The 62188-nt window shown below is 41.5% G+C and overlaps 1 protein-coding gene and 1 non-coding gene across 4 annotated transcripts; both read right to left on the bottom strand.

Annotated features, from left to right (window-relative positions):
- Nucleotides 1–3356: 3356 nt before the first annotated feature.
- On the bottom strand, nt 3357–3431 carry Trnat-ugu (transfer RNA threonine (anticodon UGU)). The gene has a single exon. It is a non-coding gene; the product is annotated as a tRNA-Thr (tRNA).
- Nucleotides 3432–7633: 4202 nt separating this feature from the next.
- LOC126457577 (probable pseudouridine-5'-phosphatase) lies at nt 7634–57019 on the bottom strand. 3 transcript variants are annotated; one of them, XM_050094003.1, is made up of 5 exons: nt 56976–57019; nt 56265–56383; nt 48612–48830; nt 14148–14380; nt 7634–7951 (listed from the first exon to the last, which is right to left on the bottom strand). In XM_050094003.1, exons 2-5 carry the CDS (start codon nt 56317–56319, stop codon nt 7778–7780), a joined length of 681 nt encoding a protein of 226 aa, XP_049949960.1. In that variant the 5' UTR covers nt 56320–56383; nt 56976–57019; the 3' UTR covers nt 7634–7777. The 3 variants fall into 3 exon arrangements, with proteins under 3 accessions (XP_049949960.1, XP_049949959.1, XP_049949961.1); XM_050094002.1 differs by lacking the exon at nt 56976–57019 and adding an exon at nt 56527–56545; XM_050094004.1 differs by lacking the exons at nt 56265–56383; nt 56976–57019 and adding an exon at nt 56384–56504.
- Nucleotides 57020–62188: the final 5169 nt, after the last annotated feature.

Genomic DNA, 62188 nt, shown 5'->3' with positions numbered 1-62188 from the left:
TACTGAGATGTATATTGCCAAAATTTGCAATGACCCTAAGAGCATAAGTTGCTGAACTCAAACATTTCAGCAGATCCTCAGTGTGTTTTTTCCAGTTCAACCCCTCATCAATGCATACACCTAGAAAATTTGAATATTCTACCTTAGCTACTGATTTCTGATTGAAGTCTATATTTATTAATTGTGTCATTCCATTTACTGTGTGGAACTGTACATACTGTGTTTTGTCAAAGTTTAATGAGAGCCCATTTGCAGAGAACCACTTAATGATTTTCTGAAAAACATCGTTTACAATTTCACCAGTTAATTCTTGTCTGTTGGGTGTGATAGCTATACTTGTATCATCGGCAAAAAATGCCAGCTTTGCATCTTCGTGAATATAGAATGGCAAGTCATTAATATATATTAAGAACAGCAGAGGACCCAAGCCCGAACCTTACGGCACCCCATTCTTGATTGTTCCCCAGTTTGAGAAATCACCAGTTTTTTTGCATATTATGTGAACTACTTATTTCAACTGAGCACCTGATACATACATAAAACATATAATTAAAACGATGAACTCACATTTGACAGCAAGAGTTACAGCAACGAAAAACTGTCTTTATATGTTCAACCTTTTTTTATATTGTGGGTTGCCTATCTTCACATTAATGTTCACAGGACATGATATACGAAGGAGATATTTCCAGCGATCATAAAACATCTAGTCAGACTACCATCTGCATATTGTATGTTGTTAGTATCTAGTTTCTTAAGGCACAGTTTACAAAAAAAAAACAGGATAAAGACAACTGTATCCTCACAGAACACAATAAATGGGTTCACAGTGATGCTCACAAATGATCTAAATACTAAAATGAACCTACTATTTCTCACTACTGGCTTTTCCATCAATTACAACTTAGCAGATATTAGCTGTAACCTTACTGTCAGAAGTTCAGAAATAACAGTTACTTAAAACAAAGTGTTATTCTGAGGAAAGTTAAACACAAGCACAAACTCTCATTTCCCCATCACGCAAAACTAACAAATTGTTCTAAAATAAGGAGACACTAGCCATATGGGTCTAATAAATATCAAATAATGTGATTACACAATAAATAACAGATGCAATACAGGTAACTAAAAGTAACAACGTGAACTCATAGGAATTGCAGCAGAAGTTATTACGGTAAGTAAAGCAAGTAACAAGCTTTGCTTTATTGTTAATGCATCACAAATGGCAACTCATCTACACACTAGGAGAAGCAGGGAAAGTCTAGCCATTTGCATTAAGTAAATGCGTAAGAGTATGATTACAAAATTGCAAGGTACAGACTTGGTGGTACGTACTTACCTTCAGGATGCAAAATTCCAATATCACCAGCAGACACACTAAAAATTTAAAAAAAAAAACTATTCTTAGCTTTGAGGACTGTTGGTTTCTTCCTCATAATGGTAAGAGGGAGAGAGTGAGAAGAAGAGTCATATCACTCAGACCTTTTGATGAGAGGAAACAACCAGATATGAGAACGAGGGGAGAGAATGAGCGGTCACAGTTCTTGGAATACCAAAATTCTGTCCATCCTAATATTCAATATATAATGGAATTTGAGAGGGTGAGGAGGCTGAGGAAGGCCACCTGGCTGAAACAAGTCACATAAATACACTCCTGGAAATGGAAAAAAGAACACATTGACACCGGTGTGTCAGACCCACCATACTTGCTCCGGACACTGCGAGAGGGCTGTACAAGTAATGATCACACGCACGGCACAGTGGACACACCAGGAACCGCGGTGTTGGCCGTCGAATGGCGCTAGCTGCGCAGCATTTGTGCACCGCCGCCGTCAGTGTCAGCCAGTTTGCCGTGGCATACGGAGCTCCATCGCAGTCTTTAACACTGGTAGCATGCCGCGACAGCGTGGACGTGAACCGTATGTGCAGTTGACGGACTTTGAGCGAGGGCGTATAGTGGGCATGCGGGAGGCCGGGTGGACGTACCGCCGAATTGCTCAACACGTGGGGCGTGAGGTCTCCACAGTACATCGATGTTGTCGCCAGTGGTCGGCGGAAGGTGCACGTGCCCGTCGACCTGGGACCGAACCGCAGCGACGCACGGATCCACGCCAAGACCGTAGGATCCTACGCAGCGCCGTAGGGGACCGCACCGCCACTTCCCAGCAAATTAGGGACACTGTTGCTCCTGGGGTATCGGCGAGGACCATTCGCAACCGTCTCCATGAAGCTGGGCTACGGTCCTGCACACCGTTAGGCCGTCTTCCGCTCACGCCCCAACATCGTGCAGCCCGCCTCCAGTGGTGTCGCGACAGGCGTGAATGGAGGGACGAATGGAGACGTGTCGTCTTCAGCGATGAGAGTCGCTTCTGCCTTGGTGCCAATGATGGTCGTATGCGTGTTTGGCGCCGTGCAGGTGAGCGCCACAATCAGGACTGCATACGACCGAGGCACACAGGGCCAACACCCGGCATCATGGTGTGGGGAGCGATCTCCTACACTGGCCGTACACCACTGGTAATCGTCGAGGGGACACTGAATAGTGCACGGTACATCCAAACCGTCATCGAACCCATCGTTCTACCATTCCTAGACCGGCAAGGGAACTTGCTGTTCCAGCAGGACAATGCACGTCCGCATGTATCCCGTGCCACCCAACGTGCTCTAGAAGGTGTAAGTCAACTACCCTGGCCAGCAAGATCTCCGGATCTGTCCCACATTGAGCATGTTTGGGACTGAATGAAGCGTCGTCTCACGCGGTCTGCACGTCCAGCACGAACGCTGGTCCAACTGAGGCGCCAGGTGGAAATGGCATGGCAAGCCGTTCCACAGGACTACATCCAGCATCTCTACGATCGTCTCCATGGGAGAATAGCAGCCTGCATTGCTGCGAAAGGTGGATATACACTGTACTAGTGCCGACATTGTGCATGCTCTGTTGCCTGTGTCTATGTGCCTGTGGTTCTGTCAGTGTGATCATGTGATGTATCTGACCCCAGGGATGTGTCAATAAAGTTTCCCTTCCTGGGACAATGAATTCACGGTGTTCTTATTTCAATTTCCAGGAGTGTATTTTCTTCTCATCGAGTACTGCCTCGAGTACAATCACAAAACAAGATATGACAAGGCAAGTACTGTGGTATAGGCTTCAAGTTTCTGAGAAATCATAATTATGGAGTCTTTCTGAAAGGACATCAGGAAACCTTATAAATATATATGACAGTAGTATCTGTTCCCGAAAGAACAGTTACCGTGGATGACCATGCAGCTTTGCTAGAAATGAAATGATAATCAAATGGACACCCTAGCTGCAAACAGGCGTTGATGTACTTCATTGGGGACATGTTGAAAATGTGTGCCCTGACCGGGACTCGAACCCGGGATCTCCTGCTTACATGGCAGACGCTCTATCCATCTGAGCCACCGCGGGCACAGAGGATAGTGCGTCTGCAGGGACTTATCCCTTGCACGCTCCCCGTGAGATACACATTCCCAACATGTCCACACCACTACATTCGTAGTGCGCCTAATAGATGTTTGCCCATCATACTCATTACTCGTGGCAGATTAATCTACCATGCCCGAACTCGTACGGGACTTGGTAGATTAATCTGCCACGAGTAATGAGTATGATGGGCAAACATCTATTAGGCGCACTACGAATGTAGTGGTGTGGACATGTTGGGAATGTGTATCTCACGGGGAGCGTGCAAGGGATAAGTCCCTGCAGACGCACTATCCTCTGTGCCCGCGGTGGCTCAGATGGATAGAGCATCTGCCATGTAAGCAGGAGATCCCGGGTTCGAGTCCCGGTCGGCGCACACATTTTCAACATGTCCCCAATGAAGTACATCAATGCCTGTTTGCAGCTAGGGTGTCCATTTAATTATCATTTCAAACCTTATAAACAAAGATGGAGGTTCCAATTTAATCAAGCTCTGGAATCTGTCACCCAGCTCATTAAGGTTTTAGCAGTCACATCAGCCATTTGAGCTGATATACAATGAGAAGCTGTAAGTCGCACAAAACAAGGGGCAGAAGGTAATGAACTTACATTGAGTGATCCCTGGATTCAAACTTGGCAACAGAACCTCAATCTAGTTAGGTGAGCACATACACTGTCACTCCTTGGAGCACAGAAAAAGGTCAGTGGCTAAAGTATTTGACCAAAAAATGAAACTGCCAACTCAGAAAACAAACAAAAAATATCATAATACAAGAAGCGCTCTGTGATCGTGGATCATGTGATCAGTACATTGCCAATCCCTCCAGCAGTTATCGCCAGCAGATGAAGCCTAATGATGGCACTGCTTCTTTATTCAAGTAGCTCCTCATTTGGTCTCATGTGGCTGAGGGAACCTGGTTCAACACCCCCCCCCCCCAAAAAAAATCTCCTCAAAGAAAAAACATTCACAAATTACACAGTGAGGATGATTACTGTGAAGAACAGTGGTTTTCAGCCCGTGAGTAATTACCCCCTGAGGAGCAAAGTGAAATTTTCTGAAGGGTAAATACAAGAGGGTTTCATTGTGTTTCAGTCACAACACTATTTTGAAAAGATCATTACTATTTATTAAGTGATGAATATCAACAGAGCAGCCGGAGGTAGTGGTCATGTCTGAATATGTTTGGGTTTTCCTTTCTTTTCTTAACAAGGCTTTGCCAAAGTTAAGTATGTAACAGTCTTTTTGTTGTGCCTGTCTGCAACTCGTCATCCCATATGTATGGTGAGTAGCAATCTATCCTTTTCATAATTGTTCATTACTGTTACCACTATTTCAAAAGACAGTAATACTGATTAAATAAGTTACCAATAATTACATTCTTTTTCCAATGCTAGCCTAATGCATGACACCATGTGGTGGGTTTGCAGCTAGTGAAACGAATGTATGAATACTATCTTCCTCCCATAGCCCACATACTACACACACTTTCTAGTTTTTACCATGCATCTATTACAACAAAACAGACCTATAAGTTGCATATGCTTAAATATCTCATGCAAAAGCCCACTTAGAGTTGAAGGACATTCCGAAAATCAGGCAAAAATTGTTTCATTATTTACTTCTCAACTGATAAACTGTGTAATTAACTATGTAATGGATAGTACTCTACTGCGACAACTGTAAGCTTTCTTTTCTGGTTGAGATGCACTGAGAATCACTTCATCAGTACATAGGGTGTATCAAAAAGAATCGTCTGATTTTAAAAAATCATAATTATATGTTATTTGATATATGTGTGCATGAACAACATACTGTTGGAAAGAGCAAACCTCGAGTTTTACATGGTTCCCGCTCGGTAATAGCAGTGTGTGACCACTTCAGTTCTAGTAAAATTGGTGTAGGGACAACAGAAACCATTTTGTGTTCTCTGTTTTGCCTAGTGCAGGTCAGTAATAACTGCTCAGTGCGATTTTAGTAGTAGGTATGGTGTGGATCCTCCTACAGCAGAGAACACTACAAGACAGCATGAACAATTCTGAGAAACTGGTTGTTTGTGTAAAGGCAAATCACCAGCCATCCCAGACTGTCCGATACAGATGTTGAACGCATCCACCATAGTTTCACAAGGAGTCTGCAAAAATCCATTCACCATTCAGCATGACAGCTCAACATGCCCCCAACGTCTGTCTGACGTGCGTTGCATCAACATGTACACATGAAACTATACAAAATTCAGCTACTGCAAGCTCCTCATGAAGGTGACATAGTACAGTGTGTGGAGTTCCGTAATTTCATTCTTGGCAAGATGGAGGGTGATAAGTTTTCTTTCTCTTTCATGCTTAATTTATAGCGATGAGGCCATATTCCATTTAAATGGAAAGTTGAATCATTATAACGTGACAATATGGGGTACACAACAAGCATATGAGGTTGTACAACATGAGAGGGACTCTCCAAAATTTAATGTGTTCTGTACAGTTTCATGGGAAAAGGTGTATGGTCCATTTGTCTTTGCCAAGAACACTGTTACAGGAAGCACATATCTTGATATGCTTGAGAACTTTCCTTTCCCACAGTGGGAGACTGATTCGAACGACTTCATTTACCAACAGGATGGGGCACCGCAACATTGGGATCTGGAAGTGTGGGAATTTTTAAATCAAAGGATTACTGAACGATGGATTGCTCGCACTGGACTAAATGATTCAACCTTACATTACTGGCCTCCAAGGTCACCAGATCTGACTGTATGTGATTATGTCTTGTGGCGGTTTATAGATTACTTTGTTTACATGCCTCCATTACCAACAACAATGAATGAACTGAGGCATTGCATAACAGCAGCTGTGAAAGCAGTAACAAAAGACTGCTCACTGCAGTGTAGGAACAATTTGAATACCGCACTGACATATGTTATGCATCTCAAGGGAGGCATATTGGACAACTAAAGAAGAGGCTTTTTGAATTTCCCGTCCACCAAAAAGCAAAATTCATTGTATATGTTTATTAGTTTCGGAAATACATACATGCCAAATTGGATGATTATTTCTGATACACTCTGTATAATAAAAGTTATTAGAACCAAGCAGTAGCAACTTTCTTATTGACTAATTAATTTATGGTTTATTAAAACACCTAGAAAAGCTAAACAGCCATTTATCTTTCACCATTTTAAAAATGAAAGTGTTCAAAAAATTCTTTTTCTTTCTAATGTTTAAAAAGCCACTAATGTTGCTGTTGATGCAGGGAGGGGTAGGGTGAGGGTACAAGAACGTGTAATGGTCTCAGAGCGGATGTGAACCATTGGTGTAGGATGATAAAAGCCTTCACCAGTTCAATACTAAAGTAGTTCACCTGAAGAACAAATAGCAACAGTCTAAATAATAATTTCTTTTATTTCTATTGATGAAGACTGATTATAATTATCATTTGTGATGGCCACCTTTAGATAGTACACAGTGACTCAGAGCACTGTCTTCTCAAGTGGTCTGGCTAAATTAATTTTGGTCAGATGTTACACTCTCACAAAATATACTTCTCCTATTTAGGTGAGTGGGTTGGTGATGCATTACTCGAAACTACCCCAGTCAACAGCCTTAATCAAATTCCTTGACTTGTGTCATCAAATATAAAAAGTAAAGTAATTGTATTATTTTATCCGTGTATGGTGGTTGAGAACTCTGGCTATGGATCAATTAACCAAAGAAATGACACAATTGGACAGATTTTTTGCACTTTGTTTTGTCATGGAACATTTTTAGTTTCTTATAATCTTTATTGAATTTAATTTAGCTACAAAAATGTAACTTTTTTTGCTACCAAAAATGCTGTTGCTGAATTATGATGAAACTTCAGCAGCTGTCCTGCTATTGGAGCCACGCATTAAAGTCATTACTGCTTTTATGCTGTAATTATTTTAGTGCTGTATCCAACTATTCTCAAGTTATTTAACACAAAATGAAATCTTCCATCCCATAGGCATCATACTGGCAAGTTAAATCATTAACTATGTATCTGAGACTTTACCAGTCTGCAATGACATTACAAATCACAGAAGTGGTGGTGGTGGTGGTGGTGGTGGTAGTAGTAATAGTAGTAGTAGTAGTAGTAATAGTTTCGATTTGTATTTGTCGTAACACTATCATGGAATGTTAAATAAAGGAAGCAATTATTCAAATTCACAGAAATTGAACTAACTTTAGCAGCAGCATTTTATTTAGAGCTAGAGCTACAACTCCCCATTTAGTATAATTATTTTTATAAATTCCAAAATTACAACTGCATAAAAGCACCATATTGCGTAGTCTCAGGAGACTAATTTACCATGAATTTTAAAATGGAGTAATACCAAACATTTCTGGTTTAAAATCTTCTAAGCTTCGAAGAACAATTGTAGCTTCCTTCATCTCAATATCAGTAGCTCGTTCATCTGGAACCATTACAACCTGCATTCCAGCAGCACGTGCAGCTTTCACTCCATTTGGTGAATCTTCAAAAACGAGGCACTGTAACAACAAAATGAATAGCTGATCCAGAAAATTCTTCAAAATACTCACAAACTGAATCTTAGTAATGACAAGAAAAATGGTTGATCCAACAAATTCAGTCACAAGAAAAACAGAGAATTTATTATTAAGACCACATGTAGGGTGGAGAAATAAAGCTGCTTACAGCTCTCTTTGTGCTCTGTTATCAGACTATTCTTCTCATAATGTCAATAGTTCTGGTGTGACAGTGTCCTCATTTATATACAAGATAGATTTTGCAGCAATTTTCTGTCAAATCAATATTTTCACTCCCCATCTTCATGCAGAATTTGTCTCTCCCTCAATAAATCACTGTCCTGGACCCCGTGCACTTATCTGTATGTCATTATTACATTGCACTTATATCTACAATTGATCATGAACTCGTTAATTCTGTAGTTATCAAATAAGGTAGCACACTGTATGAAATATGGGACTTGCCTTCATGAGAAATAGCATTAAAATCCCTATCTGCCAATAAAGATTTAGGTTTTCCATGGTTTCCCTGAATCACCTAAAGCAAACAACAGGATCTCTCCTTTGGAAAGAACATGGCCAATTTCTCTTAATATCATTGCCTAATTCGAACTTGTGTTCTGTCTCTAGTAAGCTTACTATCACTGAATGTTGCACCCTAATTTCCCTTCCTTGCTTCCTTTACTCTTGTAATTAAACTGATGTCATAAGTAGGAAACAAGAAGGATTTCTAACAATATTAACAGATTATGGGAGGTGTATGCTATCTTCAATTATTTTAGCAGATAACACTTCTTTGAAGTTAAACATCATAAAATGTCTGATGTCAAAGAAAACAACATGTGTATCAATAGCATTAATCCAATATAATAGAGGGAAACATTCCACGTGGGAAAAATATATGTAAAAACAAAGATGATGTGACTTACCGAACGAAAGCGCTGGCAGGTCGAAAAACACACAAACAAACACAAACATACACACAAATGCAAATGTCTGCTTGTGTCTGTATATGTGTGGATGGATGTGTGTGTGTGTGCGCGCGAGTGTATACCCGTCCTTTTTTCCCCCTAAGGTAAGTCATTCCACTCCCAGGATTGGAATGACTCCTTACCCTCTCCTTTAAAACCCACTTCCTTTCGTCTTTCCCTCTCCTTCCATCTTTCCTGACGAAGCAACCGTTTGTTGCGAAAGCTAGAATTTTGTGTGTATGTTTGTGTGTCTATCGACCTGCCAGCGCTTTCGTTCGGTAAATAGCATTAATCCTTTAGACTTCCCTGGGGAACATATGAAAAAACTTACATATCTTTGGAGGACACACTATTTAAGCTATGAATGTGGCTGCATATCAAATATTAATTTATTTTCTGTAGTAGCTCCCAGAGCAGTATTAAATCAAAAGCTTCTTGAAATACAATACAGTGAATCTGGCTGGTCACCTTTACCTAAAGTTGCTACAATAACATGTGTAAGGAATAAAAATTTATTTTCACAAGGCTGGTGTTTTGCATTCATGGGTGAGCCTGTTTTGTTCAAGACTGCTTATTACATTCAATCATAGGGCAGATTTTAGGAATTTGCAACAGAAAAAGTAAGTGGTATATAGGTCATTTCTGGTCACTTTCTTATTAGGTGTGGCATGGGTGGTTTTCACCATCCTTCAATCTTATTCCACAGATGCTATGACAGTGGCACACAAATTTTTCTTCCTAGGTGCTGGGCCATAAGAAGTCCTCACTCACCTTGTTTCACTTATACACTTCTCTTAGTGTGTGACGTGCCCACAATGCCACTAGGTGGCATTCAGTCTTATGGTGGGCAGTGGTCATTATGTTTTGGCTCAGCAGTTTATCTTTGCAATCTTTAACTATTGTACTTGGTTCATATTTTTCTATACTGAGATGACAAAAGTCATGAGATACTGCCTAATATCGTGTCAGACTTCATTTTGTCGACAATACTTTAGAAACTTGATATGGCGTGGACTCGACAAGTTGTTGGAAGTCTCATGCAGAAATTTTGAGCCATACCTGCCTCTATAGCTGTTCAGAATTGTGAAAGTGTTATGGTGCATGATTTTGTGCTTGAAGTGACCTCTCAACTATGTCCCATAAATGTTTGATGGGATTCATGTTGGACAATATGGGTGGACAAACCACTCTCACAAATTGTCCAGAATGTTCTTTACAAATTGAGAACAATTGTGGCCTGGTGACATGGTGCAGTGTCATCCATAAAAATTCAATCATTGTTTAGGAACATGAAATCCATGAATGGCTGCAAATGGTCTCCACTTTGCTAAACATAACCATTTCTAGTTAATGATCAGTTCAGTTTGACCAGAGGACCCAGTCAATTCCATGTAAAGACAGCTCACACCATTATGGAGCCACCACTAGCTTGTACAGTGCCTTGTTGACAACTTGGTTTCATGGGGTCTGTGCCACACTCAAACCCTACCATCTGCTTTTACAAACAGAAATCAGGGCTCATTTGACCAGGTCACAGTTTTCCAGTCATCTAGGGTTAAACTGATATGGACATGAGTGCAGGAGAGGCCCTGCAGGCAATGTTGTGCTGTTAGCGAAGACACTCGGGTGCTATAGCCCATTAACACCAAATTTCACCACACTCTCCTAATGGATACAATTGTCGTAGCTCCACATTTATTTATGTGGTTGTTTCGGCACTGTTGCCTGTCTGTAAGCACTGACAACTGTACTCAAATGCCACTGATCTCTGTTGTTAAGTGAAGGCCGTCAGCCATTGCGCTGTCCATAGTAAAGGTAACGTCTGAAATGTGGTGTTCGCAGTACACTCTTGACACTGTGGATCTCGGAATATTGATGTCAGTAGCGATTTCTGAAATGGAATCGTCCCATATGTCCAGCTCCGACTACCATTCCGCATTCATTCAAAGTCTGTTAATTCACATCGTGCAGCCATAATCAGACTGGAAAGTTTTCACATAAATCATCTGAGTAAAAATGACAGTCCCACCAAAGCACTGCAATTTTGTACCTTGTGTACACAATACAACCGCCACCTGCATATGTACATACTGCTATCCAATGAATTTTGTCACCTCAGTGTAAGGCTTACTTACACAGTCACCACATTTCCTCTACAAATTATTTCCAGTATCAAATATTTCACCCACCATCAGATGTATGACAGACAAGTGTCAATCCAGTCTGATTAACATGTAGGCTTTTTTTCTCAATTTGGACGTCCTTTGTATGAGTATGTTCACTGGAGCAACAATTTCATCAACCAATGACCTCAGCAGGTTGGTCCCATAAGAACTTACCACTTACCACAAAAACAATTTCATCAATATATTCAAAATCCAAACCTAATAATGTAGAGGCTCAAAAAGTATGGTTTGTCACAACAAATCTAGTTTCCAATAACTGATACATATCTGAAGTACCTCATCTAAAGCTTTAGAGTGCAAGCACTTTCTGTACTCCAAGAAATCAAACTGCACTGGTGTCCAAAATTAAAGCAACAAACTGAGATTTTGCAAGGTTGCATTTATTTTGCCACAAACATTATAATAAGGTGACAGTAAAGTAGAAACAGTATAAAGAACACAGAACATAAACAACTGCAAAGTGCATAACAGTAGACAAAAAATTTCTTCGTTTTTTCCCAACATGCACAACTGGTTAATGCGCTCAGTAAGGGGTGTGACCACCTCTGACAACAATACAGGCCTGACAAATGATGGGGCATGCTGTAAATGGTGTCATCAATCTCATATTGAGGCAGCAATACAAAGTTTGGGGATCCCACAGCACCTTGCAACAACCACACATGAGGTCCCAAGATCTTGTCTCCATATCTGACAGCAGTTCAACCTTTCCAGTTTAACCATACAGTTTCACAAAGGAGTGTTCAAGTGGTGAACATAATCACTGCCCACACCATTAGAGATCATCCTCGACATTAGTCTCTTTCCACAACGGCTGGGACCCGAAATCATGTTCCAAGTCCCTTCCAGATGCAAATCTGTTGATAATCACTATACAGACCAAATTGGGACTCGTGTGAAAAGAACATTGGCCGACTGTTTGACAGTCCAGGTGGCACGTGGACGGCTCCACTCTGGACATTCCCTTCTGTGAAGACACATCAGAGGTACATGTACAGCAGGTCTCTGACAATAAAGGCCACTCTGGCGAAGCCTTCTGTACACTGTTTGCCTCACTATAACATGTCCGGTGGATGCTGCGAGGTCAGATGTCAATTGCCGTGAAATACTAAGGCAGTACCTTTGTGCCCTTACAGCCAAATAATAGTCCCCTCTTTTTGATGTTACATGTGGTCGGCCCCGCCCTGGTCTTTGGGATACAGTTTTGATCTCTATAAACTGTTGCCACATCCAAAAAACAACAGAAAGATTCATAGTAAACCATTGAGAAACATCAGTTTGTGACTGACCAGCTTCCATTCTTCCCATGGCCCTCCACTACAGAGATTCTGGTAGGTGTCTTCTCTGTGTCATACTGTGCAGTCTGTGACTGTGCAAACAGCAATTGTGGTTGTGGGACTACCTTGCAAACGCTATCCCATTTGATAGGTGCCCTGATATCATCGTTGGTGTGGCTGTCTGTTGATCTACTGGCAGGACATGACCGTATGTACACCTGTTGACTGTTGGTACAATTCTATCGTGAATGGGACACAGGACAGGGAAATAGTGGTTTGTTGCTTTAATTCTGGACACCAGTGTATTATTGATATTTCATGTAGCATTGTCGTCTCTACTCTAACACTGAAAAGAAACCTCAGTAATCTACCCTCAATTGTCCCATTTGCTTTCATTTTTTATTCACTTAGGTTCTGTACAAAGTGCAAGACACATTCTTTAAATCAACTTCCAAGCATTATGGTACAGTTTAATAACTGTAATTACTTTATCATCCCTACTTACTAATGTACCCCAATCTACATGGTGCCTTATATTTACTATATGCTGTACTCTTGCACTATTTATTAGGATAGTTTCGTTACAAGAATACTGCCATAGGCACACCCATATGTGACAGGAGAGCTGTTAACAGTTCAACAGCTTTAGAAGGGAAGCACTACAAAACTTATAATTTATAACAATAGAACTGTATGTATCAAACAGTCTGACTAAAAAAAGAGCTTCACAACAGAAGGTATATTACTACAGCCTGTGATAGTTATGCAAGCCTTGCAATGGATGAAGACTGTTTGGGAGATACAGAACATTGCTGTTGATTCTACTTAGAGAATACTTGAGTATGCTGTTGGGGTAAAAAGTGTCCACTTCTATCATTCTTTGAAGACACCACATGTTATCATTAATAGCATTTCTTGCTTGATACTGAGTCAGACTATCATCTTCAGTAAAATTATTTTATTTTCTGATTAGCTGAGCCAATGAAATACCACTGATTTTGGAGGAGGACAATTTCCAAATGTCAATCACAATCACTCTTAAGGCTCAACCTCCTCTGAAATTACAAACAAACATGAGAGTTTCTCATGGCTTCATGGTTTAAAATCAAGAGAACACTGTGTGAGTTAGAGAATGCAATTCTTTCTGTGTTTTTAACAGTCACATATTACTGAAAACTGCAACTGCGGTCTAGATCAGATCTCATCTACATGTTTCTTTTTGGAATGTCACCCCCCAGAATCTCAGAAATTTCAGTGTGATTCTACAGTAAAAGTTAAAACATTTAAACCACCTCAATAAGAGATATCCACATAATTTTCGTATCAACTTTTCATTGCCATCTAAGTTTCAGAGTGAGGTTTTATTTCATTGCACAGACATTTTCCATAAATTAACCATACATACAGATTATGGAAATTGATAGAAGACACACATTTAAAAAATAAGAACTCATTTGCCACTCCTAAAAATCAGAAAATTTTGACGATGGGACTATGAAGCCCTATCCTTATTAGCACAGTAGGGGGCAATGCAGGCAAGCAAGATTTTTATCTGTACACAGATAACTGTTTCCCATCAACAAATTTGGTTGTAAAATTAAAAATCTGAAATAGTCAATGACTGATAAATAGTGGCTCTACCATATGGGCACAAAAAGAAGATTCTTTTCTGCCTATGTAGTAGCACTGAAACAACATTTCACATTCATGGAAAATTACAATCATCACAAGATTTACATGACATATTCGTCTACAAATTAATTACCTTTTCTGGCTTTGGTTTCTCAGCAAATCTAGAAGCACATATAAGATATATGTCTGGCGCTGGCTTTCCTTTTTTAACTTCTGTGTCTGAAGTCCCACACACTATGTGATGGAACATGCTCATAACTGCTTTGTGACGAGTTATTTTAAGATTGTAACTATCTTCTCCACTGCTTGTTGCAACAGCAATTGGTATTTTGGATTTATGCAGATGACGTATAAGCCTCTCAGCTCCTGCAATGTAGTTTTTATAATCATACACAACACAACTAATATACATTGTCTTGGGACTTTCTGGCAAATTAAAACTTTGTGCTGGACTGGGACTCAAACCTGTGACCTAGCCAAAGGTCCCAGGTTCGAGTCCACATCCAGTATACAGTTTTAATCTGCCAGGAAGTTTCAAATCAGCACACACTCCCCTGTAGAGTGTAAATTAATTCTGCGGCTAACCCATGTTTCTGCAATTTCTACCTTCCCCCTGGGGTACTGGCAGAAGTAAGGCTGTAAGGGTGGTGGCTCGTGAGTCACACTTGGATAGCTCAGTCCATAGAGGACTTGCCCACAAAAGGCAAAGGTCTTAGGTTCAAGTCCTGGTAAAGCACACAGTTTTAATCTGCCAGGAAGCTTAAAAACAGGGCATACCCTGCTGCAGACTGAAAATTCATTCTGGATATAAAATATGCTGATTTACTTATCACATGTAACATACACAACAGGGATATAGTACTGAGAAAAGTCTTGTATGAAAACAATACTGCACACACAATGTGAAAATGCTTACAAGGAGGCTGTTATTTCCTACTTATGAAATATACTCTTCCTTTTCCAAAGTAACATTTCAACAAGATACCATAAACAGTGGGAACAACTGAAGAAAGGGGGAGGTGTCAAACTTGGATGATTTCAAACAACTTTTACTGAAGATCAGGAGGAGGAGTTGATGAGTCACTGTGTTGCTCTGGACCAGAGATTTTATGGTCTCACTCTTAAATCTCTAAGGTTTCCGCTTTTTAAATGCGCAGAGGAAAACAAAGTACGTCATTGATTTTGTGTTCAATCTCATCTTGCTGACAGGGATTTACCTTTGAATTCATAAAGAGGAATTGGCTGTGTCTATGAGTTCAGTATAAAACTGGCATCACTATGGCCATGGCTTTCGACAGGGTTCAGTTTATCCAATACTTTGACAAGTCAGGGACAGCCTTGAAAAAATTTGTTTGTCCCCAATCAAATACATAATGTGGATGAAGTCTGTGTCCAGAAGGTCCCAAACAAACTTCCTTTATACATTGCACCCAAAGGGAAAAAGGGAAGTGGCCAAAATCATTGCAGCTGAGAAGTGGCAAATTGTCAATGCTGCACATGTCACGGATGCACTTTGGCACTACATTCCACCCTACTTTATTTATGCAAGAAAAGAGAGAACTGCCAATTGCTTCAGGGTGGTCCACTAGAGTGTGTCATGGTGGACAGAGATAAGGCATGCCTGCAAACTCCAATGTTCATCAACTGATTGGAACATCTAATGAAGCACACCAATCAAAGTATTGAAAATCCAGTCTGACTGATTCTTGACAAACATGTTCCCCATGAAAGCGTGGAGTCCATTACTTTAGCAAAATCGAAGCACATCCAACTGTTCACGTTGCCACTGCACAGCAACCATAAAACAACCACCAGATCACTGTTTTTTTTCGGTCCTGTTGATTCATGGGATGTTACTGATCGGGGTCAAACTTTTCATGTTTACAATGTTCCTGCAACTTTCAAAATTGCAACTGGTGTTCAATGTTTTATATCGACGATATTATGAATGAAAAGTTGCTACTAACCATGTAGAGGAGATACTGCGTCACAGAGGGGGAGAAGAAGAGGGAGGGGGAGAGGGAGGGGAAAAGAAGAGGGAGGGGAGGGAGAGAGATGGAGGGGAGAAGGGGAGGGAGAGAGATGGAGGGGAGGAGGGAGATGGAGGGGAGAAGGGGAGGGAGAGAGATGGAGGGGAGGAGGGAGATGGAGGGGAGAAGGGAAGGGAGAGAGATGGAAGGGGAGAAGGGGAGGGACAGAGAGGGAGGGGAGGGGGAGAGAGGGAGGGGAGAAGGACAAGGGGAGGTGGAGAGGGCAAGGGGAGGGGGAGAAGGGGAGGTGGAGAGGGCAAGGGGAGGGGGAGAAGGGGAGGTGGAGAGGGCAAGGGGAGGGGGAGAAGGGGAGGTGGAGAGGGCAAGGGGAGGGGGAGATGGGGAGGGGGAGATGGGGAGGGGGAGATGGGGAGGGGGAGATGGGGAGGGGGAGATGGGGAGGGGGAGATGGGGAGGGGGAGATGGGGAGGGGGAGATGGGGAGGGGGAGATGGGGAGGGGGAGATGGGGAGGGTGTGAGGAGATGGGGAGGGTGTGAGGAGATGGGGAGGGTGTGAGGAGATGGGGAGGGTGTGAGGAGATGGGGAGGGTGTGAGGAGATGGGGAGGGTGTGAGGAGACGGGGAGGGTGTGAGGAGACGGGGAGGGTGTGAGGAGATGGGGAGGGTGTGAGGAGATGGGGAGGGTGTGAGGAGATGGGGAGGGTGTGAGGAGATGGGGAGGGTGTGAGGAGATGGGGAGGGTGTGAGGAGATGGGGAGGGTGTGAGGAGGTGGAGAGGGTGTGAGAAGGTGGAGAGGGGGTGAGGAGGTGGAGAGGGGGTGAGGGGGTGAGGAGGTGGAGAGGGGGTGAGGGGGTGAGGAGGTGGAGAGGGGGTGAGGGGGTGAGGAGGTGGAGAGGGGGCGAGGAGGAGAGGGGAGACAGGAGTGGGGGGGAAGTCTATATCTGGTAAATTGAAATCTCCAACTAAGACTATAACATACTGAGAAAATTTATGTGAAATGTATTCCAAATTTTCTCTCAGTTGTTCTGCCACTAATGCTGCTGAATCGGGAGGTCGGTAAAAGGAGCCAATTATTAACCTAGCTCGGTTGTTGAGTGTAACCTCCACCCATAATAATTCACAGGAACTATCCACTTCTACTTCACTACAGGATAAACTACTACTAACAGCGACGAACACTCCACCACCGGTTGCATGCAATCTATCCTTTCTAAACACCGTCTGTACCTTTGTAAAAATTTCGGCAGAATTTATCTCTGGCTTAAGCCAGCTTTCTGTACCTATAACGATTTCAGCTTTGGTGCTTTCTATCAACGCTTGAAGTTCTGGTACTTTACCAACGCAGCTTCGGCAGTTGACAATTACAATACTGATTGCTGCTTGGTCCCCGCATGTCCTGACTTTGCCCCGCGCCCGTTGAGGCTGTTGCCCTTTCTGTACTTGCCCAAGGCCATCTAACCTAAAAAACCACCCAGCCCACGCCACACAACCCCTGCTACCCGTGTAGCCGCTTGTTGCGTGTAGTGGACTCCTGACCTATCCAGCGGCACCCGAAACCCCACCACCCTATGGCACAAGTCGAGGAATCTGCAGCCCACACGGCCGCAGAACCGTCTCAGCCTCTGATTCAGACCCTCCACTTGGCTCTGTACCAAAGGTTCGCAGTCAGTCCTGTCGACGATGCTGCAGATGGTGAGCTCTGCTTTCATCCCGCTAGCGAGACTGGCAGTCTTCACCAAATCAGATAGCCGCCGGAAGCCAGAGAGGATTTCCTCTGATCCATAGCGACACACATCATTGGTGCCGACATGAGCGACCACCTGCAGATGGGTGCACCCTGTACCCTTCATGGCATCCGGAAGGACCCTTTCCACATCTGGAATGACTCCCCCCGGTACATTAGTTGCCCATTCATACAGCCAAGGGAAGAGTTCTGGGCTTGTGCACCAATTGTCACAAAATAATATACACCCCTTCTGCAAATATGGCTCAATTAGAGTTGCGATGGCATCTCCTGATGCGGAAATGACAAATAATGTGTCTATAGCCAAGAAAGGAGGCAATACAAATTGTGCATGTCACAACAAATGAGTGCCTGCTCACACCGTACTGTTAACTGAATGCCAAAAATCCATTGTATGTACCACAATGCTAAGTGAATGCCCACAATATGTAATGGCAAGATATTGCACTACAAATTTCTAGGAAGCACACTAAATAGCACCAAGGAATTACTTCAACAACAGTTTAGCTTAGCAAAACATTTAACATGCAGAGTAAATGTCTCTTTCCTAGCAAGCTTCTACAGCAGTCCACCACTGCAGGGCCCAATTACAGTGGACTTCTACAGAAGTCAACTGTAGTTAAATGGACAATTGTTGTTATATCTCATTCACTGACTGATTGTTCTGTCTCTTGTTTGACAATATCCCATACAGTTTTAATCTTACTACAAGCATTATTAATTTCTGTCGGAACATGCACACTTCTCACTTTTTAATGACTTTCCTTGCAACAGTATTTTTTATACTATGTAAGTAATGTCAGACTTTTCTGATGCTATATAAATTTCCCTCTCCATCTTACATGAGAGTTTAATTCCTTAGCTAGCCCTGGCTTACTGCTTTTTTTAATGAATTTTCTGGATGACTTTTAAGGAAAGCCACTTTATTAACACAAATTTACCAGAGAATAAATTGAATTTGGCAGTAGAATTATCAGACATTCCATTAACAAATGGGTACACACAAATTGTTTCAACCTGAGCACTGTCTATAAAAATTTTACCAATCAGGGTCCAACTATCTTGCCACATGAGACGGACAATTAACCACTGAAATTAGACTGCAACAATCAAATAATCATTGTTTCATTTTTCCTGCCCATGCCTTTTAAAAAATTTACATCAAAATCTCCACGAACTACTGTTTCTTCTTGTCTGACAGGTAGATCAATGCATCTAGATCTCTCAAAAATAGATTAAAGTTTCCCAGAGACAATCTTAACCTGTTACAATTACAACAGAAGTATTTTGCAGTAACAACCCACATGCACATACTTCTAGTTTCTGTTCTATACAGAAACTGCTTGTATAAATATTTTTGACTTTCTGTCCATCTTTTACATACATTGCAACTCCTCCTTTTCCACATTCACCGTAAATGAAGATGACGCTAGACTATTATCACTTATGTTTAACTTTTCTATCGTTGTGGTTATACGGTGTTCACAGAGGCACAGAAAGTTTATCATTTCAGATTTTTTTCACATCTTCTATAAATATAAGAACATCAACTAGCTTCCTTTTTATCCCCTAATGTTCTGATGAAACAAACTAATTTTACTTTTCTGGAAATTGTTACATTAATTATGGTCCTGTTCTATTCCAATATCTTTCCAGACTGCCTGTCTATGACCAGACTCTAATCTTAAAAAAAAAAAAAGTGTCCCTGAATTCAGTAACCACAGGGTCCCAGCTTTGTGTGGCCGTGGCCCCCTTACACTTTCTGCAATATCCTCAAATTAATCTGTCCTCTCCTCTCCTCCTATTCAGGTGCAGGCCATGATTTGAGAATCCCATCTCCCAACTGCATGAACAGGTGCAGCAAAGATGTGAGACTTTGTTTCAGTCGAAAGCAATCCACTGAAAAATCTCCACAAAGCCCAGAAAAGTGTCTGATGTTGTTGCTTGTAGTTCATCCACATAACTTGTAATACAACACTCTTAAGTTGTTGGTGAGTATATTTCCTGCTCCTTCTACAATAAGTAGCTGATCCTTGTCATCAAAATGTCTGCACCAAGCCCCTTAATTGTCTGACACCTATCTAAACTTGACATTATATTCCACAGTGCCTGTGACGTGGTAAACTACAGCTAGCATTTTACGTTCCATTCGGCCTACACTTCTACCATGACTGCTACCTAACAGCAGATGTTTTCTTTCTAATTGACTTTTCTACTGACCTGGCCTTGCTATGAGACTGCTGCATCCTACTTTGATCACAAACTGGTAGAGGCTCTTCTCCTATTTCAAGTAACATGTCAAACTGATTGCAAACTGGAGTTTGAAATGAGATTTCTGTCGTTTTCTCCCTTTGCTTATTACTAGTCACTTTCTACCACCTCCCATTTTCTCTTTCCCTCTTTAACCTACATAGCTCAAAATACGCCATTTCTTATTGTGCCTGAAGGGCACAACTCTATGAAAGTGAACACACTTCGTATGCTGCAATCACAGTATAGACACTTTTATTGTTCCAAGATGACTGCTTTTCACGGTCTTAAGCTGCCATCACCTGATCTTATGGAACTTGTTATAAAATTGCAATGATACCATACATGAAGTCAAAGCATAAAAGGCATTTCCCACATACACATCTCCATAAAAATTCAGTTGATAAAATGCACAGAGTTGATAAAATCATGCAAGGATGATATGAGAATTTTATCATCTGTTTGCCTTTCATGAACTGTGTCCATTTTATCAATTAGATTTATATATATAGATAAACAAAGATGATGTGACTTACCAAATGAAAGCGCTGGCACGTTGATAGACACACAAACAAACACAAACATACACACAAAATTCAAGCTTTCGCAACCCACGGTTGCTTCGTCAGGAAAGAGGGAAGGAGAGGGAAAGACGAAAGGATGTGGGTTTCAAGGGAGAGGGTAAGGAGTCGTTCCAGTCCCGGGAGTGGAAAGACTTACCTTAGGGGGAAAAAAGGACGGGTATACACTCGCACACACACACATATCCATCCACACATATACAGACACAAGCAGACATATTCAAAGGCAAAGAGTTTGGGCAGAGATGTCAGTCGAGGCGGAAGTGCAGAGGCAAAGATGTTGTTGAATGACAGGTGAGGTATGAGTGGCGGCAACTTGAAATTAGCGGAGATTGAGGCCTGGTGGATAACGGGAAGAGAGGATATATTGAAGAGCAAGTTCCCATCTCCGGAGTTCGGATAGGTTGGTGTTAGTGGGAAGCATCCAGATAACCCGGACGGTGTAACACTGTGCCAAGATGTGCTGGCCATGCACCAAGGCATGTTTAGCCACATGGTGATCCTCATTACCAACAAACACTGTCTGCCTGTGTCCATTCATGCAAATGGACAGTTTGTTGCTGGTCATTCCCACATAGAATGCTTCACATTGTAGGCAGGTCAGTTGGTAAATCACGTGGGTGCTTTCACACGTGGCTCTGCCTTTGATCGTGTACACCTTCCGGGTTACAGGACTGGAGTAGGTGGTGGTGGGAGGGTGCATGGGACAGGTTTTACACCGGGGGCGGTTACAAGGGTAGGAGCCAGAGGGTAGGGAAGGTGGTTTGGGGATTTCATAGGGATGAACTAAGAGGTTACGAAGGTTAGGTGGACGGCGGAAAGACGCTCTTGGTGGAGTGGGGAGGATTTCATGAAGGATGGATCTCATTTCAGGGCAGGATTTGAGGAAGTCGTATCCCTGCTGGAGAGCCACATTCAGAGTCTGATCCAGTCCCGGAAAGTATCCTGTCACAAGTGGGGGACTTTTGTGGTTCTTCTGTGGGAGGTTCTGGGTTTGAGAGGATGAGAAAGTGGCTCTGGTTATTTGCATCTGTACCAGGTCGGGAGGGTAGTTGCGGGATGCGAAAGCTGTTGTCAGGTTGCTGGTGTAATGGTTCAGGGATTCCGGACTGGAGCAGATTCGTTTGTCACGAAGACCTAGGCTGTAGGGAAGGGACCGTTTGATGTGGAATGGGTGGCAGCTGTCGTAATGGAGGTACTGTTGCTTGTTGGTGGGTTTGATGTGGACGGACGCGTGAAGCTGGTCATTGGACAGGTGGAGGTCAATGTCAAAGAAAGTGGCATGGGATTTGGAGTAGGACCAGGTGAATCTGATGGAACCAAAGCTTGGTACAGATTTATTGATGACATCTTCATGATCTGGACTCACAGTGAAGAAGGACTCCAGAATTTCCTCTCCAACCTCAACTCCTTTGGTTCCATCAGATTCACCTGGTCCTACTCCAAATTCCATGCCACTTTCCTTGACGAAAGCTTGAATTTTGTGTGTATGTATGTGTCTGTTTGTGTTTCTATCGACCTGCCAGCGCTTTCATATGGTAAGTCACATCATCTTTGTTTTTAAATATATTTTTCCTACGTGGAATGTTTCCCTCTATTATAACCATATCATTAATTTGAACCCAACAATTACGTTTGTTATTGTCGCTGTTGCATTTCGAAAACTTTCCTGTCGTCTTATTTTCTCTTTCTGTTTTTACCAGTAGTCTCACGTTGTATTCACCTTCCCCTTTTTACCGTAATACAATTTTATCCCGTCTATATATACTCAATAATACGTAACCCGCTTCCAAACCATACCCAAAAAAATTTTTATTTTCCGCTTTCAACACTACCACTGCTATAAAATCCACCGTTTCTAGTTCAATAACAGCTGCTTTCACGTATTAAACAACCATTTCGGCTAGTTCTAATAACTTTCACTTTATTTCCACTTCCGTTTTTCGCACATCACTGATCATTTTTAGCCGCTCCCCACAGGTTTTAACGTCATTATTTCTTCGTCAGACAATTGTTAGCCCCATTTTCGTAATCTTTCACCACAACACCACTCCTTTTAATACATTTACACGTTTTTTCGAAATTTTCCCGAATTTCTCCGTCCTTTAACGTGTTTCAGCGGCAACACAACCACCTAACCTTCATGCACATCACTGTCTACCAACCCAAGTTCACCACAGGATCAACTTAACCAACACTTTTTCGCATTTTTTCATACCAGATCTCCAGTTACTTTCTAGTTCACCCATATCTCTCCCCATATATTTTTATCTTTAATTTTCATTTCAACCTCATGTTACACTTTCCACCTTCTAATACCATGTCACCCTCACAACACCCCCACAACGACCCCATTAAGTTTTATTTACATTCCCTCCGCAAACATGCCTTCATCCTAGACAGATTACGCTCGCATATTTTATTTTCTCAGGCTTGTCTGACATTTGGCATAACCCCCAAAGGCCTCACACTTAAAGTTCCCATCTCTGGCTGCAACCCTTCTTTCCAACAGTCCCTATACCAGTTCCAAACTGAACAATCCATTGCCCTCACCCACCTAATCCTTCACCTACACATCAACTCAGCCAATGAACACACCCGTCAACTCCTACCCTTAATAAAAGTCCTCAATCTTTCCTCTCCCACATCCACACCAGCTATTCAGAGCATCCTCCTACAGGCCAACCGCAAATTAGAACAGCATGCCACCCTTCACCTCAAAAAACTATCCAATCTCCTGGTGCCCACCTCCGGAAAGGCAACTCACTCACCCTTCACAACCTTTCCAGCAAACCTCAACCACCTCTCATTGCACACAAACCCAGTCTCTCCCATCTACTCAGTCTCCCACTTCCAGCTCCACTCCCTCCAAAACCTCAAAATTCCAATCAACACAATCTGGCACCACAACAGCCTAATTCAGTAGTTAACCTTTCCTCCAAACCTCTCTCCCAATCCGGAACCTCTGTCCTATCCAAAGGCCTCACCTTCAGCCCCACTCCCAGATTCAACCAAACAGCCCTCGTCAAAGATTTACTGTCCTACACTCATACTCTCTGCTGGAAGTATCACTTTGCCACGAAAAAGAAAAATGATCCTAATCCTACGCCTAATGATCCAACTCCCCAAGACACTATCCAAATTGAACCCTGCCTGGAACAGTTCCGTCCTCCGTCACAGCGGGACCCACCTCCTCTTCCTCAAAATCACCCTCTCCAAACCTTCCAGGAATTTCTGACTTCCAGCCTTGCCTCTCAATCCTTCTTAAAAAACCTTAATCCTACTCCCAACATCACCACTGCTGAAGCCCAGGCTATCCGTGATCTGAAGGCTGACCGGTCCATTGTCATTCTTCCGGCGGACAAGGGTTCCACGACCGTGGTACTTGATCGTCGGGAGTATGTGGCTGAGGGACTTCGTTAGCTTTCAGACAACACCACATACAAAGTTTGCCAGGGTAATCCCATTCCTGATGTCCAGGCGGAGCTTCAAGGAATCCTCAGAACCTTAGGCTCCCTACAAAACCTTTCACCTGACTCCTTCAACCTCCTGACCCCACCGACACCCCGCACCCCTACCTTCTACCTTCTTCCTAAAATTGACAAACCCAATCATCCCGGCCGCCCCATTGTAGCTGGTTACCAAGCCCCCACAGAACATATCTCTGCCTACGTAGATCAACACCTTCAACCCATTACATGCAGTCTCCCATACTTCATCAAAGACACCAACCACTTTCTCGAATGCCTGGAATCCTTATCCAATCCGTTACCCCCAGAAACCATCCTTGTAACCATTGATGCCACTTCCTTATACACAAATATCCCGCACATCCAGGGCCTCGGTGCGATGGAGCACTTCCTTTCACGCCGATCACCTGCCACCCTACCTAAAACCTCTTTCCTCATTACCTTAGCCAGCTTCATCCTGACCCACAACTTCTTCACTTTTGAAGGCCAGACATACCAACAATTAAAGGGAACAGCCATGGGTACCAGGATGGCCCCTTCGTACGCCAACCTATTCATGGGTCGCTTAGAGGAAGCCTTCTTGGTTACCCAGGCCTGCCAACCCAAAGTTTGGTACAGAGTTATTGATGACATCTTCATGATCTGGACTCACAGTGAAGAAGAACTCCAGAATTTCCTCTCCAACCTCAACTCCTTTGGTTCCATCAGATTCACCTGGTCCTACTCCAAATCCCATGCCACTTTCCTTGATGTTGACCTCCACCTGTCCAACGGCCAGCTTCACACGTCCGTCCACATCAAACCCACCAACAAGCAACAGTACCTCCATTATGACAGCTGCCATCCATTCCACATCAAACGGTCCCTTCCCTACAGCCTAGGTCTTCGTGGCAAACGAATCTGCTCCAGCCCGGAATCCCTGAAGCATTACACCAGCAACCTGACAACAGCTTTCGCATCCCGCAACTACCCTCCCGACCTGGAACAGAAGCAAATAACCAGAGCCACTTCCTCATCCTCTCAAACCCAGAACCTCCCACAGAAGAACCACAAAAGTGCCCCACTTGTGACAGGATACTTTCCGGGACTGGATCAGATTCTGAATGTGGCTCTCCAGCAGGGATACGAGTTCCTCAAATCCTGCCCTGAAGTGAGATCCATCCTTCATGAAATCCTCCCCACTCCACCAAGAGTGTCTTTCCGCCGTCCACCTAACCTTCCTAACCTCTTAGTTCATCCCTATGAAATCCCCAAACCACCTTCCCTACCCTCTGGCTCCTACCCTTGTAACCGCCCCCGGTGTAAAACCTGTCCCATGCACCCTCCCACCACCACCTACTCTAGTCCTGTAACCCGGAAGGTGTACACGATCAAAGGCAGAGCCACGTGTGAAAGCACCCACGTGATCTACCAACTGACCTGCCTACACTGTGATGCATTCTATGTGGGAATGACCAGCAACAAACTGTCCATTCGCATGAATGGACACAGGCAGACAGTGTTTGTTGGTAATGAGGATCACCCTGTGGCTAAACATGCCTTGGTGCACGGCCAGCACATCTTGGCACAGTGTTACACTGTCCGGGTTATCTGGATACTTCCCACTAACACCAACCTATCCGAACTCCGGAGATGGGAACTTGCTCTTCAATATATCCTCTCTTCCCGTTATCCACCAGGCCTCAATCTCCGCTAATTTCAAGTTGCCGCCACTCATACCTCACCTGTCATTCAACAACATCTTTGCCTCTGCACTTCCGCCTCGACTGACATCTCTGCCCAAACTCTTTGCCTTTGAATATGTCTGCTTGTGTCTGTATATGTGTGTGTGTGCGCGAGTGTATACCCGTCCTTTTTTCCCCCTAAGGTAAGTCTTTCCGCTCCCAGGATTGGAATGACTCCTTACCCTCTCCCTTAAAACCCATATCCTTTCGTCTTTCCCTCTCCTTCCTTCTTTCCTGATGAGGCAACAGTTTGTTGCGAAAGCTTGAATTTTGTGTGTATGTTTGTGTTTGTTTGTGTGTCTGTCAACCTGCCAGCACTTTCATTTGGTAAGTCACATCATCTTTGTTTATATTTACACTCCTGGAAATTGAAATAAGAACACCGTGAATTCATTGTCCCAGGAAGGGGAAACTTTATTGACACATTCCTGGGGTCAGACACATCACATGATCACACTGACAGAACCACAGGCACATAGACACAGGCAACAGAGCATGCACAATGTCGGCACTAGTACAGTGTACATCCACCTTTCGCAGCAATGCAGGCTGCTATTCTCCCATGGAGACGGTCGTAGAGATGCTGGATGTAGTCCTGTGGAACGGCTTGCCATGCCATTTCCACCTGGCGCCTCAGTTGGACCAGCGTTCGTGCTGGACGTGCAGACCGCGTGAGACAACGCTTCATCCAGTCCCAAACATGCTCAATGGGGGACAGATCCGGAGATCTTGCTGGCCAGGGTAGTTGACTTACACCTTCTAGAGCACGTTGGGTGGCACGGGATACATGCGGACGTGCATTGTCCTGTTGGAACAGCAAGTTCCCTTGCCGGTCTAGGAATGGTAGAACGATGGGTTCGATGACGGTTTGGATGTACCGTGCACTATTCAGTGTCCCCTCGATGATCACCAGTGGTGTACGGCCAGTGTAGGAGATCGCTCCCCACACCATGATGCCGGGTGTTGGCCCTGTGTGCCTCGGTCGTATGCAGTCCTGATTGTGGCGCTCACCTGCACGGCGCCAAACACACATACGACCATCATTGGCACCAAGGCAGAAGCGACTCTCATCGCTGAAGACGACACGTCTCCATTCGTCCCTCCATTCACGCCTGTCACGACACCACTGGAGGCGGGCTGCACGATGTTGGGGCGTGAGCGGAAGACGGCCTAACGGTGTGCGGGACCGTAGCCCAGCTTCATGGAGATGGTTGCGAATGGTCCTCGCCGATACCCCAGGAGCAACAGTGTCCCTAATTTGCTGGGAAGTGGCGGTGCGGTCCCCTACGGCACTGCGTAGGATCCTACGGTCTTGGCGTGCATCCGTGCGTCGCTGCGGTTCGGTCCCAGGTCGACGGGCACGTGCACCTTCCACAACATCGATGTACTGTGGAGACCTCACACCCCACGTGTTGAGCAATTCGGCGGTACGTCCACCCGGCCTCCCGCATGCCCACTATACGCCCTCGCTCAAAGTCCGTCAACTGCACATACGGTTCACGTCCACGCTGTCGCGGCATGCTACCAGTGTTAAAGATTGCGATGGAGCTCCGTATGCCACGGCAAACTGGCTGACACTGACGGCGGCGGTGCACAAATGCTGCGCAGCTAGCGCCATTTGGTGGGTCTGACACACCGGTGTCAATGTGTTCTTTTTTCCATTTCCAGGAGTGTGTGTGTGTGTGTGTGTGTGTGTGTGTGTGTGTAGAATGCATTTTATGCTTTAAGTTCATGTAATGTAACATGGCAATTTCATGACAAGTTCCACAAGATCATATGATGGGAGCATAAGACTGTGGGAACTGGTCGTCTTGGAACAATAAAAATATCTACACTGCAATAGCAATGTACAGACTATGTTCATTTTCAACTATACTGATCACCGTACAGGTCAGCTTGCGTACCTTAGGTGATCTACAACTCCATGGGATAGCCTCATCTCACACTTAACTGGCTTCCTCACTACAGTGAAACATCAATCCCCAGTCCCAACAAGTTTCTGCCTTGCTAATTACTGTTTACGACTAGACCACAAGGACTGATAATTTTGCACTAATATGCTGAAATCAAACTTTCACAGCAACAGCTGTTTAAGTCCAAAACTTCTAGCAATATAAAAGGGTAAATATCATAAGCAGTCATCCAGAATGGGGCGAACTTGTAAATAATCAGTACGACTAACAATGACACTGAGTGTTTCCATACAGCAAAATCGAATGAGATACTTCAACCAAGGACCAAAACACACACACACACACACACACACACACACACACACTCTATGTGAAGTAACAGGAATCAGTAATGACACTTGACAGTCCATCAGCAGCTGGTTTCTAATGCTTTTCTTTTATCTTCAGTCTTATCAAAATACATAAGCATTAACAATTAATTTACATATACTATTTTTAGTTTAAAATAAAATTTAAACACATGTGCATAAAGACAAGTTGTCACTGTCTAAACAGCAAAATTCTCATGATCGGTACGTTTTATAGAATATTTCAACTTCCTTATGGGTACAGGTTCAGTGTTATAAGTGTAACAATAGGAAATGTAAACATAACTTTATCTGAATAACTTCAGACTCTAGACTTTCAGGATCCAGCATCTCATTGGTTCATATAAAACACAGAGAAATGAAGGCAAGAAAAAATGGATAGGTGTGAAAATTACTATAAACTGTCTAAGCTGGATGTAAGTTGAGAGATGGTGTTGGAATGGAGATGGCATAAGAAAACAGATGAAGTTTGAACACTAATAAAGCTTGTAAATCACATGTTGGTGCTTGTAGCTCAGCTACGAAACCGACCCCTTTCATCAAAGAAGAATGACAAACCATATGTCCCCATCCCCTCCTCATAACCCTTTCTCCCATAATAACTGTCTCTCATACATTTCTTGGAGACACACTTAACAATTCCTTTGTTCCTGATAAATATCTGGAATCATCATATTCAAACCAAGAATATGTTTTTGAATACCAAAGGCAGTCTATCTTTTCTTTATTCTGGTTTATTTTGTTCTAGCTGCGTCAGTCTGTTCACTGCACAAGCAATTTATCATAAATAAAAGCAAAAAACTTCTAATTTTACACAATATTTTCAGAATTTTATTAATTTTCACCAGCATCAATTTCTTTCACACACCACCCTTTTGCGTGCTTCTTTGGTAGTGTCGAGAGTGATGGTACAGTATGATTTCTTGCTTAAAGTAACTTTTAAAAACAGAATTATTTATGTGATATTCTGCTGTATGCATTGAATTCACCAATGAATGATTCCATAGTGTGCTTTTGTTTTGCTAAGAAATTTTATACAGGATCAGAATTTTATGGGATTCTTTCAAAGATCTTTCCCTGAGGTCTGGTTGCAGGAGGAGATGCAACCCTCATACGGATATGAAACAGACACAAACTGCTATTAAATTTTATGAAGACTAAACACATTCTTTTCACCTTTAAGCAGGATATTCATCACAATTTACCACTTGGAGGAAACATACAACTTTTTTATATTCTTGATTATTTTCTTCCAAGTTTAACAGCATGGTCACAAATGCATCTCTCCTTTTCCATCAATGTTGATAACATTATGTCTGTTCATTGTCATGTAACATTAAATACTTCTGTAGCATGTACACTTTCAGAAAGTGTAGTATCTCTATGTTCATTTTGTTAATGTCATAATTTTGAAAACTTGCTGACACGGAACTAGTAACTGATTGTCCACAAATGGACACACAGACATAAGCAACAATTCGCTAATACTCTGATACAGTCTAATAAGAACAGAGGAGAGACGTACGTAACACATCTGGCAGCTGCAAATTTACTACACCGTTGAATTTGTTCCTCCAAGAACCTTGAATCCAAGTCTCCCTTAAGATGAGGAAAAGATTACACACATGAAAATGAGAAAAGCACATAACTCCATCCATAAAAAGAATTACACTTACCTAAAACATAGAGCCATTAAGTGAGCAAGGTTGTATGGCAGTTAAGAAGATGGACTTATGCAAAAGGTGCAGGGTTCAAATCAACATCCAGCCATCCTGGGCTGGTTTTCCACAATATCCCTAAACAATGTCACGTGAATGTTGTGACAGTTCCTTTAAGAAGGCAAGGGTCACTTCTTCCACTAGTCTTTCCATTTATAATTATTTTGCAATCAATAAGATTTTATAATTCTACTCTCATCCATCAAGGTAGCTAGTAGAAACCAAGCAATACACTTAAATTAAACACTCATATTTAACTAAATTTCCTATAATCAGTAAAGCCAAAATCATGCATTTTGTACAGTGAATAAAAAACTGAACAAAGTAAACACTGAATGGAACATGTAAAAAAGCTTTAGAGCTATTCAAGCAAAAGCAGACACTAATTACTGCACCTTAGTTGACCTATAAAACTTCTCTTTACATTGAAAACAGTATGTTACATAACATCAACTTTTCCCATTAAAATCACTGAATAACAGTAAAATCACGTTGAGACACGAGTGAATACTGAATGCTCATTCCCATTTATGTAGACTGGTAACATCTACATCTACATGGATATTCTGCAAATGACATTTAAGTGCCTGGCAGAGGGCTCATCGAACTACCTTGTCAATAAATCTCTATTATTGCAAAATCGTACAGCACGCGGAAAAAACCAACACTTGTATCTTTCTGTGCAAGCTCTAATTTCCTGATAATATATTGCAGATGAGGAGTGATTTGGCCAGCTTTCACTGTTAAAGACTTAACACTGCATGTAACTGTCAGTTTCTAGGCTTTTGACCAATGTTTTATTCTTTATTGTTCCTGTGTTTTCTACTTTAATGTATTTGAAATGATTGCTAGTGATAAGAATCATGAGCACACTGAACAAAACACCATTAAAAAACAGTACTTTACTGGAAACTCCACCAATACTTTATCAGAGTAGTAGAACTTAGTGATGTAAATACTGGCCAACACTAATTGTCATGGAAAATGAGTTACAAACTTTCCCAGTTTACTTAGTTGATAGTAGTCCCTGAAAGCAGTGCAGTTATAAAATAGAGAAAAAAAACAGCAGCTGAGTAGAAGAAGAGGATGAGGAGTCACTTCTTTTCCAAAACAGTTTCTGTACTCCTAATAAGTACAAAGTAATTATTTATGAAAGTAGATCAGCAGTAGTCATAATTTATTGATCGTGTGCTTAATAGAAATTGAGTGCAATGCCAGCTTTTGTCTGTTAATGAATAATTTGACTCACTGCACATCCAGGAAGGCTCTCCTGCATTATGAGATTAACAGAATGTGATGGCTGGGTAAACATGTCACAATCTCAGTTTCATGAAGGAGGAGCTTCAGAACAACCCATTTTTAGCCATATTAAAATTTTTCTAAGGTAAATTAAACAACAACATCCTTTCAAAGGGCATTTTCATGTAGGTTTGCAAGTGCTTCCGACTTAAACCACAATCGTTTTTAAAGATAAATAGAGATCTCACATTCAAAGTCTGTTCAAAAAATTCCAGAACATCTGTAATTTCGTGCCAATGATGTGCTGGAGCAAAATGTGGTTGGCATACCTGCACACGCCTGTGTTTAATGTGTGACTGCCACAAGTTTCCCTGTTGTATGTCTGTTAGTTATTGTTTAGTGCTGTATTGAGCATTGTAACACACACTTCGGGATTTTCGAGATGGCAGAGTTAAAGGAGCATTAAATTTTGCATGAAAGTCAATAAAGGCTTTACAGACACACACAAAATGATGCAGGAAGCCTATGATGAAGAGTGCTTAAGCTGTACTCACTCATTGTTACGAAGTGTTCACGAAGTTTAAAAATGGCCGGACAGAAGTTCAAGATGAACCTTGTTCAGGATGCCTTTCGATGTCTAGCAACAATGCTCATGTTAGTAAAGTCGATGAAATTGTGCATGCCAATTGAAGGCTGACTGTCCGAAAGAACACAGAAGAATGTAACATTTCAGTTGGATCATGTCATGATATCCTGACACAGCATCTGGAATGCATCATGTTGCTGCCAAGGTTGTCACACAGCTCATGAGTGAAGATTAGCTTATTGCACAAAAAACGAAATCACTGTGCTGCCTTATTCTCCATGCTCTCCAGACCTTGTTCCTGCAGGAGTTTTTTCTATTTCCGATGTTGAAAACTCTATTGAAAGGACGAAGATTTGCAATGACAGGCAAGATAAAAGAAAATCCGCAGATGAAGAGGCGTACCAAGACTGCTTCCAGAAGTTGGAACAGCAGTGGGAGTGTTGTATCAATTGTGGAGGTGAGTATTTAAAATGAGCCAGTGCACAATAAGTGAAAGAGAAGAGTAGAAAAATTTTGTGGAAAGTGTTCCAGAATTTTTTGAACTGACCTTGTAATGTGGCATCACCTGGAACTTACATGAAGCACAGGTTTCAATAATAGACACAGGTAAAGAAAAGTATTAAGTACAGCATCAGTTAAGATTCAACCACTGGGCCTCATGTTCTACTCGCTTATAACATGAACTATCAGTGTAAAAATGAATCAGTCAAAATAATAATAATAATAATAATAATAATAATAACACTAGAATAATTATGATTTGTCTGCTTATTGGTTCTCAAAATAAAATCTGAATTAGACCTGTCACACATACCAATTAGACAACACAATTCACTTAACAATTTTCAGAGCATTTGTCAGACTGTTACAGTTGTTCTTGTTTGGATAGTTTACACATGCACAGCACCTTGCCCAAAAATCTGTCAGGCTGTTATAACTATTCTTGTTCTTAATGTAGATAAGTGCACAACACTTCGCCCAAAAATTTGTTTAGTTATTCCTAAGGGTACATGTTTGCAAATTAAACGATCATCATGAACAGGGGCTAAACTTCACATATGATGCAATTGTGAATATAATAAATTATATTCATAAATGGCTTATATCAAATAGTTTTACATGAAAGCAAATAAAGCATAGTTTTAGGAGATATCAGACTCTGAACAACTACAAATGTAGCTATGGAACTGAAGCTGACTTTCACGGAGCTAATGAAGACTGACAAAGTTTGTATGCATCTGCATTATCAGATAAGATCAAGTAGAATATTTATCATCTGATCAAGAAATTAAACTGTGTATATAACAAGTTAATAATGCAATATGCACAGCACAGAGAGGTACTATTGTTACTATCATTACTGTTATTATCATTATTATTATTATTACAATTTCTTTCCTTTCTCAGATGTTATGTCTGGTTAAAAATGGAAAGTGACGCGGACCTTGATCAAGCGTGACTTCCTTTTAACTGTACGGTATATGTTACATTGCATTTAGGAACTTTCGGGTAATTGAACATGTATCAATAATTTCAGATTTCTGTAGTTGTATATATACGTTTGGATGTAGCTGTATTGTGTTGATGTATTGGTGGATATTGTGTGGTATGACTCCTGTAGTTGATAGTATAATTGGTATAATGTCAACTTTATCCTGATGGCCACATGTCCTTGACTTCCTCAGCAAGTTGGATGTATTTTCAATTTTTTCTCCTGTTTTCTTTTGTATATTTGTTGTATTGGATATGGATATTTCGATTAGTTGTGTTAATTTCTTCTTTTTATTGGTGAGTATGATGTCAGGTTTGTTATGTGGTGTTGTTTTATCTGTTATAATGGTTCTGTTCCAGTATAATTTGTATTCATTATTCTCCAGTACATTTTGTGGTGCATACTTGTATGTGGGGACGTGTTGCTTTATTAGTTTATGTTGTATGGCAAGTTGTTGATGTATTATTTTTGCTACATTGTCATGTCTTCTGGTGTATTCTGTATTTGCTAGTATTGTACATCCGCTTGTGATGTGATCTACTGTTTCTATTTGTTGTTTGCAAAGTCTGCATTTATCTGTTGTGGTATTGGGATCTTTAATAATATGCTTGCTGTAATATCTGGTGTTTATTGTTTGATCCTGTATTGCAATCATGAATCCTTCCGTCTCACTGTATATATTGCCTTTTCTTAGCCACGTGTTGGATGTGTCTTGATCAATGTGTGACTGTGTTAGATGATGCGGGTGCTTGCCATGTAGTGTTTTCTTTTTCCAATTTACTTTCTTTGTATCTGTTGATGTTATGTGATCTAAAGGTTTGTAGAAGTGGTTATGAAATTTTAATGGTGTAGCCAATGTATTTATATGAGTGATTGCTTTGTGTATTTTGCTAGTTTCTGCTTGTTCTATAAAGAATTTTCTTAAATTATCTACCTGTCCATAGACAGGTAGATAATTCCTTTCTGCTTAATGTGAATCTTTCTGTTGCTGAATGTATGGGATGTATTCTATATTTGTGGCATTGTGATCGTGTAAGTGTATTGAGTGCTTCTAGGTCTGTGTTACTCCATTTCACTACTCCAAATGAGTAGGTCAATATTGGTATAGCATAAGTATTTATAGCTTTGTCTTGTTTCTTGCTGTCAATTCTGTTTTCAGTATTTTTGTTAGTCTTTGTCTATATTTTTCTTTTAGTTCTTCTTTAATATTTGTATTATTCCTATTTTTTGTCTGTATCCTAGATATTTATAGGCATCTGTTTTTTCCATCGCTTCTATGCAGTCGCTGTGGTTATCCAATATGTAATTTTCTTGTTTAGTGTGTTTTCCCTTGACAATGCTATTTTTCTTACATTTGTCTGTTCCAAAAGCCATATTTATATCATTGCTGAATACTTCTGTTATCTTTAGTAATTGGTTGAGCTGTTGATTTGTTGCTGCCAGTAGTTTTAGATCATCCATGTATAGCAAATGTGTGATTTTGTGTTGGTATGTTCCAGTAATATTATACCCACAATTTGTATTATTTAGCATGTTGGATAGTGGGTTCAGAGCAAGGCAGAACCAGAAAGGACTTAATGAATCTCCTTGGTATATTCCACGCTTAATCTGTATTGGCTGTGATGTGATATTATTTGAAATTGTTTGGATGTTAAGTGTGGTTTTCCAATTTTTCATTACTATGTTTAGGAACTGTATTAATTTAGGATCTACTTTGTATACTTCCAATATTTGTAGTTACCATGAGTGGGGTACACTATCAAAAGCTTTTTGGTAATCAATGTATGCGTAGTGTAGCGACCTGTGTTTAGTTTTAGCTTGATATGTCACCTCTGCATCTATTATCAGTTACTCTTTACATCCTCGTGCTCGTTTGCAGCAGCCTTTTTGTTCTTCATTTATAACTTTGTTGTGTGTTGTGTGTGTCATTAATTTCTGTGTAATGACTGAAGTTAATATTTTGTATATTGTTGGTAGGCATGCTATGGGGCGATATTTTGCTGGGTTTGCTGTGTCTGCTTGATCTTTAGGTTTCAGATAAGTTATTCCTTGTGTAAGTGTATCAGGGACTGTGTATTATTATTATTATTATTATTATTATTATTATTATTATTGTTATTGTGCTCATGAGCATTTGGTATTACAGTAATGATAGTCCATCATGTTAAGTAATTTTCTCACAGCATAATGTTTAAAATCTCATTTTTGGCCACATCTGGGTAGTATTAGTCTCGTGTGATACTGTGGTCACCACAGCCATTTTCTGCTTTCAGGGGGAAGGTAAGTACTGCTCATCCTGAAGATAATGGCCAATTTTCCCCTTATCATCCTAAATGGATAGTGGTCGGAGCAAAACAAACTGTTTCCCAGGGTGAGTGAGTTCAGTCAATGTTTCCTCAGAGCCTTTGGGAAATAAATGGGGAAAGTCACAGCCAGTAGCTGCTCTTTACTGAGTTCTATTGGTGTTTGTTGGAAATGGCCAACAGAAATGCCTACATTCTGCTCCAGATTTTAACTACATGAAAGGCTTACAAGTTAAATAATTTTGTGGAGAGGTTTTGGAATTGGTGAAAGCAGAGAATCAGCCCTCATGGGACTGAGGCAACAAGTCAAGAGCCCTGTGTGGTGGAGTTTGTTATTTAGAGTAGTTACAGTAGGTCTGGGGTGTACGATGATCTGCGATCAATGAGGTTACTTGTGAAATATGGAAAGTCTATAACGCATTCCAAAATGCATTTCCTTGTACAGGCAAAGAATTCTGTTCAGGATCAGTGGGTATCAGTTTGTTCGGTAAAAGGCGATATCTCAGTGTAGAGTATGGAGTCATTAGCTAGCTGGAGATGCTATTGAATAAAAGGAACAAACTTGGCTAGAGTTAATTAACATAAATAAATTTCATTCGTTTCTGCACTAAAACAAGAGTGATGTTTTGGGTGACTCTTTCCCTATTGACTTTGAACTTAATTACTGTTTCATTGTTGTGATGATATTGGTGAGAGTTGTTAGTGTCCTGTTGGATGTAGATGAACATATAATTTCCAGTTCAGTTGTTGGATCTTGGAAATTTCCTGAAAGAAGTTGGATAGCTAAAGGGCTTTTAATTATTGATTTTGGAGTTGTGAGAAGTTTAACCATATCCCACAGGCCCATGTGAGTCTGGTGATCTTTTTTTAGAGTGATTGATAGGGTAGCAGTGCAGAGAATTAATCTGGGTCTGCCAATAAATGTTTCCAGTTAAAATCTCTGGAGCAGTACATTGCATAATTTATTTCAGGCACCACACATGTATGTATGTATGTGTATTATAACTTCAGCTGCAAGACTGAGTTTGTGTCATGCCATGGAAACTACGAAATGCGGACGAAACAATGTTTCAAATGTACATATCACTTACAAGTAAACTCAGGTGAATTTGAGTGTTCCAGAGATGTGTAAGAAAAAAATCATGGTAAAGTTAGGTCGGGGAGGAGTCGGCCAGCAATAGACAGAGTAAGACAAAAGCTACAATAGTGTCTTTGTTGTGATATAAGTACTTGTTCACTCTTTTTAGCTTGGTAATATTCAACACACATTACAGAAATGTTCACATAACTCAACAAAATGTTTCAAGAGTTATGATTAACAGGCTGTCAAAGAAACCATATACCAAAGGTACTGAAGCATGCAGCAGATAACACAAAACACTGAAGTGCCAAAGAAACTGGTAAAGGCATGCGTATTCGAATACAGAGATATTTAAACAGACAGAACACGGTCCAGAGGTTGGCAACGTCTATGTAAGACAACAAATGTCTGGCACAGTTGTAAGATCAGTTACTGCTGCTACAATGGAAGGATATCAAGATTTAAGTGAGTTTGTATGTGGTGTTATCGTCGGCGCGTGAGTGATGGGAGACAGCATCTCCGAGGTAGATTTGAAGTGGGGATTTTTCCGTATGACATTTCACAAGCATACCATGAATATCAGGAATCCAGTACAACATCAAATCTCCAAAAGATCCTGCAAGAACAGGACCAACAACGACTGAAGAGAATTGTTTAATGTGACAGAAGTGCAACCCTTATGCAAATTGCTGCGGATTTCAATGGTGGGCCATCAAGAAGTGTCACCATGCGAATCATTCAATGAAGCATCATTGATACGGGCTCTCAGAGCCGAAGGCCCACATTGATATGGGCTTTCATAGCAAAAATTTTGGAAAATTATGTCAAAAGGGAAGCAAGTCAGTAGTTATTAACGTCTTTTCTACCACCTTTCTTCAAAAGGGGTTTGCAACAAATCTTAGTACTCTATTGGAAATACCATAAAAACCATATGAGCTTCTATTTTTGAGAGTGTTATAATGTCAAGTTGAACACATATTTCAGAAACGACACAACACATGTAAATCACAGAGCAAGTTGACAAAGCAAGACATGTGAGCAATGTAACATTCAAATCAGCACCGAGTCCAAATCTAGCAGCTGCTGGCTGCTTGGCCGCTTAGGTGGCGCGGCTGCTGCATGGCTGGCAGGCAGCGCCACATATAGAGGATGCGCGTAACTGCGAGGCGGCACTTTGAAAGATCAGCGAGTCACAACACTTTCCCCCCCTTTTGAATTTTTTCCACTGGTCTTGATGGAGTTGGCTTGTAGATTGCTAACGTCCATAGGTGTTGTCTGACTGGCCGTAAAGTCTCGAGGAGGTGGCTTCCCATACGGACGGAAGTGTCCCCGATGATAAAGGGCCGAGATGAAAGGAGACGTAGGGGTCGAATCTGCTAGGGCCCTGTGCACCAATCTGCCCATTGTGGCAAGTCCGGTTGATATAACAGGAGACATGGATGGTGTGTCAGCGTCCGTAGGAGGAGGCGGCGAGTAGAGTTGCTCTGACAGAGGATGGTCACCCGGTTCCTGCATGGGCACGTCTCCTGGTGGCGGACATTCTTGTGCTGGCACCGAGATGACGGTGAGAGGGCTGCATTGTGAGTAATGAGAGATGCCAAGATCCCGAGCGTCAGGGAGAGTCGAAGGTGGTGTAGTGCCATTAGGAACAGGCGTTCCAGGCACACGAGACCGAAGCTGGTCCGAATGACGCACTGCAACACCCGTGTCAGACTGGATTTCATACAGGCATTAACCACGGTCTTGTAAGATGCTGCTCAGACTCCATTTTGGCCACCTGCCATATCCCCGTACACATACAAGGTCGCCGGCGGTGAACCGGCCAAGCGAAGGCACCCACAGCCGTGAGGTGGAAGGCCGCAGAAGATGAAGTAGCGTGCGGGGCTGTTGGCCATGTAAGAGATCAGCCGGATTGCGGTCGCCCATGGGGGTGAAATGGTAAGAAGCCAGAAATTGGAGAAGCGCATCATCATCATCAGCAGCAGCAGAAGTCAGGAGTGTCTTCATCTGAGCCTTAAATGTGCGGACCAATCGTTCAACCTCACCGTTTGATTGTGGATGGAACGGAGGGGCCGTGACATACATGACACCGTGACGAGCACAAAAATCCGCAAATTCGGAAGAGGCAAATTGCAGACCATTATCAGTAACAAGAGTAGAGGGAAGGCGTTCCAAAGAGAAAATGCAGGTGAGAGCACTTGTGGTCACCGCGGTGCTAGGTGAATTGCAACGGACAATGATAGGAAAGTTAGAGTAGGCGTCAATTACGAGTAGCCAATAAGTACCTAAAAAAAGGTCCTGCGAAGTCAGCATGAATATGCTCCCAAGGCTTCTCAGGCGAAGGCCACAGTGACAAAGATGACTTCGGGGCGGCGGCCTGTGACGCACAAGGGCCGCAGGCAGCGGCCATGTGTGCGATTTCAGAGTCGATGCCGGGCCAGTACACATGACGGCGTGCCAGAGGTTTTGTGCGAGAGACACCCCAGTGCCCTTGGTGAAGGAGGTGCAAGACCGAAGCACGCAAAGACGCAGGTACCACAACACGCGGCGAAACATTTTCAGTGGAAAGGAGGATAACACCATCCTTAGCCGTGAGGCGGTAGCGCTAAGTGTAGTAGTTCCGCAACGGATCAGAAGTCTTAGCGGACGGGCGATCTGGCCAACCCTTCTGAATACAGCGTAAAACCCGGGAGAGGGTAGGGTCAGAACCCGTAGCAGCCGCCAGCCGGTCCCCGGTGATGGAGAACCCGTCCACAACCCGCTGCTCAGCAACATCCAGGTGGAAACACAAAAGTTCGTCCCTATTGAATGCCAGATCAGGACCCATGGGAAGGCGACACAGTGCATCAGCATTTGCATGGTGAGCCGTCGGATGGAAATGAATCTCATAATTGAAACGAGACAAGTAAAGAGCCCAACGCTGGAAGCGGTGTGCAGACTCGTCGGGAAGCGACGTTGATGGATGAAACAAGGAAACAAGTGGTTTGTGGTCTGTACCAAGATGAAATTTGGATCCATAAAGAAAAACACCAAACTTATGAAGAGCATAAATAATGGCCAAAGCTTCATTTTCAATTTGAGAATATTTTCATTGGGCATCCATGAGCGTTTTGGAGGCATAAGCAATAACCCAGCAGAAGAACGGTGCGCAAGGACTGCACCAACCCCGTATTGAGAGGCGTCCCTGGCAAGAACAAGATGCTGGCCAGGTTGATAAGTAGCCAGGCACGGGGCCTGTTTCAGCATAGTCTTCAATTTCTGGAAAGCCACATCGCGTGACGCGGACCTGTGAAAAGGCACGTTTTTATGCAACAGGCGATGCAACGGCTGAGCAACCGAAGAAGCAGACAGTAAAAACCTGTGTTAGTATGTTATTTTCTCCAAGAAGGCCTGCAGTTCCTTAACAGATGTAGGGCGAGGAAGGGCATCGATTGCAGCGACAGTTTGCTGATGCGGTCGAATACCATCCCGAGAGAGCCGGAACCCCAAGTATGTGATAGATGCCTGAAAAAATTGTGATTTCTGAAGATTACACTTAAGACCGGCAGTCTGTAAGACATGAAAAAGTGTGCGGAGATTCTGAAGATGTTCTTCAGTGTTGGAGCTAGTGACAACAATGTCGTCCATGTAATTGATACACACAGGAACAGAGAGCAATAATCATTCCAAGAATCGCTGAAAGAGAGCAGGGGCGCTGGCAACCCCGAATGGCAATTGTTGTTATTGATAGAGGCCGAAAGGCGTGTTAAGGACCAGAAACTGCCGGGAAGCAGCGTCGAGAGGAAGTTGATGATAAGCTTCTGACAGGCCAATTTCAGAAAAATACTGGCCTCCAGCAACAATTCTTCAGGTCGGAGCATAGGGTCAGTGTCGATGAGGCAGTGCGCATTTACAGTGGCTTTAAAATCGCCATAGAGACAAATATCACCATTGGGCTTAGCAACGACGACGACAGGAGAGGACCACTCACTGGAAGTGACAGGAAGCAAGACCCCCGAAGTAGTGAGACGATCCAGCTCCCGTTTTACCCGATCATGAAGGGCCACAGGAATGGGCCCAGCCCGAAAAAACTTAGGCCGAGCAGTGGGTTTGAGCGCGATATGAGCTTTAAAGTCATTTGCATGGCCTAACCCAGGAGAAAAAAAGGGACGAAAATGTCGTCGACAAGGAATCCAGTTGAGCATAAGGAATAGCATCAGAGATGATATCGACAGAGTCATCTATGGAGAACAAAAAAAGGCGAAAGGCATCGAAACCAAAGATTTTCTGCTTTACTCTGGTCAACCACAAATATGGGAACAGTGCGAACGACGGATTTGTAAGATACCTCAGCATTAAATTTTTCCAAGAGAGAAATCTTCTGTTTATTGTACGTCCGTAAATGCCGAGTGACAGGTGATAGGATTGGAGAACCCAACTGAAGATACGTCTGAGAATTAATGATAGTGGCAGCAGAACCAGTATCCACCTGCATGCAAACATCCCGACCAAGGATTTGGACTGTGAGGAATAACTTCCCTGAAAGGGAAGAAGTGCAACTGACAGGCATCTCAGAAGCAGAATCAGTGTCACAGTCATGAACATCATGTATGCGGTCGGATTTGCAAACGGAAGACACATGACCCTTCTTTTTGCAATTGTGACACATGGCCCAACGTTGGGGACAATCCTCGCGTGAATGTTTCGTAAAACACCGCGGACATGAAGGAAGTTGCCGGGGGTTTTGCTGCAGTTTCTGAGAGGGTTGTTTACGGTTAGGCCAAGGCTGCGCGTGGGAGCGTACTGCGGCCACGTTGGACGGCGGGGACATGCCGCACACGTCGTCAACAGCGCACAGAGATTGTATTTCCCCGACATCACCCCACGCCTCTATTTGCGCTCCTGCTGTGCGAGAAATTTCTAAAGATTGCGCGATGGATGGAACTTCATCTAGAATCAGATTTGCCAACTGAAGGGCACATTGCCTCACATCTTTGTCGGGTGCCAACCGGATAATAGCATCGCATACCATGGAATCTGCGTAGGACTCTTTGTGAACGTCAGTAACAAATTGACACTTTCGACTGAGGCCATGAAGCTCAGCAGCCCAAGCGCGATAGCATTGATTCGGTTGTTTTTGACAACGATAAAAGGCAACACGAGAGGCTACCACATGCATTTGCTCATGAAAATATACGGACAGAAGTGAGCACATTTCAGCAAAGGACAAAGACGCAGGATCTTTCAAAGGAGCCAATTGCGACAACAATCGATGCATTTGAGGTGAAATCCATGAAAGGAACAGAGACTTACATGTTTGTTCGTCCGTGACATGAAAAGCCAAGAAGTGCTGTCGAAGACGTTTTTCGTAATCAGACCAGTCTTCCACCGTCTCGTCGTAAGGAGGAAAAGGAGGTATATAAAACGACGAGAAATGGCCCACAATGGATGCCGCGACGAAATCGCGAATCGCCGATGTGAGAAGCGTTTGCTGTTCAATGAGACCTTGCAATAGTTGCTCTAAAGTAGCCATGGAAACCTGGTAGGTCAACGATGAAAAGGAAAAATCCACTACCTCGTCGCCAATTGTTACAATGTCAAGCTGAACACACATATTTCAAAAACGACACAACACATGTAAGTCACAGAGCAAGTTGACAAAGCAAGACATGTGAACATGGTAACATTCAAATCAGCACTGAGTCCAAGTCTGACCGCCGCTGGCTGCTTGGCCGCTTAGGTGGCGCGGCTGCTGCATGGCTGGCAGGCAGCGCCGCATATAGAGGACGCGCGTAACTGCGCGGCGGCACTTTGAAAGATCGGCGAGTCACAACAGAGAGAATATACAATTTTCTTAATTTCAGGAGAAGTAGTTCGTGATGTATTCATATGTTTAAGTTTTATGGGATTTGCTTTTTCAACACACTGGCGTGATATTTTACTTGAACTGTTTGTCCCTGTACTTTCGACTATATTTAAGAAAAGATTATTAAATACATTTGCTAACTGTAACTCATCATTTACAACCCTTCCATTCAGTTCAATAGAGATGTTATGCTATTCTGTGGCTGGTTATCCTGTCTCTCATTTCAGTACATTCCATACAGCCATAAGTCTGTTGCCAGAATTACTAACTTTTTTAAAGCTTTTGTTAGTAGTTTTGAATACTTTTTGTAGTGTGCAACTACTGCAGCATCTCTAATCATTGTTGCCAACAGATAATTTCCCTTTTTCTTTCAAAACATACTTTAATTCCTAAAGTGATCCATTGTTTTTTCATATGGCTGTTTCCATCTTTCTTGATTAGCGTCTGCAGAATGCTATTTCCAAATATTGATATGAATTTTTATCATGAAAAATATAAAATTTAATGTTAGCATTTGGTTCACTATAAATTTCATTCCAGGTCATCTGCTGTAAACTATTCATACGAACACTTGTCCCAGAGTTGTTAATTATTCTAACCGATTTCCACATAGCAGTATCCACACTGTAAGGCATCTTATTAATCGTAAATAGCTGTGAATTATGGTCAGAGAGAGCATTTGTTACTGGGTAAACAGTTATTTTCTTGTTCAGAGCTTCACCAAAGAAATCATTGTCAATTACAGTTCTACTTTCTTTATCCGCCCTTGTTGGAAGGTCAATAGCTGAGCTGGAATTTGTAGGATCTAAATAAGGTTCCCAGATCGTTAGGGCTCCTTACCTCAAACGGTAAAAACAGAACCCTTATAGGATCACTTTGACGTCCGTCCGTCCGTCTGTCTGTCTGACTCTTAAAAACCCTTTTTCTCAGGAATGAGTAGATGTATCATGATGAAACTTTAAATTTTTGTTGCATACCAAACTCTATAGTCCCTTGGTAATGTAATAAATATAAGCCAGTACAATCAAAAGACAGTCATTTACATCATGTATTTTGATAGTCGCAAACTCACTCATCAAAACTTACATGGTATTTCCCATTCACCTAGAATCATCATATTTGGCAAGAAGCAAAGTTTCACTGAGTAAGCAAAGGAAAAATTTAAAAATTTGTAATTGTATTACGCAAAAAGCATTTTGTTTGTTATTTATTATCCAACTGTCTGTCTGTTCTCCTCTTAAGATAACTTTTTCTTAGAAAAGAGTAGACTTATATCTTTCCTGTATCAGTACCAATAACAGGCAATAATTATCAAGATTCTAGATTCCCAGGATGAATGAACAATCTATATACATAATTAAGTTTGTAGCAATATTAAGTTTGTTCAGAACCCTTGGTGTATGAGTCCTACTAACATTTACCTGGATTTATTTTCCTGTTACTATCCTGAAGAAAATCTACATTGAAGTCACCACGAACTCTTAACTACTTGCTGGTGTCAGACATTGAACACAGTAAGGAATCCACATCCTGATAAATAGTTCAAAATTTCCCTGTGGGGACCTACCTACAATTACAATTAAAAGAACTACTTTTCCAGTATTAATTCACAAGCACAAACTTCTACATGCTGATCACTACAAAATCTACTGGTCTCAATGTTGAACTTGTGTTCTGTCTTAGTATAGGTAACACCTCCTCGTTTTCCCATAGTAGTTCTTCATTAGTATGCCGCTATATCTAAACTAACCATGTGGTCACGTGGTGCTCTGATAGGCACAGGATGTCTTATATTTTGAGAGCTCATTAAATTTTCAAAACGGGCAAGAAGTTTTCTACTTTATTATTCAATCCTCTTGTATTCTAATGATATAAGTTAACCTTACTTTTCTGTGCATTCTTAAGTATTTTGTGAATCTCTACTGTTATTCTAACTTCTTTTACATCAGGCTGCTGAATCCTGATTCTTACATGCAAAAGGTACCCCTACGACATCACTAACCACAGGGATCTTGCTTTTTGTGATTGTAGCCCTCTGTACATTTTTCTGCAAGAAGCTCAGCCAACCTATCTTAGTCTCTCCTATTCAGATGTAGACCATGTCTAGTATATCCTCATCTCCCAACTGTAGCAACAGGCACTGCATTTGTATGGTATTTCAACACAGCCAGCAGGAGCCCGCTCAACTCAGTGATCACAACGCCCACTGCAATGTTAACCTCCCACAGCTACTACCTAGCAGCAAGGCTCTCTTCTTCCATCTCTCTTTTGGTGCTTCCTAAAACCCATCGTGATGAATATCATCACATATTATATCCAGACCTTGACTTGACTTGAAACCCGCTTGTTCCCTGGGAGTTACCCCAAAAGGCCTCATACTGAAAGTTCCTGTTTCTGGATATAAATGCACTCTACACTAGCACCTTTCACAGTTTCAAATATGGCAGTATCTTGCACTTACCTGCCTCATCAGTGACTTACATGATTCATCTGCCAATTTCCTCTCCATAAGACTTCTCTCCTACAAAATCCTGCAATCATCTGCCCCTCATATTTATTTGGAAAGTATCATCCACCAAGCCAACTTCAAACTGCAACAACATGCCAGGCTTCACCTAAAGAAGCTATGTACGTTTTCCTAGACCTCAAAAGTGGTGTTTCCATTCTTGCCCCTCAACAGCTCCATGAACAGCTGCACCATCAACCACCACTTCTCTCCAACAAACCAAGCTTGGTCAACCTTCTTAACATCTCCCAGCCTTCACAAGTGCCGTGCCTCCTTGAGCTGTGGTAACTAGTGATCACAAGAACCAGTCATAGCAGTACAGTGTTCTAAACCTCTGATCTAAGGCCCTCTCCCCTCCTGCCACAAACCTGCATTTAATCAAGCTGCTTTGGTTAAGGACCTAGTTTCCTTCATATGTCTTGTCAACTGGAAATTATCACTTTGGGACCCAATGTCAAAACTTTTTCAACAGCAAACCTGACACTGAACTCTGCCTTGACCACTTCCAGCCAAAAGCCCTACTTGATATAGCACCACCACCTCAGAATCATCCCTTCCCAGCTTTCCAAGAAGTCCCAATATCCAGCACTGTTTCACAACCCTTTCTCAGGTCCCTGCAATATTACCCTAAACTGTCCTCTGCAGAACTCCAGACTCTTCGTTCTCTAAAAACTGATGAATCCATCATCATTCTCGCAGTGGACAAGGGATCTAAGACTGTGGTTCTTGACCAGCAAGAGTATATAAGTACGTGTGTATACCAGCTTTCTGACAATTCTACATACAGCATCTGCCATCAAGATCTCATCCATGTGATAAAAAGTGACCTACAGTTCCTCCGTAAAATCTCAGGTCCATATTACTTCTTATCCCACCCAAACCACATACTCCCACCTTTTACCTTATTCTTAAGACCCATAAACCAATCACTCTAGCTGCCTCATAGTTGCTGGCTTCAAAGCACCACTGAATGAATATCTGCCTTAGCTGATCAACACCTGCAATGAACAGCCTGAAGCCTCCCCTCCTATGTTACAGACAACAACCATTTCCTATATCATCTGAAATCTGTGCCCACTCCACTCTCACCACACACCTTGCTTGTCACCACTCTATACCATATTCACCATGTACATTGTCCATCTGCTGTTGAACATTATCTCAACCAGTGCCCAACTGATCAAAAACCTATGATGTCCTTCTTGCTCACCTTCATTATCTTTTTACTTATGAACAATTACTTTACCTTTAAGAAGCAGACATATAAATAGAACCGAGGCACAACCGGAAACAAGAATGGCTCCTTTCCCATGGAAACGTTTTAATGGGTTGCTTGGAGATGGCTTTTTTGGGACCCATTAGCCTTCAGCCCCTGGTTAGCGACATCGATGACATCTTTGATGCCATCCTTTCCCTGCCATACAGCAGGCATTTAAGGCAAACACATTTGTTCAGATGCAAACCTTTTACAGCAATACGCCCCCATTCTCACATTAACCTTCACCAGACAAAATTACCCTACCAGCTTAGTTCAAAGGCAGATTTTCCAGGCATCGCATTAAGACCTGGTGCTACTGATCCCTCCAAAAAATAATTTGGGAGAACACCTCTTGCTATTCGGTACTATCTGAATACTATCCTGGTCTTGAATGTATTAATTAGCTACTTCGACAATGCTATGACTTCCTAAAATTATGCCCTGAAATGAGGTCTACTCTGTCTGACATTTTGCCTACCATACCTAGCATAGCTTTCCGTTACATCATCCTCCCGTGCCCCTGTCAAACTCCACAACATACTGGTCAGACTCTATGATCCGTAAGTCCTACTCTATGGCTCCTACCCTTGTGAGTGTCTCCACTGTAGGACTTGCCCTATGCACCCTCCTACCACCGCCTATACCAATCCTGCAACTGGCATACCAAACAGAGAATCATCTGTGAAAAAACACGTCATATACCAGCTGTTACATAAAAAAAATGGTTTGGCCTTCTACATTGGTATTATAACCACCAACTTATCAGTTAGGATGACTGGGCATAGATTGTGGGTGTGACATGGGCAACACACAGTATCCTGTTGCGGAGCATGATCTGCAACATGACAATCATGATGCTGGTGCGTTTTACCACACATGAAAACTGGATATCCCCTCCCCCCCCCCCCCCCACCCAAACAGCAGTTTCTCAGAACTATGTAGGTGGGAACTGGTGTTACAACTTGTCCTTGGCTCTCGCCACCCATCTGGCCCTAATTTACATTAATTTCTTTGGTTTCAACCTTTCCTTTTAGTAACTGTCCCTCTTTTCACTCCCTTTTAGTTTTCTACATCTTTTATTTTCTGATCTGTCTTCCACTGCCCCCCCCCCCCCCCCAAACACAATACAATACAATAATGCACTTCGTTTCCCACTCTTACTAACTATTGCATGAAGTTTTCTCAGTAAGCTTTGTCTTGCTTATTACACTATTTTCCACCTTTAAACTCTCCAATTTTCCCCATTAATCAGTCCTTCCTTCTCATCCTGTCTGGTTGATCTCCTCTGACACAGTGTTCTCGCTGACTTTTCCATTAACTCTTCCTATTTTCTGAACCTTACCAGTCCTTTTCCTTCATCCCTGTTCCTGCCCCTTCAATCCTTCTGACAGATAAAGGGTCACTGACTTGGAAAGCTTATACATTTCCTTAACTTTTATGTGCATTTTCTCTTGCCACAACTCAGTGAGTAATTTTTTTTACCTATCCCATTATATTTTCCAAAAATGATTGTTTTTGTTGATGTATCCGACATAGTTCTACAGGCAACCAGAAAACAGTGGCTCTCTTTACTTTTAATCCTGAGAGACACCATTTGTTGCAAAGCGCATTAAATAGGGCAGTAAATCCATGACTGAATTATCAGATTGCACCATATAATGCCTGCTCATGGCGTACAGCCTTCCATGGTATACAAGAATAGTCTTTCACAGTGCACTGTGGTTGATTTAATTTAAGACTGTCGTTAGGTAAGACTTTTCTCTTGTGGTCTGCATGGAGTATATTTAGAATGTCACATCATGGGCAGAGATGTCAGAAGCTAAGTCTAACTAGTACATAACCTTATCTATCACCTTTGTTGCCATGACAATATTATGAAAAGGACAGATTGCTACGTGCCTTATAACGGAAATGTTGAGAGTGGTATTACACGTTACAACAGACTGCCAGTCTGCATCACAAAGTTATTAGAAGCTAAAAAAAATTTAAAGCATAATTTCAAAAATTTCTGTTGGAACAGTGCTTTTGTTTGGTCACTGAGGATGTAGGGCAACAATGTTTATAGTTATACAATGAAACACAAACTATGGATGCTGTGCAGTGTGTTATTGTCTAACACTGATGGTTTCATTGGTCTTGTGTCACATGACTATTATTTTTGCACAATTGACCTTTCTTCTTCTTTCTCCTTTTGTTTGGATCTGAAGATGTCTTATTACAGTCTGAAATAGGTTCAAAATGGTTCAAATGGCTCTGAGCACTATGGGACTTAACATCTGTGGTCATCAGTCCCCTAGAACTTAGAACTACTTAAACCTAACTAACCTAACACCACACACATCCATGCCTGAGGCAGGATTCGAACCTGCGACCGTAGCAGTCAAGTGGTTTCAGACTGAATTGCCTAGAACCGCATGGCCACACCAGCTGGCTGAAATAGGTTACATGGGGAGAGGAGCAGGAAAGTATTCCAGACAGGGTTTTGTCATTATAATATTTTAAATTAGTACAGAGCTCTAATGACTACCTGGCAGAAGGTCGACTTCTGGAAGAACATTCTGAAGACCAGCATGTTGTTGTGACAAAAATTCATCCACTGTTATGGGCAAACCAAGATCTTCAACCATAATTTTTGCCGAATCTCTTTCCAATGTACCCATTAGTTTCATGCGAACAGACCATGGGTATTCCTTATTATATTTCGCAGCAATAGCCGTATATAATTTCAAATATGTTGATTCAGTATCTGCAGAAAATATAATAAGCTTATACATAACAAAACATATTAAGAAAAATATGTCTGTAAAATTAAAGATACAAATCACCTCAACACAGTACCTGCAAAGAGCAGAGAAAGAAGCTTCATAGTTAAATACCATTATTTAATTTCAATGTAGTATAATAATGGGTGTGACAGAATTTGTATTGTGTTGTTTCGTACTTACAAGCACGTGATTTGTCTACATTACAGTCTTCCAATATGCGGATGGTAATTTGTACTAGTAGTATTAATGATTTCCATTGGTAGCACATTTATAGTATCCTCTGACTGACACAAGAAGTGTAAGTCCACAACAGAGTTAAAAAAAGCATGGAAATACGTCTGAAGTCAATGCCAAGTTCCCTTACTCTTACATGTATTACTGTAATTTGCCAAAAATATATCAGGACTGTACAAAAGTCACAAACATAGCCTATTGAGGAGTAACTCAGAAGCAGGTAAGTGGGTCATGGATCAAAGTATATGTATAATTTTACAATAAAAACAGTTAAAATGATATCATGGTCTTGTAATAAAACTCCAACTTGAAAAAACTTTAAACATGTTATCAAATGCAAACTGCATGTGATGTGAGGAAACAAGCCTGGCATATAATGTCTCAAGACTAATAAGAATCTCTAAAATAGTAAAAATAAAGCTTCAAAGACTGTACAGTCAGCATGCAAGTGACTTCTCATATTATGTGACAATAATATCTTATTGAATGGTAAAAATACTACTGACTGTAGCACCCAAAATTCAAGAAATGATAAGAATCAAGAAGTCAAAGGTCTCTTAATCCAACAAAATTAACATAAATCAAAATATTAAAAACTCGCTAAAAGTTTACTTTTATTTATGGAGTCCTAACAACAAATTCTTGTTAAAAATAAATTGTGACCAAAGATAGAAAAATATAAATAATTCCTTCTGCATATGAAGAAATTGATGAAATGTATGATGAGATAAAAGAAATTATTCAGGCAGTGAAAGAAGAAGAAAATTTAATAGTCATGGGTGACTGGAATTCGAGAGTAGGAAAAGGGAGAGAAGGAAACATAGTAGGTGAATATGGATTGGGGGTAAGAAATGAAAGAGGAAGCCGTCTGGTAGAATTTTGCACAGAGTATAACTTAATCATAGCTAACACTTGGTTCAAGAATCATAAAAGAAGGTTGTACACATGGAAGGATCCTGGAGATACTAGAGGGTATCAGAGAGATTACATAATGGTAAGGCAGAGATTTAGGAACCAGGTTTTAAATTGTAAGACATTTCCAAGGGCAGAGGTGGACTGACCAGAATCTATTGGTTATGAACTGTAGATTAAAACTGAAGAAACTGCAAAAAGATGGGAATTTAAGGAGATGGGACCTGGATAAACTGACTAAACCAGACGTTGTACAGAGTTTCAGGGAGAGCGTAAGGGAACAATTGACAAGAACGGGGGAAAGAAATACCGTAGAAGGAGAATGGCTAGCTCTGAGGGATGAAGTAGTGAAGGCAGCAGAGGATCAAGTAGGTAAAAAGACAAGGGCTAGTAGAAATCCTTGGGTAACAGAAGAAATATTGAATTTAATTGATGAAAGGAGAAAATATAAAAATGCAGTAAATGAAGCAGGCAAAAAGGAATACAAACGTCTCAAAAATGAGAGAGACAGGAAGTGCAAAATGGCTAAGCAGGGATGGCTAGGGCACAAATGTAAGTATGTAGAGGCTTATCTCACTAGGGGTAAGATAGATACTACCTACAGGAAAATTAAAGAGACCTTACGAGGAAAGAGAACCACTTGTATGAATATCAAGAGCTCAGATGGAAACCCAATTCTAAGCAAAGAAGGGAAAGCAGAAAGGTGGAAGGATTATATAGAGGGTCTATACAAGGGCGATGTACTTGAGAGCAATATTATGTAAATGGAAGAGGATATAGACGAAGATGAAATGGGGGATATAATACTGCGTGAAGAGTTTGACACAGCACTGAAAGACCTGAGTCGAAACAAGGCCCCGGGAGTATACAACATTCCATTAGAACTACTTACAGCCTTAGGAGAGCCTGTCCTGACAAAACTCTACCATCTGGTGAGCAAGATGTATGAGACAGGCGAAATACCCTCAGACTTCAAGAAAAATATAATAATTCCAATCCCAAAGAAAGCAGGTGTTGACAGATGTGAAAATTACCGAACTATCAGTTTAATAAGTCAGAGCTGCAAATACTAACACGAATTCTTTACAGACGAATGGAAAAAATGGTAGAAGCCGACCTTGGGGAAGATCAGTTAGAATTCCATAGAAATGTTGGAACACGTGAGGCAATACTGACCCTACGAGATATCTTAGAAAATATATTAAGGAAAGGCAAACCTACGTTTCTAGCATTTGTAGACTTAGAGAAAGCTTTTGACAATGTTTACTGGAATACTCTCTTTCAAATTCTAAAGGTGGCAGGGGTAAAATACAGGGAGCGAAAGGCTATTTACAATTTGTACAGAAACCAGATGGCAGTTATAAGAGTCGAGGGGCATGAAAGGGAAGCAGTGGTTCAGCAGGGAGTGAGACAGGGTTACAGTCTCTCCCTGATGTTATTCAATCTGTATATTGAGCAAGCAGTAAAGGAAACAAAAGAATAATTCGGAGTGGGTATTAAAATCCATGGAGAAGAAATGAAAACTTTGAGGTTCGCCAATGACATTGTAATTCTGTCAGAGACAGAAAAGGACTTGGAAGAGCCGTTGAACGGAATGGACAGTGTCTTGAAAGGAGGATAGAAGATGAAAATCAACAAAAGCAAAACAACGATAATGGAATGTAGTCGAGTTAACTTGGGTGATGCTGAGCGAATTAGATTAGGAAATGAGACAGTTAAAGTAGTAAAGGAGTTTTGCTATTTGGGGAGCAAAATAACTGATGATGGTCGAAGTAGAGAGGATATAAAATGTAGACTGGCAATGACAAGGAAAGCCTTTCTGAAGAAGAGAAATTTGTTAACATCGAGTATAGATTTCAGTGTCAGGAAGTCGTTTCTGAAGAGTATTTGTATGGGATGTAGCCATGTGAAAGATGGGAAATAAATTGTTTAAACAAGACCAGAATAGAAGCTTTTGAGATCTGGTGTTACAGAAGAATGCTGAAGATTAGATGGGTAGATCATGCAACTAACGAGGTGGTACTGAATCAAATTGGGGAGAAGAGGAATTTGTGGCAGAACTTGACTATAATACCGGATCGGTTGGTAGGACACGTTCTGAGGCATCAAGGAATCACTCATTTAGTATTGGTGGGAAGCATGGAGCATAAAAAACTTAGAGGGAGACTAGGAGATTAACACACTAAGCAGATTCAGAAGACTGTAGGTTGCAGTAGTTACTTGAAAATGAAGGAGCTTGCACAGGATAGACTAGCACAGAGAGCTACAGTCTCTGGACCGAAGACCACCACCACCACCACCACCACCACCACCACCACCACAACAACAACAACAACAATCACATACATTTCCTATCACCAACCATTATCATACATACAGGCAACATTCTGCCTGGATCTTAACATTGTAGATGAAACAAATGGAATTTCATCTGCTTTAAATTCATTAACCGAGAATGCAGTATCACCACTGGAATCTTTGTTTACTCTGATTTTGTTTAAAGCAGTGGGGCTTGAACTAGTGACTTTTCTCTTGGTATGTTGGCATGCATGTAGATGGTGCAAACTTGGGGACCCCTACCTGCAGCATGCTGTACAAATGGAACCAAAGAAGATATCAAGTTGTAACTTTGTACATAACCATCCAATACATTGTGGAACAGTCCCATTAAGTTTCATCAGATCTGAAAATCTCTAGCACGAACCCCTTGTCCAGTTGACATTGAAGACTCTGGAAGGAGTTTTCCTGTCTGGCCACCCTGATGTAGGTTTTCCTAAACCATTTTGGGTAAATTCTGGGATGGTTTCTTAAAAGGCCACAGCCAACCACATGTTCTATCCTCATAAAAACATACTTATATATTCTGTGAGTATGCTTATCTTGAGCAGTTTATTTTCACTCTATTATGACCAGTAAAATTTTGAGATGACCCTGGATGACTAAACAAATAATAAATCAATTACCGTTAATGACTGCTTAACCACAGCATACTGTTACATTGCACCTACACTATGTAAATAAGCAGGCACATCCACAAGGTTCTTGCTAGAAATGTCCCCACACTGACTGGCAATAGATGTCACAGTTTTCTTTCACTCCAGTGGCAACCCAATTGGCAGCCATTTTAGGATAGCTGGGTTTAGCCATCAAACAAACACTGTATCTCATCCTATACAGGTTGCACATATCTTAGTCCCTCTGTGATCGGTGCAAACTGGCTAACTCAAAGCCGCTCTGGAATGTTTACACTTCCTGTCAACTTTAGCTACACAGCAGTAGTGTGCACTTTGCAATAAAGAGCCATTGGGAGTAGTGTTGATTCATGTAAAATGTCATGTTTAATGATTATTAATATTATTTTCAAAAATGAGCAAGAAGGCTGTACCTGGTCCTTCTAACAATTTGCCATCAAATTCTGTGCCAATTCTGCAAAACATTGCACCATAACATGTTCATTTATTTTTATAATCTAAAGGCTGGCTGCTCTGGGAGATGGTGAGGGGTGGTGTGTGTGTGTGTGTGGGGGGGGGGGGGGGGGGGGGATGAGGAGGAGGAGGAAGTTTGTCTCAGGATTCAATAACAGACAAGCTGATTGCACACTACTGCTTCCAGCACTCTCTGCTTAGGAGACAAGTAAAAGTGTGTGGTCCAAACACCTTTTAGCGAATTGACAAGTGTTCTGGATGAAGATTTGGCTTCTGACACAGCAAGTTTTCTAAGTAGAAGTAATGGTTCTTGTTTTATGAGCGAGGGAGACTGTATTCTGAATATGAAAACTGAGAGTTCTAGTATTTAGTTATCACCTCTTCAACAGCACAGAACTCTTTGTCACCCGATAGTCTAAGAGAATTGTGATTGAAATATAAAATTAGACCATCTGGACAAACACAGAAAGACACACATAGATGATACTTCTTCCATCAGAACACACAACAGTGAAAATACAGGCTGGTATGTATTACATCCAGTAATCACTAGGATAAAAAAAAAAAAAAAATAAAAAAAAAAGTTGATGATTTTACATTCAACAACATGGATGTCACTGTACGGATAAATATTTGGTAATATTTAAGTCTTCATGATATTCATCTGAATTTATTTAGCAGAAACAAATTCATAATATCAATATAACAGGTAACTGTAAGTAACTGAAAAAGTAAAGGATCAATCACTTAATGTGGTGTGATAACCATGGGACACTACAGACTGATCTTTTAAAGATTCTGAAAAGGAAGGTGGTTAAAAAAAAACATAATGAGCTAAAACTGGACATCGCTTTAATTGACCACACTGATACAAACAAATTCTTGTGTGCAATTCATCATCCTTTTGGAAGCTTGACTGTGAAAATTATAAATTAAAATGTAGCATCTGGTTCTGTCAAAGATAAGGCATTTAGTTTCCAACCACAATTGGAGACCTCTGATATAACCTCTAATATAACTGAACACCAATCCCACTAATTGAGCATGAAACAAATACTTACTATCTAGTCCCTTCTGACATAGCTACACTCACTCATTGTACACACATAAGCTTGTTTACTTTTGCATATTTTTGATAAGTGTTGCATTATTTCCAAATGAGAACAGGTTGAGTCTTATTAATATTTACTTAAGTGTCCTTTAGCACCATTTCACTCAGCAGCTGTGAAAAGATCATTAGTGCATCAGTTCCTTATAATACATATCTGCTTCTGTTTTTCCAGCATGTCCACATTCGCATTCCTTGAGTTCTGTAGATCTCAGCAATAAGGGCAACTTTCAGGGATGAGGAATGAGTCAAGGTACACATTAACAAAAAAACAAGGATATAACAGAAACTATATATTTACACCACATTAACAACAAACTATCACTATCTTGCTTAGTGCTACTCACACACACAGGGTCAAGACTAGTTTTGGACACTAGCCCACTTATGGACACTTCTGAATACCAATCAATCTTACAATAGCTTATTATAAACAAAATGACATGTACTATTTAAATAGATATACAAGCATTTCTTTGTTTAAGTCATCATTTTGTGAAATGTCTGTGTTGAAGAAGCTGAGTTTCATAGACTTTTTCTTTAAGGAATGCATCATTGATTTTTCATATTCTACACATTCAAATAAAATAGCTATCACAAGAAACTTAAACTGTTGGGAAGTAAGGTCAAGTACTATAGTTTCATTTCTAACAAGCTAAATATGTGACAACCCAAAAACATACCATTAAACTTCTATGACCAACATATGTTTGGCCTCTTTTGAAAATATACACAAAACATCTGCATTGTAACTAGGCTAATTTTATTTAAGTAGGCTTACTTAAATATTTCTCATATTTTTATGCCAAGAAAGACTTAATATTCTTGCTTCAACATCTCCTATTAATTTAGCTAGCTTTTTAACACAATTACATGTGCAACATAAATTATGAAAGTATAACATTCCTTTAACTCAAGGTTTTTGAATCACCCAAAGAGTGAGACTTCAGTATTCCTCAGCGACATTAAAAATGAAGGTTGCTACCGCAAACAATTTGTACAATGTTACAAGAACATCAATAAATAAAATTCTGGTCTAGCTCCCCAAGAATGTGCTACACACGGTGGCCCATATTCTGTCTAGTGGGGGAGGGGGAAATAACAAACGAGATGTTGATGTACTTGATTCTGGACTGTTGCAACATGAGGTATAAGTGAACATTTGTTCCTTCGTCACTTCAATGTACATACTGGTAACTTTAAGAAAGATTAGTTAATGAAGTATGCTTTTACTTTCCCTTTGAATTGGTAGCCTATACATTCTCAATTTTTTTTGTTTATTCTGGAAAGAAGACTGTTTATTATCTTTCCACCACAGTACATTACTCGATTCTGTATACTAGACAAGGTCACAAAGTCTATATTAAAATTATTTTTGCGTCTCTGTGATCTCCTCGTCATGATTTTATTGAATGGGCAGTTTTAATCTATCATAACTTTGAGTCATGTTCGTGGCGTTGAAAAACGCTTTCAATATAACGCTGGTTTGGGCTGGTAGCTGGTATGTATATTAGTTTTTGACACCTAAATTCCATAGTTAATCAGTTCTCGGCATATAGTTCGACCGGTATTTCATGCACACAATAGTGAGAATTATGTAAAGGTTACACATTTAACGAGATCACGTAGACGCCTGTTCAGAAAAACTTGTTTCATCACCAGCTCTCGAATTTATTGTAGTAAAGACTGTAACTGACACGCAAATTACGTAGACTTAGTTATTTGATAACAATTACCAAGTAGAAGTCCATCCAAATCGAAAATACAATGTGTTACTGGTTGGAACCCCATCGATTCTTGCGGCCTTGATAGCTTTCCGTAAATAACCAGTGGCAATGCCCGCAGCGCAACTGACCTGCGGAACAAATATCAGAATGCTACGGATCAATGTGTTAACCGACAAGTACTGCATGTTGTGTGTCAATATATCGACACGGTTACAGTTCGTGGAATTAAATTTGGCTCTACTTATCACATATGTTCAACAGTAATACCAACCTTATGTAAAGATATAAAGTGACTACAAAATCAGCACGATTGGACGGATCTATGTTGTGGTGACGTGTGTTTTAATAATATATCAATATGCAGGAAAAATGAGTGATCTGTCACTGTTCAATAAAATATTGAAGTGTGGTGTCTGGAAACCTTCTTGTAGATTATATAATTGCTCTGATAAACGCCGGAAATATTTTACGTTAATCGATTGGAAACCATTCTATAAATTCGAGTTATCGTGACACCTAGTGTGCTGAATAACGTAGAAAACCTGATTAGAATTTACAATTAGGACTTCCATGCGTCGTTAATCATAACTGCTACTAACATTAATTTAATCTCTTTTGAATGGTCGTACTAAAAGTCCATTCGCAAGTTGTCACAAATAACCAGTGAAACGCGAATAAGCACTTCGGCACCGTACACACACTAGAACGTGCAAACCTTACGTTATAGGTCTCACGTGTATTCCTTCCGTCCCTTCATTTGTAAAGGTGCCAGTACACTGGGTGTAACTGAAGAGTTGCTCTAGGTAGAGCTCTCTGGGGAGTCTACCCGTGTAACACCGACGAGAGAGTCGAGAAAGTTTAACGCCGTTGCCAGAGTGGCAAATCTATGGGCAGCAGCACGTCGTTCCATCACTTTAGCGAAAGCAGCCTAATTTTTTTAGTCAGTTTACAAGTAGACCTGGCGCTCTACAAATGTTTCACCGAAATACTTCGGAGATTTGACAAGTTTTGTACGCAACACTGAATAAACATGTAGTTTGTTTGGAATGCATCCAGAGTTGCAGCATATTGATTCAAAAAAGTAAAGAGACAGAACGAAAAGCTTTTGAAACCATTACAGTTCTTAGAAACAAATGTTGAGGAAGTAAGCAGAAAACTACAAAATCTGCGATGTCAAATGAATTAGCAAGTCAGAAAAATGAATCAGGATGGAGTGATGATGGCTCTGACGAAGTTGAAAAATAGGCGCAGAAAATTTTTGATTCTCTGAAGTTAGGGTTTTCTAGCTGTGTGAAAAGGATTGAAACAATGCTACACTTAACGTACATTTTTTTTTCTTTCTGTGTCATAATTCTTATACCACAACCAATTTCAGCAAAAAATGAAAATCATCGTGAGACACTGGCAAAAATTTATGCAAGAGTTCACATCTTCGTTTCTGTTTCTTTCAGTATCTGGGCATGTGCTTTCTCTTCTCCTTGTTCACCGATCTCGTTTCTCGCTTCATATTTCTTCTGAATTAGATCTGTTTCTCTTTCTAAGCAAATCTGTTACAGTAGCAGCAACAACACATTTTAACTGGTGATTGTACAATGTTCCCAGCTGTACTTGACCTATGTGGAATCAGAATCTTGTCCGTCTTTCAGTATCTTTCATACAATTAGCTTCGTCAGCTAGTCTCTCTCAAATACACGTAAGTCATAAAGTTGTCCAGTTAGGCTGTCTCTAAGACAGGCGAAATTTTTTTACAGGGCACTCTGACAGGTAGAGCGTTGTAGCAAGAGATGACAGTGCGTACTTCAGGCAATGATACTTGCTAACCTCCTTGATAAGCGTGTCCTTTCGCCTATTCAACAAAATCTCTCACAGATCCCTATTGTAACACGTGGAAAGGTAAACATAAAATGTTTCAATTTTTCGGTTGAGAGATAGTGGTTGTTACATTTTATCATTGGGCTGATTATTGAGAGCACTGAACACACTTTTTCTTGCAGTGACTGAAGAGAGAATACTATCGTCATGATGCTTAGATTTATCATGACGTAGACACACCATTATTTGTATGGCCTAAACACCACACACTGGAGCGTCCTGTTGCCGGAGCTAGAAGCCATGCGTGACAGGGCTGTGTACTATGCGAAAACGATTGAGAAGGATCTCATCTTGTCTGCATAGCCGGAAGGAGGTAGGACACGGCTGAGTTGTACACTTTTCTAGATGTAGCTTATTCTCTGTAACTTCCAGCCACTCTTCTTCCCACTGATGCATAACTCTGTACCACACCAGCGATGAGCATGCAGTGAGTGGAATGGCACACTAAGCTATTTGATGATTGCGACGTGTCGCCTTGGCTGCCTAATACCCATGTCCCCTTGTACCCAGCAGGAAGACACTTCTTTCTCCGGCCTTTATAGGTGGAGAAGGTCGTTCTGGGTATTTTGGACTGTTTTATCTGCTGGATACAAGCGTTGTAGAATTTAAGGACTCTTCGGAAGGCAAAAGAGACCGGGAATTCAGCATTCACAATATCTCACCTGCTCCAGCAACCTCAAGATTGCACATAATTCTGAATCGAAGACAGTGAATTGATGACATGGCCAGGGAAAACAACAAAACAGCCAACGGAATGCTCCTGTTTATACCCATCCAAGACTACAGCTACATAGTTGTGTTGTGCATTTAAAATGTCACAAAATAATGTAGTAAAAACAAATACAGCATCTCCTGGATCGTAATAAATTTAAAATTACTTTTAGCCTCTTCAGTAATTAGGATGGCAGTCCATTGAAACTCTAGATTTTGACTTGTATTTGCCTCAGACCAAGTGACTCCGGCACACACCTCACATGGATCCCAAATGGGCTTATTGCTCATGGGCAGTTGCAGAAAAAGTTTGTTCCATATCTGGAAGTACAAACATATGATATGCTGATGAACTTGGAGCAATGAGGATGCTATATGCTTGACACACCATGCAGATTTGCCACCAGATTGATTGGTGATGCCTATCCTCAGCACAGAGACTGGGTATGGAGCTGGTCCTATAAGCAATCATGGCCAGGCTGATTCTCTCATGATGGATAGTGTCAATAATCTTCAGGTAAGAATAGCGGATCCATATACCACGCGCCTTTAATCTAAATGCTATCTCACAAAAATCCTATAAAACTGAAGCAGACGTGATCTGTTCGCTTCCCAAGACCTGTGGTTAAGGCACTTTGTGATATTCAGTACTTTCTGTGTCCGTGGCTTCAAGTACTTAAATGTGATAACAACGACATCCTTGAATCGAAACTGAGTCCCAGAAATTTCACTGAATCTTTAAAATGTAGTGTGGTGCCACTCATATGCAAGTCAGGTAAAGTTAGTGAACAATAAGAATGATTAAAATTAACACACACACACACACAAACTTACCTGTTACTCTAACCTCTTCACTGTAAGTTTGCAACTGAAGAGTACCAGTTACAGTACTGGAAGAGGAACAGTAAACTTCAAAATCGTCCACCAATAAGAAACGTTGTACAGGACTCCTTACGGCAGACGTTATACTGTTTATGGATGTGGTAAAGAGGGTAACACTTAAAGCACATCCTTGGGAAATACCATTCGACTGCTCAAAACTGTTCGGCAGCACGTGACCAACTCGGTACCTAAACTTAGTTAAAGAAGGACCAAATGAAGATGGAGAAGTGGCCATGGAAGCCCCACTGGTTTAGCTGTCCTAGCTTACTATGTCATCAAGTAGTGTTGCACATATTATTGTTGTTAAAGAATATACTTATACAATGCTATTTGTACAGCAAAACTTTCCAGATATTCGCCTCTAGCCAGGTCAGATTGTCAACAGTGGACTGACATCTACTGAATCCCCACTTGGAGCGGTCAAGGAGCTGCCTGGTCTCTAATATCCAAACTAGACGACAGTTGACCATTCGCTCCAAAATTTTCATTACACATCACATTAACGCGATGATCCAGTAACTTCTGGGAACGTTTGGTCCTTTCCTAATTTAAACAGATGCCTCAAAATTCGCTCCATCCACGACTCGGGAAACTGGCCTGTTGCCCAAATCAAATTAAAAGATTGTAAGAAGGTTTCCTTTGACACTGTTTGCAAGTTCTGTGGCATGCTGTATGGATTTGGTCGTGACTGGGTGCAGTATAACAGGCCTCAGACAGAGCCGAATCCAGCTCCCACATGGAGCATGGATGGTTGTAGGACCCACAATTGTAGGACCTGAAGTCCATGAAGTCCAACTCACCCTTGTCCATGTTGACAGGTAATGACAGAACGCTGGATCCTGAGTAGCAGTGACAGTAGTCGCCACAAAACGCTCTGTCACTGTCTGGACAATGTCTCCAGGCGTTGTTTGGAGACACCCTGTTTCAGCACTGCAGTATATGAAATCAACTGTATTTACTAGATATCATCCTGATGGCTTCCCATACTTCATAGAATAATTGAAGCTGTTGACAGACTCCAGGATTGCTTGCCACCACCTTTTCTTGCTCTCCTTGATTACGCATCGAGCCTTGGCCCTCGCTGATCGAAAGACTATGAGATTTTCTGCTGCTGGGGAGCACTTAAAACTGTCAGAGAGCTGCACACCTCAGCCAACTGCTGAGTGGTATTCATCAGTCCACCAAGGTACAGGTTGCCTCCTAAGATGACTTGAGGACTTAATGATGGACAAGTCAGTGGCATGGAGGCTCACTTGTGTGATGTGCTCCACTGAATCCTAGATGCTGCCTCGGCGGTCAAACCCAGATAGATGGCAAAACAGCAGCCAGTTAGCTCTGCAGATCATCCATCTTGATGGCGACGTTTCAAGGATTGCTCCATCTTGTAGGTGAATCCCGAGTAGAAAGTGGCTACTGGAATAAATGTCATCAGCAATTATAAGGTGGTTTGTGGAGTTGTTCTATAAGATCTGTGAGAGCCTCAGACTGTTGCATCTTGTGGAACAGATAGTGATCCTCTAACCCACATGAACTTCAATTGCAACTGCTTGTGGGTCCTTAACCAAGGAGAGAACAGAGGAGTGATGCGTGTTATTGACACAGCCCACTTCCCAGAAAGTCATCCTTGCGGCGTAGGGGTATAAGTAATTTTAAAAGTAAAAAGTGTCTCCTGTAAACACAAGCACAGGGGACGCTCCTGGGCTAGGAGTTTCAGGTCCTCCACGTGCATCCTGAACCCATTAATGTTCCACTGTCGTATGGGAGTCAATTTATTGGTGAGGTTTTACTTTGACCCTACCTCTCTGATAGCGTGTCGATCTCTCAATGGATGGAAGTTTAGTCTGGGGTCTGGATGGCGGCTCCAGATGGACTTCGTATTCTTTTGGTTCCAATGCAGAATCACTGGAACCATCACATGTAATGAGGTTGACATGTTCAGAAAGTTTACTTCCTGCCTTCGTCTGCGGTTAACCTTCCTATTTGGTTTGTTTGCCTGAGGTGGTTCTGTAGGAATGACTGTAGCAGTGGTAGCGGCACTGCAGTCTGTTTATGGACCCCTGCCTTGCAGGTACTGGGAGCTACCCAGTATTGGCAACTGTGGCTTTTTCTGATGTTCTGAGAGGTGCTATTGAGTTCGAAATAAGAGAACCTTTACAAGTGTATGACAAATGCCGTTAGTAGTGCTGAGCTACCAACCTCCGAATGTGTAGTGGCATCAGCTGTTGGAACAGGCTTCTAAGAACTGAAGCGAATGAAGTAATGAATGTGGGAGATTGCGTGGTCTTGTAGATCTTCTTGGCCTCACTGTGTAGTATGCGCTTCGTTGTTTTGAACTCTTGTATCTTCCTTTGTTCAAGGTATAGACTGCAGCCTCTACTTCAGAAAGGGTGATTCCCAGGGTAATTTACACATTTTGGAGGAAAGAAGCAAATGACGCCGTCGTGGGCAACCTTACTACATTTACCACA

Source organism: Schistocerca serialis, chromosome 2, assembly GCF_023864345.2.
Source record: "Schistocerca serialis cubense isolate TAMUIC-IGC-003099 chromosome 2, iqSchSeri2.2, whole genome shotgun sequence".
NCBI lineage: Eukaryota > Metazoa > Arthropoda > Insecta > Orthoptera > Acrididae > Schistocerca > Schistocerca serialis.
Note: the sequence above shows the minus strand (reverse complement) of the source record. Positions and strands in the feature narration are given on the sequence as shown.

Excerpts from the sequence above, each read along its gene's own strand:
- LOC126457577 (XM_050094003.1), bottom strand. The coding sequence starts at position 56,319 with ATGGGGTTCCAACCAGTAACACATTGTATTTTCGATTTGGATGGACTT. Across the intron at positions 48,831-56,264 it reads TTTGGATGGACTTCTACTTG|ATACTGAATCAACATATTTG; the intron begins GTAATTGTTATC and ends TATTTTCTGCAG. Across the intron at positions 7,952-14,147 it reads AGAAACCAAAGCCAGAAAAG|TGCCTCGTTTTTGAAGATTC; the intron begins GTAATTAATTTG and ends TTGTTGTTACAG.